The sequence below is a fragment of the Helianthus annuus genome, chromosome 16 (genome assembly GCF_002127325.2).
Source record: "Helianthus annuus cultivar XRQ/B chromosome 16, HanXRQr2.0-SUNRISE, whole genome shotgun sequence".
NCBI lineage: Eukaryota > Viridiplantae > Streptophyta > Magnoliopsida > Asterales > Asteraceae > Helianthus > Helianthus annuus.
The window spans coordinates 121,968,769-122,040,857 of record NC_035448.2 but is presented as its reverse complement, the minus strand read 5'-3'; the positions used below and the strand labels follow the sequence as shown (position 1 = coordinate 122,040,857).

The following is a 72,089-nucleotide window of genomic DNA, read 5'->3' as shown; positions in this document are numbered from 1 at the left end:
GCCTTCCGACTCGAAACCGCACCGTTGCGACTCGCAACCAAAGCATGACAAGTCGAAACCACGTGATTGCGACTCGAGACTACGTCGGTTGCGACTCGCAACCACAGCATGATGACTCGAGACCACGGTTACGACTCGCAACCACAGCGTGGCAGGCCGAAACCACCTGGTTGCGACTCGAGACCAGCTGGTTGCGAGTGGGCTGTCCATTTTGGTTATTGGGCCATTCTGTGTTAACTTGGGCTATCTGTTAAGTGAACTAAGTGTTGCTGTGTTGCTGTTGACTGTTTAATGGTTTAGGCCGGCCCAATAACCCAATGACTGTTTACCTGTATGTATGTTACGTGCCTTGTATGTGTTTTTCGTAAATGCTTGTACACCGAACCTGACCTATACCGGTAACCATGTTAGGACGTGGTGACCAACGTGATTGACAAGTAACCTAAACCTACCGAGCAACCCAAGGTGAGTTCACAACTTAAAAGCATGCGTCCCGGTGGTTTGGGACACGAGACTAACAACCCTATCCCCTGGTAAAAGGGGATACCATTTACATACCTTCCCTAGTTATTGGGAACAAAACTTACTTTTCCTTCCCGGGTATTGGGAAACCTTTTGGTTAATTACTGTTTATACGGATTGCAACTAACGGCACTAAACGAAACTCTATCACTCAAGTCCCTACTACAAATACCGATTAGTCGTCGGGTTAGGCGAACGGGTTATTAGTTGATAGCGCTATTTAGGTGTTTACCAGCCTCACACCGTGCCCTGGTTTGGGACGGGCGTGAACTAATGTACTCAGAAATTCGTCAATGATGATAGAACATTGACATCGGGGCATCCTGCGGATACGCAACGGTTACCTAGTGTTCGGTATTGGAAAATCAGTTTAGTCGCTAACTTTTGGGGTAGCTCCCCAGGGCATGTATAAACGGATAAATTAACCGGTGAAACAATGTTTTTGGTAATTAAAACTGGACAACTAGTGGACTCACTCAGCATTATTGTTGACCCCTTACTGCATGCTTTGCAGGTAACCCGTGACGATGGAGCTTGCTGCTTGGGAACGTGTAGTGTTTGTTCACCCTTGTGTTGGGTGTTACCTTAATTTGAAATATGAACTTTGTTTTACTTATGCTTCCGCTACTTATTAACTGTTTGAACTTAAAACCTTAAACTCTGAACTTGATATTTGCTATGCTTATGAATAGTAAGTATTACTTTTAATATCAACTCAAGTATTCGGTATAATTGGTGGCTGGATCCTGGTCGGTCACGCCCTCGAAGCGGGTGCTATCCGCAGGTGGATTTTGGGGGTGTGACAACGGCGCGACTGTGTGGCGTGCTCGTATAGCCTCACAGGTGACGTGGCGCACGCGCGCGCATGGAATTGAGCAAGTGTTGCACACGCGCACATGGAAGTGAGCCAAAATGGCGCACGCGCGCAAGGGCGCGCGCGCACCAGTGTGTCTTGCGCGCGCGCAGAAGCTTTCACCAGTTAATGCCAGTGCAGTTACACTTCAACATTTTAAACTGACGAGTCAATGGTTTTGATTGAGAATTAAATGACGAATTAAAGTGCATTGAAGATGTTTAATGCAGTTTAATTCTCCCATTTAATTCGTTTTTCAGTTTCGACTTCAGATCTGCAGTATAAATAGGTGGACATCCATGTAGCAAAAACACACCGAAAACTACAGCAGATACAATCTTCTCCCTCTGAATCTTCTTCTTCTTTAAGCAGCAAGGTACACCTTCGGATTGGAGTCAAGACCGGCAGTGCAACTGCTTTAGGCTGTTGTATCCTGGAAACAAACGAGTTCTCCTAAGAGACTCAAAATTTGTTTTAAAGGACCCATGTTTAACACGATCCTCAGCCAAGAACCTTTTTAATTTCTATAATTCTGTTCTTGTTTTTCTTTTGATTTCAGTTGTAACTGTATTGCATTTCTGCTTTCCTTTTTCAGTTGTAATTCAAGTTAATATTAAAAGTTTTATTTATTTTTGCACGAATGGATTTCTACACAACTACTGTTGCCCTACAATCACCAAAGTTCATATTGTTTTTGTTTGGTCTTTGAAATCACGGAATCAGAAATGTATTTTACTAGTGCTTCAGTGCCCGTATATTTATTAATTAGATAACGAGTAACGGACATTATAGAGGTGTGAAGTGGTTTGATAATGCCCCTAACACCTCTCTTGTGGGCATTATAGAGGCATTAAGAAATAGGAACATTTCTAATAAAATGTCAAATGAGTAGAAAAAAATTTGAAAGTAATAATTGAATGGGCGCTAACCGTGTAAAACGCCTAATTAGGAGAAAAAAATTGGAAAGTAATCATTGAATGAACGTTAACCGTTACACATTTTTTGTAGGGTGTTATGATACTGATGTGACAGAAAATGCCCTTAAGAGACATTAACCATTACAGATGGCCTTAGACATTAAAAATTTGGGTTATTTGGATTTTATCACCCCTAACTATTGGCTATTGGCCGCTGTCACCTCCAACTATCACTTTGACGCCTGTCACTCCCAACTTAACACTTAGTGTGTTATGTCACCAAGTCGTTAAGTGATCACTAACTTTTGATCATGTTACTATACTTTTGGGGTGTCCTAAGATCCCTAAAACCTTCCTATGATCCCTATGACACCCCCATAAGTATAGTAACATGATCAAAAGCTAGTGATCAGTTAACGACTTGGTGACAGAACACACTAAATGTTAAGTTAAGGATGACGGGCGTCAAAGTGATATTTGAGGGTGCAGCGGCCAATAACCAATAGTTGAAATAATAAAATCTAATAACCTAAAATTTTTGGGTTCAGCCGAGGCAAATAATAAAATACATGGTCATTAAATACTTAGCAAGTAAAAAATCCTATTACACCCAATACAAAAGATTGCAAATTTTCAAAATTTAATGGAAATCCTTCAAAATGCTAATTTGGATGGTGATAGGTAAAAAAAAAGGAAGGTAATCCCTAAAAAAAAGGTTTGAAATCCGGCAAGAAAGAAAAAAAGGCAAAAACTAGGTCTGGGAAGGAGAAAAAGAGAAAAAAAATACGATTAACAATGTTTAAAATCTGGTTAGTTGATTCAAAACATATAAAGCTAACCACTATAACCATCTATAATCGTTTAATATAATCACACTCAACTTTACAACAGTCTTTGTTTAATTGTTTAATAATCCTTACATTAATTATAAAACGGTATGAGTTATATATAAAATAAAAAATCTACAGAGTTACTCGACCCAATTCTTAAAGGTAGATCCGTCCACGTTTGGAATATAAAATGTTTAAAGGCAAGAATGTACTTATTTTGACAAATTATGCATTATACCACAATCTAAAACAAATTGCCAGCCGTTAAATGAAGAAAAAAAATATTTGCCAGCGGTTAAATAAAAAAAATCAATTTGCCAGGTTTTTGTCATAATACAATCTATAATATATATAGCTCGTTTTACTAATTTATGCATGGGAAATGATAATTAATCCCTTTACATAAAAGTACAAAGATTTAAGTTATATTTTTTTATAACGGGTTATAAATTAAAAGCACATGGTAAGATAGTCTAAAGTCGTTCCAATTTATATAACAAATTAAATCAATAACTTTTAAAAAAATTAGTTAAAATATATATTATCTCACTAATCCGATTACTATCCTCTATATAAATGGTGTGTTCCAACACACCATTTCTACAACAATTACATTCTAACTCTCAAAATGTCTTCCACAACCCTCATTGCCTTTTCCCTTATTGTCACACTAGTTTTCTCTAACAACCTCCAAACCATCGCGGCACGTCGCCTCTCGTCGATCCCTGGAGTCCCTGGTCTCCCCTCGTCGATCCCTGGAGTCCCTGGTCTCCCCTCGTCGTTCCCTGGAGTCCCTGGTCTCCCCTCATTGCCACCGTTTCCCGGTTTGCCTCCCTTCACCCCATCCAATGGCCTCCCTACATTGCCAACGCCTCCCTTCACCCCACCCACTGGCCTCCCTACACTACCATTGCCTCCGTTTAACCCGTCGCTTCCCAACTTCCCGTTCCCTATCGGTACACCCTCTATTGTTCCGCCGGTTGCAGGGATATTCACTCCTCCAGTAGCTGGAACCGTTAATCCATGAAGTTTTACGTAGGCTACATGGATATGTTATTATTTTCCATAATATGGTGTTATTATTATATATGTAATGTTTGATGTTTGATGGTTATAATTCAAGATTATGACTGTGGAGATTATGTATGTTGGATTCCTAGAGCTTTAAAGATTGTTTAATCGTTTAAAATGTGTTGGGTTTTGGTTTTGATGTTTTAACATTTCTTTAACAATATGTTCATTTCAAAATTTGGATTGACTTGTTAGAATCGCCCTTCTACTTCATAATAACACTCAAAGTTACATGGTTCAACATTGTGTAAAAAAGCTAAACGTTATCAAAACATTTAGGCTAAATATTTAAACACGTTATGAGAAAATTCAAAAGATTAATTTGAAAATTGATAGGACTTTCATGGTTAAACATTAGACTAGTGGGTATGGTTCGGCTCATCCCCACGGGGATGAGCCTCCACGTAGGCGCCACGTAGACGGCCCGTGGAGGATGAGCCAAATGAGGGATGGAGGGGGATGGAGGATGGGGCCCCACCTCATTATTTTATAATTTTCTATTGTTTAATTTAATTACCAAGATAATAAAAACTTTATAAAATTTAAAAAACACCACATCAAACAACATAAATAATTTCATTCCATAAAAAAAAAATTACATTCCCTAAAAAAAAAAAAGAAACCGAAAATAAAAAAAAATTACATTTCCTAAAAAATAAAAAGAAACCGAAAATAAAAAATAAAAAAAATTACGTTTCCTAAAACCTACGACGTCCATTTTTTTTTCACCTCTTCCTTCATCCTCCGATAAACCTCACGTTCATCCTCCGGAACCGATTCGAGACGGATTCGACATCACGAGCCTCCCCATGCTCCATAATCGCGTTAAACCTATCCGTTGCCTTCTTCCAAAAACTACTACCCGTTTGGTTGTTTCCTAAAATTTTAAAAATAGTGCATTAGTAAAAAAAATTAAATTTTATAAAAAAAATAGAAACCGAAAATTAAAAAAAAAAATTATACCGACTATCGGGCAATTAGAGGCCTTAGTATACGCCATAGCTAGCGCCTCCTCTTCTACTTTCGTCCATTGCCTCCCCTTTGCTCTCGGTTTTTGCGCGGTTTCGGGTTCAACCATCTTTCCCTTCCCTTTCTTTTTTTTGCGCGTGAGCTCTTGCGGTGGTGATTCGGGGACGACTTCTTCATCATCATCTTCAAGTTGAACCGGGGGTTGCGATTGGGATTGTAGTTGTTCAAACGTGTTGCGTTGCATGATTTGTTGGAGCGCTTGATATTGTTGAACTTGTTGTAGTTGAGACATTTGTGAGAAGGCGTTGGGTGTTTGTTGGAAACCCGAAAACGGAAATTGCGAAGCCCCCCACGAAGGATCCATAGTCGGAGTGTAAGCGGGACTAGAAAAAAAATTAGGTTGGTTCGGATTGGGATTATTCGGGTTGGGGTTGTTCGGGTTGGGGTTGTTTGGGTTGAATGGATTCATGTTTGGGAGAGAATGGTATAAAAAATATAGAGTTTTTTTATAAAAAAGGATGAGAAATGGAGAAGAATGGGAGTAGAATGAGAGAAATTGGTTTAAAAAAGGATTGGGATTGTGGTATTTATTTAAAAGGAAATTGAATTTTTTTTTTTTAATAAACTAGCCGTTTTTTAACGGTCGGATTTTTGAATGAGGCTCGGCCCACCCGGCTGTGGGTGGCCGATGTTGATGGAAGCCGGGCCAGGGGGGCGGTGTGGGGGTCCGGCGCCGGGCCAAGCCGGGCCAAGCCGGCCCCCATACCCACTAGTCTTAGTAACCCTAAGGTTATGTGTTACGTTTTCAACTATTTTCAAGCCCCCCTCTCATGGAAATTTTTATTGGCTATGACATGAGGTACACCCGGCTAACACCTCCAGGCTGCTAAACCTGGAGTGTTAAGAGTATAAAAGCGTTCACATCCCATTCTTTATCCTTGTCCATATAACTTAACTAGATATCACTATTCCATATAGGGATTTATCTCTTATATTTTTAAAATCTCTAGGTCTCATTTCTTATCCATAAAAGTATAAGGATTTACTTTAGCTTTCCATAAATATAAAAACTTACTTTAGTTTTTCTTGAAAATATATCGACAAGGGATATTGAAAGGAATTGGATGAAGTGATGTTATTTTTCTAGTTTCTTAAATATAATGGATGAAATCAATATAAGGTATGGGATGTGAATGCTGTCGATAGTTCAAATAGTTATATATTATTGTATATAATATTGTTCCAAGAAATTATTGTATACTTTAAAGCTCATAAAAAATTATAAATATATTTGATTATATATTATTAATCAAAGCTAAAGATGTTGGTAATTTTGGGTTATCGACATAATTTTAGTGGTATTGGTTAACTTGTCGATTAAGTTAGTATTATAGTAAAGTACAGTTTCAGTCCCTAAGTTTTACACCCAATTGCAGGTTCAACCCTCATTTAAAAAAAAATCAACAGTCCAGTCCCTGTGGTTGCCAATTGCTCATAATCAGGACCTTGGGCCAAACTGACCGTTTGTATTTCTATGAAAAGACTAAAATATCCCCAAACTTTACTTACAGTTTTAGTCCCTAAATGTTCTTCTACATAAATTCCCCCCATATTTAAAACAATTCCTAATCTAGGAACTAAACACTAATTAACCTTACTTAACATGCAATATGAACCTAATAACAACAACAACAATAGCCCGTAATAACAAATTAAACTAGATTTGAAACATACTTAAGTTGGTTTTGACCTCTATGTTAGTCAAGCATATTTGGTCCTCATTTGACCTCTGTTTTGTTGCCTAATGTCTGAACATCAAAACACCTCACCTTAGCCAAACATGTTTCAACATCCAAACTCAATTATAGTTAAATGCACTTGTTCGATCAAATATCTCACTCGAATAAAAGCTTATCTAGTGTCATATACTTGTTCATTATCTACTGTGATATACTTGTTCATTCAAATACAGATACTCAGTTAAATTGTACAGTGAAAATGGACATTCAATACTAGTTCATTCAAATGACTAAAGACAACAGGTCAACCCGAAACAATTATAGTTCATTCAAGAACATGTTCATCTAGCCACATCACAAACAAATTTCCAAATGCTAGACAAAAGCTTTTCAAAACTTAATAAACACTAATAAGTAGACTTAAATAAGCTTTCCAGATACTAGCATACCGTCTAAGCATTCAATGGTCCGACTATATACCCTTCAAGTAGCATCATTCGTATAGAAACAACAGTAAGCAGACTTAAATAAAATCCATCATCAATGATAAAATGTCATAAATAAGTCATAGAACATAGAGGAATATCCAAAACAAGGGTTACTGATGATCACAAATCTCACATACCAAAAACTGGACCAACCTAAGTAACTCAAATAACCTGTTGTAAGAAACACTGATCATCAACTACTACAACCCAAAAATGACCAGACCAAACTAATCAATGACAAGAGTTATAGTTACGATCTTAGATATGCATCATATAAGTACAGCAGAAACAAAGTTCTGCCCGAAACCCCCTACTGGTCCTCATTAGGACCCGGTATTAGATTCTTACGTACTCTTTAGTGACCTGCATCATATAAAACCTACTTTGGAGGCTCATGAAGAGTGACATGGTTTCCTAGGGATGATCAATAGTTTAGGTTGTATGAAATGGGAGTGGGAAAATTGTCCAACATCGTGGGACAGGTAACACAGTAGCGGATTTCATAAAAAAGGGGTATGATGCTTGAAGCTGTTGCATCTCAAGATCTTTGGATTTGGCATGCATTCTTTGGTGTGCCTGTCGGAAATAACAATTTAAATATTCTTAATTAATCATCCATTTTCAACGACCATATGAACGGTGTTGGGCCGAATGGATCTTTTTTTGTTAACAATGCGGAGTATAAACATGGTTATCATCTGACGGATGGTATATATCCAGATTGGGTTGTGTTCATAAAATCATTTACCCAGGGAACGATGTTAAACGAAAAGAGACGTAAGTTTAATGGGGCTCAAATGGCGGCACGAAAGGACATCGAACGAGCGTTTGGTGTTTTGTAATCAAGATGCCACATTTTGAAAGTGCCGTGTAGATGGGAAAACCTAGTATTCGAAATGTGATGTACGCGTGCATTATTTTGCATAACATGATTTAGGAGGATTATGGACGTGCAATTTGCGTGTATTACGAGGAGACAAATCAACCAAGCACCGTAGAATTAGGTGATGAAGAAAAAGAAACGAAGTTGAATGAAATTAAACATAATACAACACATCACAACCTTCGAGCGGATTTGATTGAACACATTTAGAGCATTTCACGAGACGACCCAAAGGAAGACGAAGACGAGAATTAAAGTTTATGTAGTTTTTTAAATTAATGTTTTTATTCAATTAATATTAGTGTTCTTAAATTAATTTTAATTGATTATATATAATTTTTAGAGTGAATTGCAAGGATTGTCCTTTATCTTTATAACCATTTGCAGGCATTGTCCTTTATGTTTAAAATTGACGAGTTTTGTACTTTATGTTTTCAAATCATACACGTTTTGTCCTTTAGCCCTAACCCAGTTAGATTTTTCTGTCAAATCTGGTCATGTGCAATGCACATGAGGGTAAAATTGTCTTTTCACCCTATTCTTTAAAAATACATATAAAAAAAATATATTATATATAATAACACAACCCTCATCCCACCACCACTCATCCCTTTACCACCACCAACAAGTCAGCAACCACCATCCTCTATCCGACTGTCCCCACCTGCCAAACCACCACCACCCACTATCAGCACAACATTAGTCTATTTTATCTTGTTTTTAAATTATTTTAGGATATTGTAAAAACTCGATGATGCCACTGACAACTATTAAGCCATTAATATGTTGACTCGATGATGCCATTGACCATTTTTGAAACAAGAGTAAAGGTGGTCGAAGGTGAGCTCCATCAATGTTTTCAATTTCTGAGCTACTACATTTCCCCAAAAAACTTTGTTCAGAGTCTGATTTTGATTCCGATTCAGATTCAGATGACAATTGAGGTGGGTTTGAATTAGGATTTTGAAATTGGGGGTTTTTTATTTGTAGGGTTTGAAATTGGGGAGAGGGCGTGGGCTGTGTTGTGCTGGTCGGCTGGTGGAGGTGAACCAGTGGTGGCGGTGGTCGGGTGGTGGTGGCTGGTTGTAAGGGGTTGGAAGTTTGGGGGGTTGAATACATGGTGGCTGGTTGTAAGGGGTTTGAAGTCTGAAGTTTGGCTGGTGGAGGTGAACCAATTCGGTGGGGGTTTGACGTTTGGGGGTTGAATACATGGTGAGTCTTTCATACTTTTGATTAAATACTTGTATATGATTTAAATTTATTGTTTTATGGTTCTTTGTGAACGGAACAATTGGGAGCTTGAAGTTTAATTATGGAGAATGAGTAGTCTGCAGGTAGGGGAGGTTGGTGGTGGTGAGGGGTGGGAGTGGGTGGTGGCAGATGGTGGTGCTGGTGGCAGGAGGTGGTGGTGAGGCTGCTTTAATTAATATTTTTTTCTTTTTTTTATGTATTTTTAAAGAATAGGGTGAAAAGACAAATTTACCCTCATGTGCATTGCACATGACCAGATTTGACAGAAAAATCTAACTGAGTTAGGACTAAAGGACAAAACGTGTAAAATTTGAAAACATAAAGTACAAAACTCGTCAATTTTAAACATAAAGGACAGCGCCTGCAAATGAGTATAAAGATAAAGGACAATCCTTGCAATTCACTCTAATTTTTAAATAGAAAATAATAATATTAAATAGATGACATGTGTCGAATAATGCCCATCTTCCATGTCCCTTCCCACACCCTCTTTTTTTCCACCACATCACTATTCTGACGCGTGCTTATGTAGCGTTTATATGTCGCATAACGTCTCATCTTCAAGCCCATCCACACAGTGTGGTCTAAGGGAAACGGAAACAAATATACGAAAAGATTTTGAAATCCTATCAACTGACTCAAAATGTGGTTAACCACTCTAACTATCTATCATTGTTTAATAAAATCACACGTAATCATTATAACGACCGTCGTTTAGAAGTCGTAGAGCAGTCTATAAAACGTTAGTATATGTTACATGTAAAACAGAAAAATAAAAATAAACCAGGAGATTATTTGAACCCATCATATAAGTATAAGGAGGACCACACATGATTGGAATATAAAATGTATATAAAGGCAACAAGAATGTACCTATTTTGACAAATCATACATTATATCACAATCTAGATCAATTTGCCAGCCGTTAAATATAAAAAGAAATCGATTTGCTATATTTTGTCATATACAAATCAATAATAGATAGCTCGTTTTACTAATATATGCATGAAATATATAACTCGTTTTTGTCGTCTACAAATTAATAATATATAGTGTGAAATTCTTTAAATAAATAGATAATATCTTCAAAAACTATTTAAATGAATGCAAGTTAAAAAGGTAATCCTAAAGAACACCGATTCTAATTCATGGGGGTTAGAACCAAAATGTAGTCTCGAAAAGGGGGTCAATTCTTAATCTATCCTAATCAATGACTGGTGATGCCTTGAGAGTAAGGGGCTGTTTGGTAGCCTCTGAATGGTCATTAAGAGGCTACCTCTTAATGGAACCATTAAGAATTTTACCAATTAGAAGGTAGAAGAATGTGACATGTGATGATTTACCATTTAGATGTTACCTCTTAACCATTCAGACTTGAGGTTACCTCTTATTCATTCAGAGGTTTTAAACTATTAAGAGGTAGCATCTGAATGGTCATTAAGAGGCTACCAAACAACCCCTAATCTGAAAAACAGGAAACACAGTAAGTTCATCTCAAGGAGGAGAAGATGGGGTTCTCCTCGTAACCATCTCCGGCGTGAGAATAAGTATCGCTTTAGGAATTAAACGAGTGTGTGTTGATAGTGAGAGTGAGAGAGGACCGATCCTTAAACCTGTGGTTGAAGTTTGTTATCTATAGCCGAAGAATGTGGAGGAGATGGGCTGATGGGTCTTAGGCCGGACGTCGCCAGCAAGGATTATCCGGTTTGTCCCCTCTAACACAACAAATAGTGTTTGCAGAGGTAGAGGGACATTGGCGCACGGTGGTTGGTGTCACGTGGCTTGCCGAGTGTACTTGTTGTCGAGTCTGTCATCAGCTGCGAGTGAAGATCGCGAAGCAATGAATAGCACACGTTGATTGGCTACACATCACGGTCCTTTTGTACTTCTTGTCTCCTCCACAATTAATCATCGTGAGAATTGTATGGGCAGAGCCTAGGGCAAGTTAATTGACTGCAGGCTCGTGCCACTTATACTAGTTGTACTTGCACTAATTGTCTTTGATGTGTGTGCGCAAATGGGGTCCACACGTAAGCTTTGAAAGTTGTTGAGTTTTGTATTGATTAAGATTGGGTATGGTCTTCTGCACGCATGACTTGTAAACCTTTGCGCGAATTTAAGAGTGGCGGATCTAGAAAACCTTCATAGGGGTAACGTCTTAAAAGAAAGGGGTAACGAAATCGAAAAAACGTTAAAAAATTGTCAAATTTTTTCAAAATTTACACTACCGCCGGAGCGCCAAGGGGTAGCCTCCGCTACCCCTTCTCATATGGTACATCCGCCCCTGTTTAAGACCATACCTCTCGAAATCTCGAAAAAACAGTTTGAAATCGGGCAAGGAAGAAAATAGCAAATACAAGCTCCAGAGGGAAAAGAAAAGAAGAAGAAAATTACACAAATCCGGTCAACTTATTCAAGAGTTATTAGATTAGCTACTCTAATAATCTATTATCGTTTATATAATCACACATCAATTTTACATAGGTCGTCATTTAAAAATCGTAAGGTCAATCGAAGAATGATAGCTAGTATATGTTACATATAACATAGAAAACAAAAACTACAAGGCAATTGATTCGATCCTATAAGGTATTGTGCCCATGCTTGCCATATACAAAAGGTATAAAATAATGTACGTATTTTGAAAAGTCAAGCATTATATCACAAGAGTAGGATCAAATACAAACTATATTTTGCATACAAACCGTAAGAATCATTTAAAAAATGCCATATGGCATCCAACCCATTATAGAGAAATGATTAAATAATATCCTAAATAATATCAATTATATTGAACTCCCTATAAATATGCTAACACGCAATTAATTCTTTATTTGGATCTTCTTTTTGTTTTCAATGTGCTGATTAAGAAAAGTGTTGATATCATTCAAATGTGTGCTAAAATCAGTTATCTTGATTAATTTTTATGTGCTAATATAATTCAAAAGTGCTACTTTTATGTATGTATTCTTCTGGTATGTTGCTAAGTTAACTTTTTTTTAAGTGCTAGAATCTGTTCTTACGGTTTGTAGGATAAATATGGTTTGTACCGGAACTATATCACAATCTAGTTCAACTTCCAGCCGTTAAAAAAATCAATTTGCTAAGTTAATTTTTGTCTTATACAAATTGATAATCTATAGCTCGTTTTACTAATTTATGCATGCGAAATATATTTAGTCTATAGTTTTCAATAACGGGTTAAAAAATTAAAAGCACATGGTAAGATAGTAAAAATTCGTCTAAAATGTATTCTATTTTTTTATATATTCTATTCTTAAAGGCATAAATCGATTAATTGCCGTTTAAGAGAACCTTCTCAATAAAAGATTAGAAAAATAATTAAATTATCACTAATATGAATACCATCCTTTATATATAATCGATTCCTAGAAACATCATTTCAACATTTTCATACCAATTCCAAATTCCAAACAGTCTTCCAAAATGGCTTCGACAACCCACATTGTCTTTTCCCTTTTTGTCACACTAGTTTTCTCTAGCAACCTCCAAACCACCGCGGCACGCCGCCTCTCGTCGGTCCCTGGTCCTCCCTCATTGCCACCGTTTCCTGGTACCGGTAACGGCCTCCCTACATTACCATTGCCTCCCTTTACCCCATCCAACGGCCTCCCTACATTACCATTGTCTCCCTTTACCCCATCCAACGGCCTCCCTACATTACCATTGCCTCCCTTTACCCCATCCAACGGCCTCCCTACACTACCATTGCCCCCGTTTAACCCGTCACTTCCCAACTTCCCGTTCCCTATCGGTACGCCCTCTATTGTTCCGCCATTGGCCGGGATATTCACTCCTCCAGTAGCTGGAACCGTTCATCCTTGATGCTACCTAGGCTACATGAATATGTTATCCCTTTGCTATAATATGTAATGTTTGATGGTTATAATTCAATATTATGTCTATGGAGATGTATGTTGGATTTTTTTATAAGAGCATTGAAGATTGTTTAATCCTTTTAAATGTGCGTATTTTTCGTTTTGATATTTTATATATTTCTTTAACGATTTGTGCATCTCAAACTTTGGATTGACTTGTTAGAAATTAGAATAGCCCTTCTACCTAATAATATAATAAGTTAACAATGATTTACTCTTAGACTGTTATGTTATTATCTTACATTTAAAGTGATACGGATTCGTAATAGTGGAGGCTAGAAAACCCTAGCCTAATAAACCTTCAACGCACGAACACGCGATGAAGAAGATAACCTCGATTAGAAAACCCTAATCGAAAAAATTGGAGAACAAGCCGTTCAACCAGAAGTTCAATATGATAAAAATTGAAAATAATCAAAACTAATGTTTCCACCGTTCAAAACCAAACATATAAACAATCCAAACAATTAAAGATAAAATAAAGATTTAAAATTTGAAAAACAATAAAAAAGATAAACATCCAGTGGGCCGGCCGAATTCCTCATCCACTCGCATCTGGGCCAGCAACACAAGCAACATCATCTTGGGCTTCATCAGTTCTGGGCTTGTTGGTGAGCGGATCCGTATCATCCTCCCCCTCTAAAAAACGACTCGTCCCCGAGTCCATATCAGTTAAGTCGTCACCGACATACGGAGTTAGATCAGCAACGTTGAAGGTTGCGGAAACCTTATAGTGCCCGGGGAGATCAATTTTGTAAGCGTTGTCGTTAATACGTTTGAGAACACGAAAAGGTCCATCCGCTCGCGGCTTTAGTTTACCCGATCTACCGTGTGGAAAGCGCTCTTTACGCAAATATACCCAAACCAAATCACCTTCCTCAAAAACGACCTTTTTTCGATGTTGATTGACACGTGACTGGTAACGTAAATTATGTTTAACAATCTGGTCGCGTACCTGTTCGTGTAATTCTTTAATCTGTTTTGCACGTTGCTCGCCATCCGCACTGTAGGATTCCGCGGCTGGAAAAGGAGCTAAATCGAGTGGCGTAAAAGGGTTACGTCCGTAAACAACCAAAAATGGGCTCCGGCCTGTAGAACTGTGGTTTGACCGATTGTATGCAAACTCCGCTTGCGAAAGAACTAGATCCCACTTTTTCGGATTACTACCAACAAGTGTGCGTAATAAATTCCCTAAACTTCTGTTGGTGACTTCGGTTTGGCCATCTGTTTGGGGGTGATGCGAACTGCTAAATTGTAACTTAGCCCCCAAGGTTTTCCACAACGTCCTCCAAAAATGACTAACGAACTTTACGTCCCGGTCTGATGTGATAGTTTTTGGTACGCCATGTAGTCGAACGATTTCATCAAAGTACAAACGGGCTATTTGGGAAGCGTCATATGATTTCGAACACGGAATAAAATGTGCCATTTTGGAGAAACGGTCGACCACTACCATAATAGAATCTTTTTTTCGCTGCGTTAACGGGAGTCCCAACACAAAGTCCAAACTGATGTCTTCCCACAGTTGGGTAGGAACTGGTAGCGGCGTATACAACCCTTGGTTAGTATGCTTTGTTTTGGCCAAATGACAAATTCGGCAACGTTCGAGTACCTTGGTAACGGTCTTTGCAATACTAGGCCAAAAAAAACGGTCGTTAACAAGTGCTATTGTTTTGTCGCGGCCGAAGTGTCCCGCTAAAGAACCTTGGTGGCACTCAAGAACCACCGCTTCCCGAAATGACGAGTACGGGACACAAAGGCGTCGGCCTTTAAAAAGCAATCCATGAAGCCGAACAAAAGACAGATATGGGCCGGATGCTGTTTGGGCCCAAACTCTATGAAAATCAGGATCTTGCGGGTAGAGGTCTGTGAACGAGGAGAAGCCCGAAACCGTAAAAACCGAGGTGGCTGCCAAACAATGTCGACGGCTTAATGCATCAGCCACCGAGTTAGATGAACCCGCTTTATGTCGAATAACAAAATTAAAGTCTTGCAACGTTTCTACCCACTTTGCGTGTCTCGGGTTGAGCTTGGCTTGACCTTGAATAAATTTAAGAGCTTGATGATCGGAATACAAAATAAACTCAGCCGGTAACAAATAGTGCCTCCAATATTCCAAGCTCCGCACAATGGCATAAAATTCTTTGTCGTATGTGCTATAACGGCGGCGGGTGTCAGACAATTTTTCACTAAAAAAGGCAATCGGTTTACCTTGTTGGCTCAAAACTCCGCCAATCCCAACCCCAGATGCATCACACTCCACTTGAAAAACCAACTTAAAATCTGGTAGGACTAAAACCAGGGCCGTGGAGACCGCCACCTTGAGCTCGTTAAAAGCCTTTTGAGCCGAAGAAGTCCATTCAAACTTTAAGCTCTTTAAACATTCTGTTATCGGACCCACAATGGTGCTAAAATTCTTGATGAAACGCCGATAAAACGAGGCCAAACCATGAAAACTTCTAACGTCGTGCAAAGATTTTGGTGTTGGCCACATGTTAATAGCCGCCACTTTATTTTCATCCATGCGAATGCCTGTACCTGAAACTAAGTAGCCCAAAAAAACAACTTCATCGGTTAAAAAATGACATTTTTTTCCGTTAGCATAAAGTTTTTGGTCACGTAAAACCAAAAAAATGTCACGCAAATGGGATAAGTGTGCGGCGACGTCGGGGCTATATACCAATATATCGTCGAAATAAACGACGACACATTTGCCGATGAAAGGTTTGAAAATATGGTTCATGAGCCGCATGAAAGTGCTAGGGGCATTCGAAAGGCCAAAGGGCATAACCATCCACTCGTAGAGGCCGTCTCGGGTTTTGAAAGCCGTCTTCCATTCGTCGCCCGGACGCATGCGAATCTGATGATAACCACTTCGCAAGTCTATTTTGGAGAAAACCGTAGACCCATGTAAGTGGTCAAGGAGATCGTCGAATCGTGGGATGGGAAACCGGTACTTGATTGTGATTTTATTAACGGCCCGACTGTCGACACACATACGGAAAGTACCATCCGGTTTCGGTACCAAAAGAGCGGGAACAGCACACGGGCTCATGCTTTCTCGGATTAAACCTTTGTCTAGTAGTTCCGTGACCTGTTTATGTAGTTCCTCAAACTCCCTCGGGTTCATTCGATAGGCCGGTTTATTCGGTATACTCGCGCCCGGAATAAAATCGATACAATGTTGAATCGCTCGTTCCATCGGTAACCCGTGAGGAATATCCTCGGGAAAAACATCACGAAACTCATCAAGAAGGGGCCGAACGGGTGCAGGTATGTGTTGCACGGTATCGTTCGTCTCGGAAATGACCAACCCGAAAATAACCGTAGGCTCATTGGACTTGTGTAGAGCCGTGAATACTGATTTCGGGACAAGTATCGATGAAGCGTCGGCTTGCCTCGGGTCTTCCGGTGCTAAGGTGATTAAAACCCCGTCTTTTTTGAATGTGTACGTATTTTTAAAACCGTCATGTTTAGCTCGTCGGTTATACTGCCAAGGGCGTCCCAAAAGAATGTGACAAGCATCCATTGGTAACACCTCCCACCACACCTCATCCGTATATCTGTTCCCTATCGAAAACTGCACCAAACAACGATGAGAAACTTTTAAAAGATTACCTTTTTTCAGCCAAGTGAGTTGATATGGTGACGGGTGGTCATGTAACTTCAAGTTCAATTTTTCAACCATGGTAGAAGAAACAATGTTTTCACAACTACCACCATCCACAATAACGTTGCAAACCTTCCCTTTTGTCGTGCACTTAGTCCTGAAAATCGTGTTTCTCAACCAAGCCGTATCGTCGGACGACGTGTCGATGTCGACGTGTAACAGTCGTTGGATGATAAGTGCTTCGCCCCTGTCTGGTAAAAGAACGGCCGATGGGGTGTCGCCAGTTTGCTCGTCATCGGTGTCATATGTGGGTTGAGTGTCGTCGACCAAGGTAACCAACTGCTTGTTCGGACATTCTCGTTTCAAGTGACCGATGTCGTTGCATTTGTAACAACGCTGAGTGGAAGATCTGGTAGCGGTTGGAACGATAACTGGCCCGTAGGTGTAGGTTTCGGCTGTTGGGCTGGTTGCTGGGGATCCGGCTTTTGCTGCTGGGCCGAAACCTGGTTGGGCCGAAAAATGGAGGGTCTTGTAGGCTGTTTTTGGCGAAGTGTGAGCTGTGTTTCAACACGTTTTGCAAGGGTGCAAACATCTCCAAAATTCCAATATTGTTGTAAAGAAACAATGTCTGCAATGTCAGTACGTAGACCTCCCAAAAAACGTGCAATCAATTGCTCCTCATCTTTAACAATACCACACCGTAACCTGAGTCGTTCGAACAGCATCACAAAGGCTTCCACGGAAAGGGTTCCCTGTTTGCAATTGTGATATTCCAAGAAGGCGTCTTGTTTGTGGTTAAGAGGCAAAAACTTCGAGGTTAACAACCGTTTCATTTTTTCCCATGTTGCAACTTTCGCTTTACCCTCCCGGTAACGGTTTTTTTGTACGTGTTCCCACCACAAAGAGGCATATTTACGTAAACGTATAGCAACAAGTTGTACTTTTAACGTATCCGGTACCTGACGGAGATCGAAGATGCGTTCCACGGTCGCGAGCCAGTCGATAAAATCGTCAGGTTGCATGGTTCCCTCAAACTCGGGGATTTCGGTTCGTAAACCGAGAGCCCGAATGTGATCCCCGGCTGGAGCAGGTGGTGGACGGTGTCGGGGTTGTCTGTTGGCGAAGACGTTATGAAAATCCTCATCGTCATGGAACAGATTATAACGATCCCACACAACCGAATCGGTTTCGGTCTGTTCTTCCTCTTCGTAATCATGATGATACAAATCATCGGGCTGTTGTTGGCGTAACTCCAATTCCCGAATCCGCTGATTGAGTCGTTCAATTTCGATGTCGCGTGGATCACGTCGATCAAAGTCGTTGCCTCCGGCGGCGAATCTACGGTTCTGCCCACGATCTCTCCAAGCCCCTGACATCTCGGTAACCTGAAACTGCTGATACCACTTGATACGGATTCGTAACAGTGGAGGCTAGAAAACCCTAGCCTAATAAACCTTCAACGCACGAACACGCGATGAAGAAGATAACCTCGATTAGAAAACCCTAATCGAAAAAATTGGAGAACAAGCCGTTCAACCAGAAGTTCAATATGATAAAAATTGAAAATAATCAAAACTAATGTTTCCACCGTTCAAAACCAAACATATAAACAATCCAAACAATTAAAGATAAAATAAAGATTTAAAATTTGAAAAACAATAAAAAAGATAAACATCCAGTGGGCTGGCCGAATTCCTCATCCACTCGCATCTGGGCCAGCAACACAAGCAACATCATCTTGGGCTTCATCAGTTCTGGGCTTGTTGGTGAGCGGAGCCGTATCATAAAGTTTTAACTTTTAATATTATGCTAAAGTTTGATTTGCAATGATGTTAATATATTTGATACTAGGTTACAGCTCGCGTGTACACGCGGTTTAACAAAAGAAAATAGTTTGGATTTGTTGGGATTTAATAAAACAGAATGAAATATGATTCAATACCATGGAACATAGTATGAAGTAGAGGTGTTCAGTTCATGGTTACCTTTAACGGTCAGTTTAAAAATTAAAAAAAAAAAAACAGCCAAAAGGCAATAATAAATAAAGTAAACTGAATTCTTACTTCCATCAATTACACAAAGAAGTCAATAAGCTTATGCTTCTACATCTCTTCGGTAGCAAAAGCATTGCATACATGATGGTAAATATCAAACACTCCTTAATTCAAAAAAGATCCACACAGAACTGATCCAAGGCACTTTTACCTACAAAATTCCCAATTATTGTGTATTGACGTAACATAATAATAACATAAATAAGATTGTTAAGAGACCGAAAAGCGATTTATTGAATATCGAACAATATTAGTTTAAAAGGGTGGTTCGGTTGATCTTGAGGGGTGGCTGGAGGAGATCTCTTATAGTTTAAGGGTCAAGTAGTAATTAGTTTATTTTAATTATCAGTTAATTGAAATAGTATTTGGTTATACGTAGGAGTCCTAGTATCAAGGAAACTTGGCAGTCAAGTTAGTAGTAGTATATATAGGGTCGAGAGTCTTGTTACTTTATATTGTATTTAACCTTTCAGTATTAATAAAAAGAGTCGCTAAAAGTGTTTAGCAAGTTCTGAGTTAACTGGGTTAATTTACGGGTTGGGGTTCAAGGCCACGAGTCAAGAAGTGGTATCAGAGCCTTACGAAGAAGAAACCAATCAGCAGCAATAGAATCCGATCAGAGGCAGTAAACAGAAGCCCTGATCGCAGGAGGAACCTGATTGAAGTCCGGTCGATTACATCGGAACTAGAAGGGAATATTCTGGTCAAAACAAGACCTGTTTCTGAACGCAGGAATCAAGAAAAAAAGAGTAGCAGCGATAATAATGGCGGAACTTTAGGTGGTCGGCGGAATCAAGAAATTGAACCAAACGAATTATAAAACCTGGATGACCTGCATAAAATCTTACCTGCAAGGGCAAGATTTGTGGCAGGTTACGAACGGCACCGATGTCCGGCAAACCACTAACGACATAAACGGAGCAGTCGGTAAGTGGCAGATCAAAGCGGGTCGCGCTATGTTTATTATCAAGACGACGGTTGAAGAAGATATTCTTGATCACATCCAAGATATCGAGTACCCGAAGGCGGCATGGGACACACTCGAATCACTTTTTTCGAAAAAGAATGACGCTCGTCTTCAGATGCTTGAAGGAGAACTATTAACCGCCTCGCAAGGAGATCTATCTGTGTCTCAATACTTCAGAAAAATAAAGAATCTGTGTCGAGAAATAGGCGATCTCGATGTACAATCCAAAATAAGCGAGGCCCGTATGAAACGTATTATTATACACGGGTTGAAACCTGAATACAGGAGCTTCATTGCAGCCATCCAAGGTTGGGCAAATCAGCCAAATCTCATTGAATTCGAGAATCTGTTAGCAGGCCAAGAGGCCTTAGCAAAACAGTTTGCGGGTGTTCAGGTTAAGACGGAAGAAGAGAAGGCTCTTTATGCGGAAAAAGGAAAGAGTCGAAATAATAAACCATGGAATAAGTCTAAGACAAACGAGAAGACGAGGAAAACCGACTGGAACAAAAAGGGTCGCGAAAATCGTGGTGACAGCTGGGGTGAGCGCAAAGGTAAATCAAAAGATAATCGGAGGTTTCCATATGAGTGTTTCAACTGTGGGAAACGAGGGCACATGGCGAAAGACTGTAGGAAGCCAAAAGTAGAAGGGAATGTAGCCACGGTTACCGAGGAAGAGGAAACATGGGACGCCGAATACCGATCGGCGGCTATGGTGGCTCAAGAGATAACTTGGTTGCGTGTATTACTAAAAGATTTAAAACAAAACTGCAAGGAGAAAGTGGTAGTATTCTGTGACAACCTTTCATCAATTTACTTAGCCGAGAATCCGATGTTCCATGCTCGTACGAAGCACATCGAAGTACATTACCATTTCATAAGGGAAAAGGTCTTAGAGGGAGAAATTGATTTAAAGTATATTGACACAGATGAACAAGTTGCTGATGCATTCACCAAAGGGTTGTCAAGTGTGAAGTTGTTAAAGTTTTGCAAGATGATGAATATGAAGATAACTAATATTGAGAGGGAGTATTGAATATCGAACAATATTAGTTTAAAAGGGTGGTTCGGTTGATCTCGAGGGGTGGCTGGAGGAGATCTCTTATAGTTTAAGGGTCAAGTAGTAATTAGTTTATTTTAATTATCAGTTAATTGAATTAGTATTTGGTTATATGTAGGAGTCCTAGTATCAAGGAAACTTGGCAGTCAAGTTAATAGTAGTATATATAGGGTCGAGAGTCTTGTTACTTTATATTGTATTCAACCTTTCAGTATTAATAAAAAGAGTCGCTAAAAGTGTTTAGCAAGTTCTGAGTTTACTGGGTTAATTTACGGGTTGGGGTTCAAGGCCACGAGTCAAGACGATTACCTTTTGCGTTTTCTTGGCCGGATGTTTTACCAAAAGACGATTTCTTCAATGTTTGTCTAGATGCAGGAGACTCTCTTCCATCTTTAGCAAGCTCTCCTTGTAATCTAGACACTGCCACATCAGCTAACTCGTTCAAATTTGCTCCTAACCTGCGAAAACCGAATTCGAACTATATTATCAAATATTTCAAATAAAACTCTAATGCATCTTATTCTCTATAATCTAAACATGATTAACTCACTTTTGAAGAACACGGCCAGCACTACCATCATCAACAGTCAACAAACCAATAGCAATATGTTCAGGAGCAATAAACTTATACCCCATAGTTCTCGAAAAGTCTTATACTTGCTACTGCAGTGATGCTCGATCTCTTTCCGGAGCTGATTAACATGTAAAGATTAACCGTGGGTACATCAATCTCATCATACATCTTCACCACTTCTTCATCACGACCAAGACTATGAAGCAGTATGTTATGGTTTCGTAACTCTTTCACATCATCGCGGTGGATAACCAAAGATTTCATTACTCGAATGTAAGTTGAGACTCTAAAGTCATTGGGGTTATGCGCGCACATCTCATAGGCGATCATGTTTAAGTAGATAGCTTTTGTATTCGAGGACACTGCTCTACGTACAAGCTCTAGCTCGCCGTAGCAAAAATGTGACAGAAACTTAATGTCTTCCGAAGACTCGTTGCAAATACGTTTTAAGAAAATCCCTTTCGCTTTGAGTTCCGTTACTGACGCAAACGAACGATTGCGTTTTACGTAGTTATAGTCTTCACTTGATTCGGTCACTTTTTCCCCCTTTCGCGACCACTTGCTAGAATGAGTGGAACCGAGACCAAGAGAAACTTTAAGCGAGATGAAATAAGACCTGCATGAAATGAAACGGAAAACAAAATGATATTAATCAATAATATATCATATTTGCTATATTTGTTGTCCCTGTAAGTGTCGTCCCTATAGGGTGTTAATGAAAAATGACATAACATCAATAACAATAATACATCAACTGTAAAGCTCGAGAAGATGTAGTGGTTGCTTGTGTTCACGAACCTTTTCGCCCCCGGGGATCACCTCACCATAGTTCAAGTAGTTAAAGAACCTATTTAGAATATCTTCGCCGCCTTTACTATCGGCGGGGAATCTCAACTCTAACAAAACTTTGAGTACCACAAACGGGATCTGGTTCTCTAGCAAGAAGATGTCGCGAACTACATTTGCGAACCCTAACACCCCTAAATGCTCGTTATTTAGCAACACCTTATTCTTTGCACATGATATGCACTCTATGAAGAATAAAACAAAGCAAGCGTCACGTAACATCATTCGAGCAAACTCCTCATCGATGGAACCATCGATATAGCAGTTTCTAGCCTCTTCAACCACTTCAAACACCTTGTTGTATGTGGGTTCTGGGTAGATAAAAGGGGAATACATAAAATGAGATACTGATGTCTGTAGAATTTCCTCTAAAGATACTTGTATCTTTCAAGAAGATGAAAAGTAGTCAGGTAGATATTGTTTGATACTGGGGTGTTTACGGCTTGGTTGGCTTTGATAAAAAAAAGTTTTATAATAGTTTCAGACAATGAGAAACAAACTGTCTGGTGGGTTTTGTTTTACTCGTTAGCCGAACCCGAACTATCAACAACAGCATCACCCCCTTCTTATCACCCTCCTCATCATCCCAAAAACTACGAACCGCTTCACGGGCTACCTCGATACCAATCCCACTCTCAAGAAACCCATTAGGAGACCGATCTTCAGTGATCAAACCCAGCAACAGATGCTGCGCAAACACCATATCTTTCCCCAAAGCCTTAGCTTCTCTCTAATTACTTTGATATCTAACTGAAAACCATCTCCAAGCATCTGAAGCAAAAACACCTCGATATCACTGTTCATAGTTTCAGTCGGTGCATTATTTACGGACATATCACTTGCTTTATTTAGATCGTATCCCGCTTGGCAGTACGTGGACGCCATGTCATCGGGAGATATCATTGAACCGAAAGCTTCTATAAAAAACTCCAAGTTCTTATCGTCAGCTTCGGAAAGATTTAGGTTGGAAGCAGGTCCTTTCACTATCGTCCTTCGAGACACAAACAATGAATAAAGTATTAACAACATCATTAAACAAAAACTTCAAAAATTACGACTTAGAATATAATAAAATCAAGAGTGAAAGCTTATATTATACTTTTTATTTTAAATAAATGGGGGGGGGGGATATTCCACGGTCCTCCCAACCGCCGAGGTGATCCCACATCGCAGACCGCCACCCAGCAAGCCTGAGTCTGGAGGTAAATCCGCTACCGTAGGGGCATTGGGAACGAGCAAGACTCGAACCGCCACCTCCGGGTTAGAATGCGGGCTGGTGGCTATTGGGCTGACACCCAATGGTTTATTTTAAATAAATAAACATGTACATAGATATAATATCTCAAGCTAAATATGTAAGATGTGACAAACAATTATCAAATTCACGGGAAAAAAATAGGCGTCATTTGTATCTCAACTAATGTACACACACAACTAATAAAAACTACGATTTAAGGGTTACCAGAGCTAGTCACAAAAGGCACCAACCTTTTATAATCCCTTCTTCTTCCAAGGGCACAATTATCAAGCACCCGACCGAGGATCAATCGCGTGTTTTGCAAAGCCAACTCTCTGGGCGAAACACCCGTCTCCGATGGGGTAGGTTGTGCAGTCAGCATAGACCCTGGCCCGAACCCCAACCCCATGGCCTATTGTAGCGGTCCACTGCGAGCCTTGAAAGATGATTGAGGAAACAGCACCTTATCTTCTGTCCCACTGAGACCGTAATCGGAACTAATAGTTTGACTGTATAAGATGAAAAGGGATGATACGATTGAGGATTTTGAAATCAGGGTTTCTACATAGAAGATAAGAAGGGAAAGAAGATATGATGGAAAAAAGGGCGTGGGTACGGGTTATAAGAGATTATATAGGATCCAGAAGTTTGCTCATGGGTCAGGAGTTATACCCGCATCCACTACCCATTTAATTAAAGGAGGCCTCTTTGAATGACATGTGTCCTAAACTTGGTTTCTTTTATTATAGTAGATAGATTAAACTAAATAATATTTAGTAGGAGGGTTATCTATAATTAAAGAAAATCGATTAAACTAAAATAATAATTATCTATAAAAGATGGTCTAATATGATGACAAGTGTCCTAAAGTGGTTTAGTAAAGATTTTACATGATAATTTGTTTGATGGGTTTTTTTTTTAATCTTTTGTCTTTGTGATCACGTGATTATTAATAGTATTTTTGTATTTCATTCTTTGATTTTAATCTACTTATACTAAACCCTTGTGTATCAAGGTGAATTAAAAAATGTCAATCCTAAACAAACGTGGAATATTTGTATGATACTATATTAAAGCCATGTGTTCGTGTAGTAAACTATATTTATATACAAATAATACAATACAAGGTTAAAATTCGATGTATAATATAGGTTAAATATGTAAAACTTGGTTTTATTTTTTAGAGTAAACTGTTAAATTGGTCTCTGAGGTTTGGTCACTTTAGTTCAAAACTCAAACTTTTTGAATCTGGGTTCTTATGGTTTCAATTTTGTATCATTTTCATCTAAAAGCAAAATCTGGTCAGATTTTCCAGTTAATATCCAGCTTTTTGTCTTTTTCGTCCCTTTTAATCAAGGGCAAAATGGTCAAATTTTTTTATTTTCTGATAATAAAATGCTAAAAGACCATTTTGCCCTTCATTAAAAGGGAGGAAAACGAGAAAAAAAGTTGGATGATAACTGAAAAATCTGATCAGATTATGATTTTTGATGAAAATGACAACAAAATTGAAACCGTAGGGACCCAGATTCAAAAGGTTTGAGTTTTGAACTAAAGTGGCAAAAGTGACCAAAGCTCAGGGACCATTTTGGTAGTTTACTCTATTTTTTATAATTTTGAATGTGTGGAATCAAATAATAATAGTAAATAGGGTGACGTTCTTGTAAAATGGATCTTTTTCGTAAAAAGTGTGAAAAGGTATAGGAATTGACATGTACGCATCATGTTTTGGACTAAGGCATGATGTTTTGGGTTGTTTTAGCAAGAAAAACACCAAAATAACAATTTAAAACAAAATGCAATGTATTATATGCATGAAAATTAAAACACAACTAAAACACACTGCTTAACATTTAAAACACACTACTTAACGTTCTTGGCATGATGTTTTAAGTTTTAAGTCTATAATTCATTGCCAGTGGCGGGCCCAGGAATTTTTCCATGAGGGTGCGAAATATTTTTAAAAATTTTAGGCCCCTAGGTATATAAGTAAAATAATCGGTTCGTATCGGGTCGGTTCGGGTCGGGTCATGAAAACAAAAGAAATTGCGTCATAACGTCCCTACTCATGATTCCTATCACAAACAAATTGATGCATAAGTTCATCGCTCCATAACATAATGTTTCAATTTTAATTTCAACCCTAGAAATCGTGTGTAATCACCCTAAAAATCATCTAAACAACATAATCACCCTAAAAATCATCTAAACAACCATAAACAACGTCAAAACACATGAAATTTCAAACCTATTGCGCTATTGGGCTAATTTTAATTATTATAGTTTGAACTTAGGTTGAGTTTGGTTAATGGGCTAGTAATTAGTGTGCTAATTATGTTTAATGAAATAGTGGGTTAAGGTATTGGGTATTTGGGTTAAGTTGGGTAGTATAAGTTTATATAATTTAGTTAGTTTTTTTTAATTAGAGTTTACTAAAAAAAATTTAAAATATAAATTCCAAGGGGTGTGGATGAAAAAATCCAAGGGGTGCGGACGAAAAAACCCAAGGGGTGCAGACGGGATTTTCAACGGAAAATAGCACTAAATTTTTTTTTCCCGGGGGTGCGCCCGCCCACCTTAGGCTATATGTAAGTCCGCCCCTGTTCATTGCATTGTGTCTTAAATTGTTATGTTTGGTGTTTTTCTTGCTAAAACAACCAAAACATCATGCCTAAGTGCAAAACATGATGCATAAATGTCAATTACTATGTCTTCTCACATTTCTCACGAAAAATATCATTTTTACAGGAACCTAATATATAGTAAATATATTAATAATAAAATAATATATCACACCGGAACTAATGTGTTTTTCCAGACACATAGATACACAAAATAAAATAGATACGTCGTTATGTAATAGAAAATTCGATCAGAAAGATAGAACTTATTATTTTACATACTTCATTTTTTAGTTAAGGCTAGACCTGACAAACGGGTTGGGTCGGGTCGAGTCGGGTCATGGGTCAAAACGGGTTCGGGTCAATTATAAAAAAAGTTGTTTTGGTTTGGGTCGAAACGGGTCCGGGTCAGAACGGGTTCGGGTCAAAACAGGTTTCGGGTCGGGTCGGGTTAGGTTTTTTTTTTTTTTTTTTTTTTTTTTTTTTTTTTTTTTTTACAATATAACCGAGAACCCATTATAACACTACCCGATATACTACCCTAAATATATACTTGGTTCCGGTTCTTTTGTTATTCGAATATATCGGTCCACGGGTACAAGACCGACCCGGATCTTCAGTTCCATTTATTTGTTTTAGTTTCGCTGTTGTACCAAATTAGAGTCTAGCTCAGCATTGTCATCTTCAAATTATAGTTCCATGTACAAATTACACTTGTTCCATATATTTATATAACTTATGTATACCAAATTATAAGCAATTGTTTGTGCTCACATAGGGCCAAAAATACAAGACTTCATCAGATGAATCGAAAGAAAGAGTGAGGAATATTATTCCCAACGAAACTTCAATGGATAATCTATTGAGTACACTCAAATTAGTTGACGATTTTCAGAGGCTTGGAATATCTTATCATGGATGAAATTAGCATTGTGCAGTTGTTATATATACACTTTAGAATCTGAATTTTATTAATGGAATAAAACCTTGGATGATATGAATTTGATGTTGCCATCATTTTAATAACCTACGAGTAAAATGTTTCGAAACGGTATAGGTCGAAACGGTTCGCGTCGAAACGGTACTGGTCGAAACGGTTCGAGTCGAAACGGTACTTGTCGAAACGGTACGGGTCGAAACGGTTCACGTCGAAACGGTTCGCGTCGAAACCGTACGCTTCGAAACGGTTCGCGTCGAAACGATTCGATTCGAAACGGTACGGGTCAAAACGGTACGGGTCGAAACGGTTTGCGTCGAAACAGTACACGTCGAAACGGTTCGCGTCGAAACGGTACGAAACTCGTCCCGACCCAAAACTCGTCTCGTGCGGAAACTCGTGTCGGCCCAAAACCTGTTGCGATGTGAAACCCGTCCTGTGCAAAAACCCGTGTCGACCCGAAACCTGACCCAAACCGACCCCGTTCCGATCCAAAACCCGCATCGTGCCGAAACCCGTCTCAGCCCGAAACTCAATTTGAACTGAACCCGTTCCGATTCAAAACCCGTTTCGTGCCATAACCCGTCTCGTGCGGATACTTGTGCCGGCTCGAAACCCATTCCGATTCGAAACCTGCCACGTTTCTTTAAGACACTATCCCACATCGACCCATTTCTTTAATGTTGTCGACTCGCTTTGACCCGAAAATAACAAGATGGAATTTCAAGTGACCCATTGTGACCCATTTAGTTAAAATATCTTACCCAAACCAACCCATATAATTTTAAAAGCAACCCAAACCGACCCACTTGGAAGGCTTTGGGTCAAGATTGCCCCCTCTAGTTAAGGCAATACATCATAATATATTTGTACATGTTTTGTTAGGGAAAATTACATATATCCTCCTATTTTCAACCCTAATTACATATATACCCAGCTTAAAAATTAAATTACATATATCTCCATCTTTATTTAAAATGACAGAACTACCCTTTTTAACATAAAAAAAACCCATGACTCTTATTTCTGAGAATCAATTACCTTTTGGTTTTCCTCCATCACTAACAACGATCGTTTATGATTTCCCTCCTCCCTCGTGACGATCGTTCAGAACTATCCGATGAGTACATGTGCGTTCGTTAGATTTTGTTTCTTATCGGATATCGGAGCCAAAGTGTACTCGTTGCCGGTCTATGTGCGGACGTTGAAACGATTCATACGAGTTTGACGATGGCATTGGTCACCAGATTCCGCCACACGAGTTTCTCGCGAGACATAGTGCGAGAACGAGAATCGCATTTGTCTATTCATGAAGAAATTGTGTGGACTTTGAAAGGATGAGTTTCAGCGAAAACTCGTCTTCAGGATTAATAATTTAATTGATTTTCAACATCAAAATTACTAATTAAATTGGTTATGTGATTTTGATCTTTTTTAGTGATTTTGATGGATTTTGAGACGGAATGAGGAGGATTGCATTTTCCTGACATTAATTTGATAAAGGAATGTTGGGTCTGGTTTTTAAATATTTTGCAGAGGTCAACAATGGTGGATGAACGAATAAAAGTGAAAAAAAGTTGCAAAAGAGGCTAAAAGAAAAAAGTTAATAGTTAAAAATTAGTAAATTATTCTATATATACATTTTGCATAGCATCTTATGAACAGTGCCCCACACGTGTCATCTACCTCTCAAACGTCATCCACATTTAGGGCATCCACCACAGCACCTGATACATCCATCGCAGATCGTTCATGTTCTTCACTCCTATCGCAATTTGTCTGAGATTACAGCTAGGCTTCAACAATTAGGATCCAATCAATGTTCTTCACCCGTATCGCAGGTATGTTTGGCGCTTTTCTTCTCGGATTAGGGCTCCAACAGGTACACTTCAACAAATTAGGGCTCCAACGGGTACACTTCAACAAATTAGGGCTTCAGTTTCTGTGTTCTTCACCTTTACGTTTGATGATTTTCGCCTGAGATTAGGGCCCCAGCATGTACGCTTTAGCAATTAGGGCTTCAATTTCAGTGTTCTCCACTCCGAAGGCAAGTACGCTTGATGTTTTGCTTTCAGTTGACAATTTAGAGTAGATGATATGCATTCTGTTTTTTTTTTTTTTTGTCAAAAGGTTCTCATGTCGATAACCTGAAGTCTTCTACAGTAAACTTTGAAATGCTTTTGAATTATCCATAATAGGTTAAATGTACATTGTATATATAATTTGTGGAATTTGAATATACTGCTAGGCTTTTATAATTTCAATAGTTGTACTAATCACATAGATTTAAGTACTAAGACATGAATTTCTAATTTACAAAAAAAATAATAATAATAATAAAATATAAAAAAAATAAAAATTTACTATTTACACTGCAGATTGTGATTCAATTATGATAGCTAATAAAAGTGAACACCTTAGTTAGCTTACTAGGGGAAAGATTTTTTTTTTAACAAAACTGTTATGTACTCTTGTAAGAGTGTTGATGATTTTCGTTTTAACTTACTCTTTTCAACTTTGAGTGTGAATTAGGAAGAATCCTTAGAATTTTTTTAACAAATTAAGTACCTTTTTGGATTTGTAGTTTCATAGGGTATTGTAATGTTGAAGAAGAAGTAAAAAGTTTGGAATGAATTGAGTAATTTTTAGGATTTATATTTTCAGAAGGTAATATAATGTTGAAGAAGAAGCTGACGTTGACTCATTTGCTTCGTGTCACTACCATTGTTGTTGATTTTCTAGCCCAAATTGCTGCGCAAGTACTGTGTGTTTTTTTTTAAATTCTAAAGTATACGACATTTTTTTTAGATCTCATAAAATTTACTTAACTGGTCGACTAATTTCAGTGATCCAATTGTAATTTAAAACCATAGCTGGTGGTTTTTAGTTACTCTCCATTTTAAGACGCCTAAGACAACTCTTGGTGCGTAGGGTACAAGTGCCACGGTTTCAATTAGTTGGAAAAAAGGCTTTACTCGAATCAACAAATGTAAGCAAAGAAACTTGAATTGGGGTCGAACTGGCGTTGGGTGTCCATTGTCCAAGTGGGAAGCTGAACTTTTAATATATAATGGTAATTTTTTCTTTAAATCAACTCTCAAAATTGTTAACTGTTGTAAATAGCATTCCATGATATATTAAAATGATAAGACCTGATGACTATTGCATTTGCTGCAGGGACAACAGACTGAAATTTTGGAATGTTTCTTTACAGCACTAAAGCTAAAGATACAGAGTTTGATTATTTGTGTAGGAATATAGGTTTTAAATCTCTGCTCAATCTTATAGGTTTATTTTCCTCGCAATGATCTAGGATTCTTATACTCTTTAAAATCACTGATTTCGGGTTTTTTTCTTTCTAATTTATGATTTAGTAATTATGATATTACCTTTTAATCTTTCATTGATTGGAGTGATGATCATGCAGGATTGGATCTGGTGGAATATTGAAATACGATATGATGTTGAAATGTAAGGTATACTAATCTAATGTCCTTAGAGCAAATCTGTTTTTATTTACCAAGTTAGTTTTTTTTGTTTTAGTTTTTCAATGCTGACAAATTATCAAAAACACTTATATTTTATAAACATGATGTATAAAAAGGTTATCTTTATGTAATCTGTATGTAGGTGCTCAAAAGAATATTGTGAATTTTGTTTTCAAACTACTATAGTATTGATTTTGTATCATCATATTATGTTTTTTTTTTTTTGAAAAAAAAAACCCTTACCTTTGCTTCTTTGAACAGTTTGCGTCAAAGTTTTGAACTCTTTTGGGGAGCACTATAGCCATATAAAAGCCTAAAGAAACCCAAAAACCAAACAAATTCGTCCTTTTTGGAATGTCTCTCAGAACACTAAAGGGTCAAGCTACCAAAACATAACCCGATCTATTTGCTCAACTGAACCGTTGATTCATAGTTTCTACACAAAACAGTTGCGGACATAGTTTTTGTAGGAGCCGTTCGCGTAATTTAAATAAAATAAACAAATTTTATTGCTGATTACAATACAAAGAAAGCAGAAAATAAACAATACTATTACAACTGAAAAAGCAAATACAAGAAATGGAGTAGAAGCAGAGTGGCTGAGGCACGTGATCACACGCTTCCCTTAAAACAAATTCCGAGTCTCCCAAGAGTACTCGTTTTGTTTCCCAGGGTACAACAGCCGGAGCAGCGTACTGCCGGAGAAAGCCTACAACCCGAAGGCTACCTTGAAGAATGCTAGAGAAGATCTGAACTCTGTAGAGAGAAAGTTGAATTTTTGATGTTGTGTTACTGGTGTTTTTCGTAGTGTACTCTACAGCAAGGTATGGAGCTGTATTTATACAGCTCACGGCTTGAAACAGCCAAAAACGGATTAAATGAGAGGTTTAAATTGCATTAAACGTCTTCAATGCAATTTAATACGTCATTTAATTCTCAGTCAAAGCTTATTAACTCGTCAGTTACGAAGCTGGACTGAAAATGCACTGGCATTCAATGCTGGAAGCTTCTGCGCGCGCGTGCGCGCGCACGTCACCCTGGTGAGCGCGCGCCCAGGTCTGCATGCCCATGCGCGGTGCGTCCTCTTGGCTCACTGCCATGCGCGCATGCGCCACGTCACCATGCGCGGTGCGTCCTCTTGGCTCAAGTCCATGCGCGCAACCGCGCGCCTCCGTGCCATGTATACTCGCGCGCGCATGCGCATGACTGCCACGTCATGCGCCGCATTACCTACCACTTGGTCCTTGCAACCCTTGTGCTCCACCACGCGTACGCGTCAAAAATACAAAGGCGGCTCTCAAGCGGCTCGCGGCGATGCGAGCGTGTGAAGTGCGCCATCAAAGCGCCACATTGCGCCTCATCGCCACGCGCGCGCGCGCGAGCGCTTGCGAGTGCGAGTGCGAGTTAGGGTGCTCCGCACCCTTCGCGAGGACACTAGTGTGTGCTTCCATGAAACAATAAGGATGGAGAGTTCCACCTTAAATACCCATTTAAGTTCCATCTCTCCTCCTATGTAGGACAAGGTGCTACTTTCCCTTTAGTTTCAGCATTGAATGTTTCAAACACCCAACTTTGAGCATCGATATCTCATTCATCTTAGCTCGGTTTTGGACGTGGTTTAGTTCGTTGCGAAGCTCTTCCAATATAGAACACAAACCCACAAATAAATATATAAAACCCGCTCATTTTATTATATTTATTTCTAGTCCAAAATAGGAAAAAAATCATTTTCCTATATTTGTGAAAAATGCTATTTTCACCTATTTTTCCAACAATCCCCCACATGAAAAATGTTATTTTCATCAAATTTCCAACAATCCCCCACATGTATGGAAATGGATCTTTCCTTTACACTTTTCAATGATAAACTTCGACAGTTGAGTATTGCAAGATAGGTAGGTTGAAGCCTTTGAACCTTCTTTTGTGAAGCGCACTTAGCTTACTAGCGGTGTGTAGACGCGATGTCCTTGAACATACCCCCATTTGTGTAAACGACAATACACTTCACACAATACTCTCCCTGGTTTGGCCAACTCCTCATTGTCGTGTCCTATTATGGTCCTGGAACACTAGCCTGGTTCTGCGGGAGCTCTAGGATTTGCGCACCCGACAAATCCATTTGAAGCGACCCGACTTCTCTCTAACATAGGTGATTCCCATGAATCATTAAAAGCATCATGGTTATTTGATTTCCCGAAATCGTTAACCTTAATATACTTAGCCTCACTTTAATGTCACTGATTGGAATGGACTAGGAAGTAAATATAACTCCCTTTTATTTAGTTTGGGATACTCCCCCACATTGACTCCGTTTTGGTAATATGATTAAGTTGTCTTATTGAACTTAGATCTTGGGATCTCCAGTCAACTAAGTTAGGTTTCCCTCATATTCCCATTTACCACGGGCTTTAGTCCCATTCCTCTTGACGACGTTTCTACTAACTCTCTGCTTAAGCCTTTTGTAAACGGGTCCGCAATGTTATCCGCTGATCTCACATAATCAATTGTGATAACACCCGTTGAGAGTAGTTGTCGTATCGTGTTATGTCTACGTCGCATATGCCTTGATCTGCCATTGTACATCAAGCTTTGAGCTCTACCAATCGCTGATTGGCTATCACAATGTACACATATGGTTGGCAAAGGCTTTGGCCATCTTGGAATATCTTCCACGAATTGACGTAGCCATTCCGCCTCCTCGCCTGACTTATCCAAGGCGATAAATTCAGATTCCATTGTGGATCTCGCTATGACCGTTTGCTTAGAAGACTTCCAAGCAATAGCAGCTCCTCCAAGTGTAAACACGTAACCACTTGATGATTTGGAATCTTTATTATCCGATATCCAGTTTGCATCAGTGTATCCTTCGATCACTGTTGGTTGTCGGGTATAATGCAGTCCATAGTCTCTTGTGTATCTTATGTATCTAAGCACCCTCGTGATAGCCTTCCAATGATCCACGCACGGATTGCTGGTGTATCTATTTAGCCTACTCACCGCGTAAGCTAAGTCGGGTCTAGTACATGTCATTAGATACATTAGACTGCCAATAATTCTTGAATACTCTAACTGAGCAACTCCATCTCCTTTATTCTTCTTGAGATGTTGGGAGGTATCAACTGGAGTTCGAGCTACACTCGTATCTCCCGAGTTGAATTTTTCAAGAATTTTATCCACATAGTGAGATTGACTTAACACAAGACCATCTTGGGTTCTTATGATCTTTACTCCAAGAATCACATCCGCTAAACGCATGTCTTTCATGTCAAATCTTGCTTTCAACATGCTTTTAGTAGCTTTGATAGTTTTATCATTACTCCCAATGATAAGCATATCGTCTACATAAAGGCATAAGATCACATAACCTTCATTTGTGTCTTTGAAATAAACACATTTGTCGCACTCATTTATTTTGAATCCATTGTCAATCATGACATGATCAAACTTTTGGTGCCATTGTTTTGGTGCTTGCTTCAAGCCATACAAAGACTTGACGAGTTTACATACTTTACCCTCTTGACCTGGGGCAGAGAAACCTTCAGATTGCTCCATGTAAATCTCTTCTTCAAAATCGCCATTTAGAAATGCGGTTTTAACGTCCATTTGGTGAACTTCCAAATTTCTTAAAGCCGCTATAGCAAGAACCAATCTAATCGAGGTTATACGCGTCACAGGCGAGTAAGTATCAAAGTAATCTAGACCTTCCTTTTGTCTAAATCCTTTAATCACCAACCTAGCCTTGTACTTATCAATACTTCCATCAGTTTTCATCTTCCTTTTGAATATCCAACGATATCCAAGTGGTTTGCAACCAGGTGGAAGATCTACTAACTCCCAACTATGATTTTGCAATATAGAATCTATTTCATTCCTTATTGCTTCTTTCCATTGAGGTCCTTCTGAAGAGGAAACCGCTTCGCGATATGTATTGGGCTCGCCCTCAACCATATAGCTAACGAAGTCTGGACCGAAGGATTTTTCAACCCTTGGCCTTTTACTTCGCCTACGATCACTTTCGTCAACCTCAGGTCGTTCATGTGTCTTATCATGAACTACCTCATCAACTGGTGTAGATGAACTTTCACCTATTTCAAAATTAGGTGTTGATGACGTTGCATGTGTTTGTCTTCTCAAAGGAAACACATTTTCAAAGTAACACACAACGTTAGGATTCACCTCCATGATAGTGTTTACGTGTACATCAGGATTCTTGGACTCATGTACAAGAAAGCGATGTGCACTACTTTGATGTGCATACCCAATGAATATGCAATCAACAGTTTTGGGTCCTATCCTAAGAGCCTTAGGAGGTGGTACAATCACCTTTGCTAGGCACCCCCACACTTTCAAGTATTTGTATGAAGTCTTCTTCCTTTTCCATAACTCATATGGAGTTTCGTCTCTCTTTTTGAGTGGTATCTTGTTCAAAAGATAATTAGCCGAGAGAATGGCTTCCCCCCACATTTCCTGGCTCACCCCAGAACTTATCAACATGGCGTTCATCATTTCTTTCAATGTGCGGTTCTTTCGTTCCGCCACGCCATTTGATTGTGGAGAATAAGGAGGTGTACACTCATGTATAATGCCAGTTTTTGCGCATAAATCGGCAAAAGGTGCAACATATTCGCCTCCTCGATCGCTTCGTAAAGCTTTTATCTTCTTTTGAAGTTGATTCTCAAATTCATTTTTATACAAAATAAATTTACTTATTGCTTCATCTTTACTTTTTAGTAAATATACGTAGTAATATTTAGTACTATCGTCAATAAACGTGATGAAGTACTTATTTCCACCTCTTGTGGGTACCGCTTTTAAATCACAAATATCAGTGTGAATTAAATCAAGGGGTTCGGTTATTCGTTCAACCGATTTCGATGATGTTCTTGTAAGTTTGGATTCAACGCATGTTTCACATTTATAGTGTGAATCAATATGGAATGTTGGTATACAATTTAAATTGATTAAACGGCGTATTGAATTAAAATTTACGTGACCTAATCTACCATGCCATTTATTCGATTCAGAAAACTCAAGCATATAAGTAGAAGTAGTAGCAATTTTATTCATGTTCTTTTTGACAGCCATTACATTCAATTTGAACATACCATTTTGGGCATAGCCCTTGCCTACATACATTCCTCGTTTAGTAAGTACAAATTGATCGCTCTCAAAAACTAAACGAAATCCAAACTTATTAAGCAACCATCCCGAGACTAGGCTCTTGCGCAAGTCTGGGACGTATAACACGTTGCTTAGAGTGAGCTCCTTCCCTGAAGTCCACTTCAAAATCACCGTTCCTTCACCCTTGATGTCCGCGGTGGCTGCATTTCCCATGTACAGCTTCTCATCTCCCGCAAGCTCCTTGAAGGTGGTAAACATGCTCCTGTCTGGGCATACATGACGGGTCGCTCCCGTATCAACCCACCATCCTTTTGGAGTGTTGGTCACAGCATTGACCTCATCCAACATTGCGGTTTTGTCGGAAATCATTGCCACCAAAGGCATTCCGTCTTCATCCACCATGTGCGCACGCTCACGCTTTGGTTTCTTGCATTGGTTAGCCCGATGCCCCGGCTCATCACAGTTGTAACAAGTCCCTTGGAACGTCTGAGGTTTCTTTTTCACAACCCCTTTCTTCGGTCCAAGTTTGCTAGCCTTTGCTTTCCCTTTTTCCTTTTTCCCCTTGCCCTTATTGCCCTTAGAGGATTGCCCATGCTCAACTAGATTTGCGCTAGCACTAGTCTGCGCAATGCTGCCTTTTTGGGCAATTCTATTGTCCTCTTCAATTCGAAGACGAACAATAAGGTCCTCTATAGTCATCTCCTTTCGTTTGTGTTTAAGATAATTCTTAAAATCAACCCAACTAGGAGGTAACTTTTCAATCATCGCTCCCACTTGGAATGTCTCGCTAAGTGTCATTCCTTTCGCAAAGATGTCATGTAGTATAATTTGGAATTCTTGGACTTGATTCATAACTGTTTTTGAATCAATCATTTTGAAATCCAAGAAACGGGCTACCACAAATTTCTTTGTGCCAGCATCCTCTGTTTTGTACTTCTTGTCCAAGGCATCCCAAAGATCTTTGGAAGTCTTGACATTGTAGTACACGTTATACAATGCATCCGAAAGCCCGTTTAACACGTAGCCTCGACAAATGAAATCCGAGTGCTTCCAAGCCTCTACCGCGCTCAGAGCCTGAGCGCTGGTCTCCCCTTCCGCAGGTTGGGGAGCGGATTCAGTTAAGAACCTCGCAAGGTTCATGGTGGTCAGGTAGAAGAACATCTTCTGCTGCCACCGCTTAAAGTGTAGACCCGCAAACTTCTCGGGTCTTTCAGCGTGATTGGCCACTATGGACGCTCCCACAGTGGTGGCATTCAAGGGGGTTCCCGTCACAACATTTGTAGTATTGTTAACGTTGACGTTTTCGTTCGACATGCTGAAAAAATTAAAATTTAAAGTTGTCAAAAATTCTGATTTACGCAAAAACTAGAAGTAAACTAGTAAATTTTAGTTTTACCACAAAATTACTGTTTCAGCTTCTAAGTCCAACTTTGAAGACTAAAACAAAAATTTTATATATTTAGAACTTACTGTTTGGCTTCTAAGTCCAACTTTGAAGACCAAGACAGAAAGTTTTTAGCAATTTATAGGACAAAACTGAATGTAACCACAAAAGTTTTCACCCAAAGTCGCTCCTTTAAAGATGAAAACTAAAAAAATTGTTTTTAAAACACAAACTGAGTGAAAACAAAACTGGTTTGAATCACAAACAGAATGGTTTTGATTACGCGAACGGTTTTAAAAATTTGTTTTAAGATTGTAGGAGCCGTTCGCGTAATTTAAATAAAATAAACAAATTTTATTGCTGATTACAATACAAAGAAAGCAGAAAATAAACAATACTATTACAACTGAAAAAGCAAATACAAGAAATGGAGTAGAAGCAGAGTGGCTGAGGCACGTGATCACACGCTTCACTTAAAACAAATTCCGAGTCTCTCAAGAGTACTCGTTTTGTTTCCCAGGGTACAACAGCCGGAGCATCGTACTGCCGGAGAAAGCCTACAACCCGAAGGCTACCTTGAAGAATGCTAGAGAAGATCTGAACTCTGTAGAGAGAAAGTTGAATTTTTGCTGTTGTGTTACTGGTGTTTTTCATAGTGTACTCTACAGCAAGGTATGGAGCTGTATTTATACAGCTCCCGGTTTGAAACAGCCAAAAACGGATTAAATGAGAGGTTTAAATTGCATTAAACGTCTTCAATGCAATTTAATACGTCATTTAATTCTCAGTCAAAGCTTATTAACTCGTCAGTTACGAAGCTGGACTGAAACTGCACTGGCATTCAATGCTGGAAGCTTGGTGTTCGAATGATGATCTGGTCGAATGAGCATAACCCATCCGAGCGGATGACCATCCTCCGTGCCATGTGTACTCGCGCGCGCATGCGCATGACTGCCAGTCATGCGCCGCATTACCTACCACTTGGTCCTTGCAACCCTTGTGCTCCACCACGTGCACGCCTTGGTCGAGCGTGCGAAGTGCAAAGTGCGCCATCAAAGCGCCACATTGCGCCTCATCGCCCACGCCACGCGCGCGCGAGCGTGTGCGAGTGCGAGTTAGGGTGCTCCGCGAGGACACTAGTATGTGCTTCCATAAAACAATAAGGATGGAGAGTTCCACCTTAAATACCCATTTAAGTTCCATCTCTCCTCCTATGTGGGACAAGGTGCTACTTTCCCTTTAGTTTCAGCATTGAATGTTTCAAACACCCAACTTTGAGCATCGATATCTCATTCATCTTAGCTCGGTTTTGGACGTGGTTTAGTTCGTTGCGAAGCTCTTCCAACATAGAACACAAACCCACAAATAATGTTCGCTGTTTAATTAAGAATAAAAACACTTGAATATCATACCGGATTTTTTACTAAAAAATGAACTCTATTATGCTAAAATTTTTAATATTTAATAACTTTAACATTCCCAATGAAAACTTCGATACTATTTTAAAAGTTCAGTTATATCGTTTGATTTTTTGACATTTAATAATATTATTTCATTTCATCATATAATTGTCAATAATTTATTCAAGATTATATAAATTTATTTGTTTCACCAAACTTCCTATAATTGATCTAAATGATTGCATATGTATTTTTTAAATATTAAAAAATTAAAAATGTTTTTGATTATTTTGATGTATCATTGTTTTTTAGTTACATTCATTTTAAGATTAATCAGATATTTTTTATATTTGTGATATTTTTTACTTTAATTTCGAGATTGTTTTCTTCTTTGTATAAAGTTCTTTGTGTAACTAAATTGTAAATGTAATTCCGTTATAAATATCTTAATTTTTAGTTTCCTTTTTTAAGTCTGCATTCATAAGACACTTAATAAATATAATGACCTTTTAATATATAATATATTATTGTAGCTGATATAAAATTATAACCGACTTCTAAAAATTATAATATATATTTTATGTATTGTTATTATTATTTTTTTAATGAAATCTTGAATGATAATTGATAATCATTTTCATATGTAAAATGTTTGCATAGCTTATAAATAAATAATAATTTGATGTTTAGCAAATGATTATTAATAAAAGTCGAACAAAATCACTATCTAAGGTTGGTTTATAGTTACAAGAATCAGTTTTTGCTCATAGGTAGTTACAAATAAGACAAATAATGTATGTGACACTATCAAGAATAAAAAGAAGTCACAAAGTCAAGTTGCTAATATTAGACAAAGATGAAAATTGTTACAAGTAAGACGAATAATGTGATGTATAAAGCAATATTTAGAGATTTATAGATTGCTTATATGTTTGCTACTTATATATTGTAATTACCAAGGTTGGAGAACTCGCTAGTCGCTAGTCGGCCGTTGAAGTGGGGACTAGCGACTATTCGGGATTACTCGGGATTAATCAGGATTAATCGGATCGGGTTTTTTATATGTAATTTTCAGTTTTATGTATAAATATATACATTTTTATAGGTAAATATTTTAAGTAGCTAGGTTTTAGATCTTACTCAACTCATTTATTTAAGTATACATGATTAATTGTTGGAATTCAAATGATTTGGTTGGAAACTGACCGGAATTTAGAGGTTTTGGCCGGAATATATAGGTTTTTTGCTGGAATCGTCGACTTTTGGCTGGCCTAGTCGGACCTAGTCGTGCCTAGTCGGACCTAGTCGGTTAATGGACCGATTTAAGAAAAATTACTCAGTAACTGGACGACTAGCGATTAATCGCCGACTAATCGTCGCCTAGTCGCGATTTTTACAACACTGGTAATTACCAATGAGGTTGGTGACCTATTGGCAAAGGCAAAAAGTCTTTAGGTACACTTAGATTTGAAAGTCTTATTTTCAAGACTTCAAGTCTAAGTGATTGTGTATTACAATTTAACTTTTTCCATATTTCATGCATCATTTCGTATTATTATTTAATGAATTGTATTATATATTATATATAGTAAAATATATTACATAAAATGACCTGTGATTCTTTTCGTATTTATATGTTAATGAGAAGTTACTTCGTGTTAAAGAGTAGGGGGTGTTAAAATATGTTAATAATTGTAACACGAGAATCAATTGTGATTATAATAGCATCTACATCTATGTGCAGTGGCGAAGCTTGAGATTTCCGACTTGGGTCAAAAACGTATATACCCAAAAATTTCTATGAAACGGGGGGTCGAAAACGTAGATACCCAAAAATTTCTATACGGAAACTACATACTCTCCACTACTAAGCGAAAAGTTCGGGGGGTCGGCCACCCCCTCCCGCCCCCACTATGTTGCGCCAATGTCTATGTGTAATTTATTGAACCAATAGATTTATAAGAAGTAATTTCTTTATACAGCCCGTGTAACACACATGATCTTAAACTACTTCACTATATTTGTGAATGAGATGATATATCATCCAAGGGTATCAGTTTTACATTTTTATTAATTGGCCCGATAAAACGACATTTAAAGATCGATACCAATACTACTTAGACCCGTTAGAAAAATTCACCTTTCCTGTTGAAAATTCGGGGAAAATTCCTGTTATAAAAAAATGAAAGTAAAATTTGATATAAATACTAATAATCATTACAATTTTTTTTCCGCTAGCAAGATACCCGAATTCAAAACAATAATTTTGTATAAGTTATACCTTTCATATAGAAAAAAGTGTACGATTTAGCTACAAGCACACTTGGTAGGAACTATGTTACCCCTCGTGGCTTCTTCAGATTTCCTCATTTTGACCTCGTTAAGAACCCTTGAAGCCCACTCGGCAAAATAAGTTGAATTGTATCCGATTCTACCATTCTTATAGACAGACATACAACGGCGATCATCATCAGGGTAGGGGCAAGGATCACCTTCCGTGTCACGCCATGCACCTTGGTGCTTCATCCCAGACCAACTGGCTATCCAGTGGTAGACAAGCTGGCCGACACCGGCCAACTTGAGCCAACCTTTAGGAAAGAACTCCAACACACTACTATTTCTATCCATTAGAAACATGTTCGTCAATTGTGCACCATGTGGTGAAACCAATATGTCCGTTGAAGCCATCAACTTCACCTGCACTCACAACCAAATATTAGGAGTAAAATTGGAGAATTTTTAATATATAATTGAGTAAATATATATACAAGTCTTCTTTTTCACTTTTAGGCCATCCTCGCTAAAAAGTGTTAAAAGTGGTTGTTGGCATGTTAACGTCACGTGGACAAGAGTGTAACATTCACTAAACTATCATTTTTTTAATAAGATAACGGTGGATTACATAATAAAATTAACTCAACAAATACCCATGTTGTAGCCACACTCACGGAGAGCCCCTCAAGCCCCACTCACGCCTCAAGGGGCATATTTTTTGTAGCTTATCCAGGGCATCTGAATCTTCAGGACCGTCTCCAACGATAACACACATTTAATATGACTAGCGAACATGAATATGACATGTGTAGTTAAGCGTGACATTTACTTAGACGCTAACACAATCATGTTTAATAAGCGCGCTACAAGGTACAACTTAATGTAACCGGTTCAATAACATGAATGACATGACACGACACCACACGACTCGTTTGGCATGGTTAAATATAAATAGTCCAATAAGATGACACCTTTAACATGATTATTGACACGATTCACCAAACATAAACTTTTTTTATTTTTTTTTTGCCACCAATCAATATTTATTTATAACATAATTATTTTATGCTGTTTTGATAAATTATGTGGTGCCAACCTATTAAACTATTGAGCATACTAAGACAAACGTATTTTACGTGTCATAATCAGAATAAATGGATTAAACATGTTCAGACACATTTTTTAATCAGGTCATTAACCTATCGGCCCATTACCCAAGCCCATTTTTAAAATATATCAATAGGAAAGTTTTAAATTAGGTAAAGGGTCCATATAGTGGTGATGCACAAAAAAACCAGACCCGGCTAAAAAACCAGAATCGGTTTTTTTAATACTTGGGTATTTTTTACCCGAAACTGGAACCGACCCTACAGGTAGCGTATAGATAGGATATGCATTTTGATCTCAATATCTGAAATCGGAACCGAAACCGACAATACCCGATTAATACTCGAAACCGGACAAGAATCAGAACTGATTATACCTGGCTATACCCAATACATGATTCTAATATCTTTATTTAAATTTATGTTACTGCATTTATTTTGATTTTCTGACATTATATAATGCATATTTAATAATAATAATAAAAATTAACAAGAAAATAGAGTAATAAAAACACAATAGAGTATTAAAAAAATGCGAAAATATAGAACTAAAAAACTCGGAAATAGAGTATAAAAACCCGAAAATAAGATATTTTAATAACCAGTTTCTTAAGAACCGGAACCGAACCCTACTCGAAACTGAGCACATAGGATATGGTTTTTTAGTCAAATAACTAGAACCGGAACCAAACCGGTTATAGTAATAACCGATTCCAACCCTTAAAAGAAGAAACCAAAATCAGTTCTATAACCAGAACCGGTTATTAAAAATACCTAGTTTGTGCACCTCTAGCATAGGGGTGTTTAAAAAACTCGTGGCTCGTAGCTTGCTCGAAACTCACTCAAAAAAAGCTCGAAGAAAGCTCGGCTCGAAATTGGCTCGGTTGTAAACGAGCCAGCTCGGCTCGGTTTGTAAACGAGTCGAGCTCGAGTTTGGCCCGGCTCGACTCGTGAACTCGTGAGCTGGCTCGATAAGGTTTACATCCTTCATTTTTTTGTCCCACATCGTTTAGAAAACAAAAACTAAGGGAGTATCTCCCTTATAAAAGAAGGTAAAGACAATGTACAAAGTGAATTAACTATTTATTCTTGCATATTTAGCCATACGGTTAAATTAAATGGCAATTATGGCCCTTAGTATATGAAGAAATTCATTTTTAAGTAGTAAATTTAGCAGTTCTTTGTTAGTTCGAGCTAGATCGAGCCGAGCCGAGCTAGCTCGAATTCTAATCGAGTTGAGCTCGAGCCTCAAATCTCAGCTTGATTTGAAATTCGAGCTCGAGCCGAGCCAACTCGAATCGAGTTCGAGCCGAGCTCGAGCTAGGTCTAGCTCGGCTCAACTCGGCTCGTTTACAGCCCTACTCTAGTACCATAGATTCAACAATGTGTAACAAGTAATGTACAAATTAAAATAAAAAAAAAAAGAAAAAGAAAAACACTTTAAAGTAAACAACTAACTAACCTGTTCACAAACGGTAAGATTACTCGAATACGCCACCTTCAAGCGGCAATTCTCGACCTTCATACACTCCCTCTCAAAAATCTCCACCACCGCGGTCTCATTCCGGAACGATCTCGGCCCCGTTCTCATGAAGAGGGTTAACCCGATATCGTTGTCGGTGCGATCCAACTCCACATCACACATCATTCTTGCCTTACATCTAATGAGATCATAAACCTCCATCCTCTTCTCCCTTGACATCCCCCCTTCGTTATGGCGCATCACCACCGCCTCCTCGTAACACATCGGCCACTCGTAGTCGTTACCGTCCTCGTTGAATTTTTCAATGTTTAGTGGCCCGTTGAATGTTGCCTCCATAAGTGTGTTTAACCATGGGCTCATCCCTGTCCGTACCTTTAGAATGTGTTCAAAATATATGAAATATAAATAGGTAAATACATCTATGTAATTTACAAGTATGTAAAAGCAAAGGGTTGGCTAAACATATAAGAGCATTCACATCCTATCCCCTAAATTCTATGAGAAGGGTTTTCATCTTATAAACCATGGTTATAATTGGTTATGAGTTAAGGAAAGAGAAAATGTTACTGTTAATCTGTATATTTGGGGGACATTGTTCACCTGTAAAATTTTTTAATATATTTTGAAAGTGGGTGTGAGTGAAAGAGATAGAAAATGTAATGATAAAAGTATAAAAAAATATATATTTAATTGAAAAAAAGAGAATACAGTTGCTTTTAGTGTAATTACATGGTAGAAGAAAATGATGGATAGAATGTGAATGCTCTAAGATATAGTATACACATGTTGCTTTTTTGTATTGTTAATATAAGATGCAACATAAGAACGTTATACGGCCCGTATAGGTAATCTTTACATTTTTATACAACAATATATTAACTAATTAGACAAGAAGGGGTACATTCAGTAAAAATAATCATACCTCGCCCCAGTGGTACAAAATCCACCGGTCAGGCGCAGCGCATTCGCTCTTCAAATGCCACGCAACGAAGGGTACGAGCGCGGATAACCCATGCCATATGTTACCAAAATCATAATGATTATACGACACAAAAGTCCGTCCTGGCACCAAGGTAGCATTTTTGGGTAAAAATCCAGGGTAAGCAAGACCATAATAATTCCATGATCCATCATGATTATCACGTCCTTTAATGCATAAAATCCGGCCGTTAGATGACTTTGATGGAAATTGTTGGTATTGTACTTCACCTTCTTCGTGTGTGTCATACAAAGAGCTCATGAACCACGTGTGGCCCACAAGGGCCGCATTCGCGAACCGGAGGTCCTTCAAGGGAAGGAACGTGACCGATTCGCGAAGCTTGTCGCCCATTGAGGTTATATCGTGGTTGCATGAAGCGGGTTCATCGTTGTTGATCAGTTTCTCTTGCCAGTTGTGGAGGAAGGAGAGGGAGTTTTGGGTAGATGGTAAAGGAGTTTGGAGGATTTTAATGTGAAAGAGGATGAAGAGGGTGACACATATAGAGCAAAGGTAGACAGAGAGTTTTGGGGAGAAGAACGAGAAGGGTGTCCGCGTGGCGGTGGTGGCGGTGACGGTGGACCGTGGTGAGTGTTTTTGGTAGTGTGGCATCTCCGGTTTGGTGGTTGTGGTGGTGAGGTTGGGGTTGTGAGAGGGGAGGATGGTCATGCTAGATTGAGTTAAGAGGGGTATAAAATTAGAATTTTAAAGAATGAAAAATAATTAATAAAATAAATAGAATTTTGTTGGATCCCAAAAAGGATGCGTTAAGGGCACTCATGTAACATGAAATGGGATGGATACTTATATACATTTTTTATTTAATAAAAAAGAAAAGTTGTTACTAATAAATAAATAAATAAATAAAATAACAATTATATTAGTTGTATTTGATAAAACATGTAAGAAATGCTTACATTTTTATTAAAGTTTGACCTGACCTACTTGTATTATTTCTTTTCAGGCATAAAAGCACTACATTAGAAAGTAATATAAAATGTATAATTAAAACAAGAAAATTAAATTTTCATACCTAGAAAATTTCCAGGTTATAACCTTATTTTTTTCTATAACAGTAAAAGGGATTTATAGCAAATCAAGTGTTGGAGGGTAGCCAACCAGTTGATATCTCTAAGAACCCGTTTAAGTTGTTCTTACACTTAAGTAAGAATCTATTTTTTTTCAAATTAATTTCATGTATGTAAAACAGTAATTAACTCTTTTGAGTTAATTACTGTTTTCGTCCTGTGGTTTGTTAAAAATCACTATTTCAGTACATTAGTTTAAAAATTGCGATTTCTGTCCGTGTGGTTTCACTTTCATGACCATTTCAGTCCCTGTGGTTTCACTTTCATAACCATTTCAATCCATTTATTCTGTAAGTACAGGGACTGAAATGGTTACGAGGTGGACTGAAATGGTTACGAAAGTGAAACCACAAGGACATAAATCGCAATTTTTAAACTAATGGACTGAAATAGTGATTTTTGACAAACTACAGGGACGAAAACAGTAATTAACTCTTTTTAATAATCTAGCAATAGAGATTTAAATTCTAAGTCGTCCTGATTGGAATTGATAATGTTAGAGGATGAATGCGATAGTGGAGTTAAAGAAGACATCATGAAAACATCATGAAGGTTTAGTTGACAAAAACTTAATTTGTAACGAACATTATGTAGATGTACTATTGGGACGTGCTCAACTGTCTCAAAATATTAGGCTTAACAAATCACACTTTAACGCTTCTACGTTTAAATTATTTTATGTGTTTAGTTGGTGTTTAGCCACCCGCGAAGCTCGCGGGGTCTTAGGCTAGTGTATAATTAAAACAAGAAAATTGGGGGAAATTCCATTACGGCATTACCCTTTTAAGTCACCGTCATAATTTGTACACCTTTACGTATATTATTTGTTTTTATGATTAATTTCATGTTATTGGGATGCACTTTTGACCAAAAACACTAGTTGATGAACAAATTATCATCCAATGCTAAAATGATTTTGATTATTAGTTAGTTTTTGTTTGTTTTTTTTTTTTTTTAACTTTGATGGAAAACTCTAATTAGAAAGTTTCATTTACAGTCAATCTAATGAATTAAAGGCGATTTTAGAAGGGGTGATTTTTGAGGAATGAGATTGAGATCTTGAAAAAAAGATTTTGGTTAATAGTGTTGGGAAATATGTCGACCATAAAATTTTACCGCATGAGAAGCATCCTATACGGTGGAACAATTTTATTTCATGAAAAGTTAGCATTCATGTTTGGAGGATGCTTCTGGATCGGCTTCATACTAGATTAAATCTTCGCAAAAGAGGCCTTAGCATTCCTTAGATTGTTGCCCGGTTTATTTTGGTTCAGTGGAGTCGGTGAATCATGTTTATGGATACTATAGTCTTGCGTCTAGATTATGGAAGGACATTTGTAAGTGGCTTGATATTTCGTTATAGTAACTGGTAGATCTTGTTCGCATTTTGGATTCCCTCGCGTCTATGGTGTTATCGAGGGATGAGAATTATTTGATTGAGCTTATTGTTTTCACGACCTGGTAGATTATTTGGTGATCAAGGAATGACAACCTTTTTAGAAATAAATCTCAATCGCTACATTCTTTGCTTTGATTTAGTTGTTTCGTTTTCATTTTTGTGGTTTTCTAGTTGTAATCCTAAGTGCAAAATCGGTTGGACTTGGACCGAGTGGGTAAAAAAGCCCCTACTTTAAGTTAGTTGTTCGCTAACTGGATGGGTTTTTAATTTTTATATTATGTTTGCCTTTCAATAAAAAAAATAAACCGATTCTAGAACGTTGTTGTAGACACATAGATACTTTTTTATATTTTCATTTGCATATGTATTTGCAACATTGACTCGTAATGAACTATTTTTTTAATCATCCACCAATGTATTCAATTTATAAATATTCATTTGTTGCACAGATATACGTACAAAGTGAAGTTTCATATCCATATTTAAAAACAAAAAATTAAACGATAGTTTAGTGTGTGTAAATTAAGTGCAGGGTTGGCGTAACGTATGCAATAATGTCGGGGATTCTTTTTCAAGTTGAAGTAAAGTAGTAAATTTCTATCAAATGAGTATATTTTATATTTTTATATTCATGAGGTTGTTACTTGTTCCTTCAATTATATATATATTTTTAAAAGGATTATTTGACTAGTATAGCAAAAACTCTTCTTTTGTTAGTTTTGTACACACTAAAAAGATAGTATATGGGGAAATTGTTGGCTGGGAAATGCAAAAACACCTTTCAACATACAATCAATCTCATTCATTAATAAAAAAAATATATATAACAAAAAATTAAAATTTCATCTTAGGTATAACATATGTGTTCCAAATAAGTGATGACTTAGTAACTTCTAAACAACTTATAAAAGGAGACTAAATCAATCACATAAATCTGACACAAGATGAGTCATGTAACGAGTTTGGGCTGAGACTTTCGGTGAGTCAATAGATCAAAGTGTAATGTGTGACCATATAGTCACCGCATATTATGTTTGGACCACCGAACCTTTGAGACTGATAACATGCTTGTTTTACAAGCATGACCTTTATTTAGGTTAGAACTTAGAAGTGACAACAAAATAGATGCGTAATGTCCTTCACATATATTAGTAATGAACACGATACAAAAATAATAAGGTTTTGGTTTGACAAATTACATAACCCGTTTTATTAAACCGATCACCCCGCACATCACCCGTCTAATTAATGAGTTAACATGTTTAAGTGTTTTTTTTTTTTTTTAAATATTCCTATTTAAAGTGAGTTACTTCAAAAGTGTTAAAATTTTAATTTTAACATTTTAATTTATAATTTTCTCAATCTAACTATTAAAAATCACTTTTGAATTCTATATCACCTCTTAATTTTCAACCACTTTAGTCATTAGCTATACCTACACATTTTATTCTTTCGCTTCCCAAAATCTCAACCTAAACATATAAATCCAAGTTAGTTAGATGAAAATGATAGATAAGGAAACAAAAATAATTATGAAAAATGACATCATTACAGTAAAGTTTTGTTTGATCTGAAAAGTTGATTGTTTAAGTTGTTATTGAGCTAATAGGTATTAGTCATGTTTGTAAATGAACTTAAAACGCATTGACCCAAAGCACTATCTGAACACGACAAGATTATAAGTGGGTACGACACAACACAACACAACAAGTATAAATATATAGATCGTGTCCGGTTCGTACATTTTTAACCCGTCAACCCGATATGATTAGCACCCAGACTGAACGCATACATCCCCTAGTTTATAAAGGAGATAAATACAATGTCGAATGATTTGACTAAAAAAATGTCACTCAAAAGAGAGATGAAAGAAACAACTGTATTTTATTTGGTAGTAATTTCTTATTCCTTAGAAGTTATAAATAAATAAAATAGTCACTTACCATGTTCCAAACTTTTGGAATTTAAATTTAAAATATAAATTACCTATAAAAAATTAATAAATAATTGTTAAAAGTTTGAATTCAATTCAAAGGTTCTGAAAGTTGGGCATTTTACATTTGCTTAACCCACTACCAAATTGGACCCCTGACCCCAGTTTCCCAACCCACTTACACTGGGTTCATTTGTTGACTTTTGTAGTGGAAAAATCGTGGACTTTGATCAAAAAGTCAACAAACAATTAAAATTGAAAAATATGTCAGAAGTGGGATTTGAACCCACGCCCTCTCTCGAAGACCAGAACTTGAGTCTGGCGCCTTAGACCACTCGGCCATCCTGACTTTTGTTTAATAATTTAAGCATTAAACTATATCATAGCTAGAACAACGTACCACGGGTTGAAAGATTGATACTCGCATTGACCCATTTTCCGTTGTGCTTGATTTAAAGTCCATCTAAACCTTGCTGGTTTAGAGTCTGGGAAGGCCGTCATGAATGTGGCCGCATTTGTGTTACAAGCTCTAGTTGTGGGATAAGGGGTTAAAAACGACCACTCACATTTGCTAGAGAGTTAATATATAGAGAGGAAAAAGAACATAATACAGTTTGTTACATAATTACTAGAGAACATGACTTTACTAATAGAAATGTCCATCGCTATTTTTTGATGGATTCCACTTCAGTTAGCGGCAAATAGTTTCATAAATGATGCGTCACTAAAATATGTTAGAAATTGGTGGCGGCAATGAAGTTTGGAGCTAGGCCTCTCCGGAGGTCGCAGTTCGAAACCGAGTCGAACCGGGTTTTACCACAGCTCAGCCCGGGTATGCATCCAACTCTGACCGTTATGGAGGATGGGATGCATTTGCTCGATTAAGGGCATCCCAGAATGCTTATCTGGTGATTTAGTTGGCCGTTCAAAAAAAAAATGTTGAAATTCTTAAAAGACGATAAAGACCGTGCCTTGGTGGTTAATTTATGAGATGATATCTATGAAGTAAGAACATACAAGTTAGTGACCAGGGTCGTGCCAATGATCTCTAGATTAAGTGGTGGAGGGTTTGCATTTCTCTTGAGAGATGCAGGTTCGACTCCCACTTGATGTAGAGTGAGGCACTGGTGGGCAATGATAGGAGACCCAGGGAAACCTGGGTTGGATCCTTGAGCCAAACGGGTTTTACCGGTAATTTCACTGTCGTGCCTACGGGCGGGTGGGTTACCGGGTTTTCCCCGGAATTGGTGGTGGACTCGGGTTACTCTCGGAGTACTCCGTTTGTCCAGTGGGTGCCCCGAGAGTGCTCGGGATTGAGTTTGTTGGCCGTTCAAAAAAAAAGTGACCAGGGCCGTCCCTGAGAATGATATAAAACTACTGGGCCTCGTGTGAGACAAAAAAAATTGGGCCCTTTCCCTATAATATAAACTCATGAATCATATATCAAAAAACCACAATACGACACTAAATGTGATAAAATAAACAAAACAAAAAAAGTGTAGCAAAATGATCAAACTTACTTGCTTAAACAAATCGTAAGACACTCCTAGCGTTTTTGGAAGTAAAGCTCTCGATCAAGTATTTATAATCCATACCGATTCTTCTTTATATTTCAATGTACCACAATTATCCATATTCATAAAGTAAAGTGAATGCACAACTCAAATTAGTATTGATTAAAAACAAGAAATCCTAGTTTTATCTTACAAATAGATTGATACACTTAACATTAGTTTCAACACGCTCTGGACAAGCGAAAATAACTAACACTTGAATCTTCTTTAGCAAAAAAAATTGTAATATATGTGTAAACATATCCAAATTAGTTTGGCAACACGAACCTTGTCATACAAATAAAATAAATAGAACTAGATACTAAGTTCTTCTAAGTTTATATTGTAAATGGTTAAATGAGAAACGAGAAATAAAAAAAACCTACAAATTTAAACAAGTAAACATGTAAAGTTTGTTTTATAAATTGTTAAATAGAAGAAAATAATCAAACTTACAAATTTATGAAGCTCTAAATTTAAAAGTGAAAAATCAAAACTAAAACTAAAAAGTAAGAGTTTCTACCAGTTAATAAAAGAAAGCCTAGAAAACAAAAAAAAAAAAAAAAATGGAAAAATTAGAACACTTTCATGGTGGGACTCTTTATCACATAATTCCGTTATCCATTAAGCCAAAGGAAGAAATTGTGTGTAGCTTACCTACATCAAATATATATATTAAAAACATATATATTTTTTAAATAATTTTGGGCCCCTAGATGCTTTGGGCCATGTGCGGTGGCACCTCCCGCACAGGCCCAAAGCCGGCCCTGTTAGTGACTCATTATCAATAGATGTCGAATGGTCATCATGATAATTGTGTAGCTAAACCGTCATAAAAAAATATTACGATTCTTTTAAAAGAGATGGGACCATGCTTTATCAGGTAATGAATAAGATACGATAAACTACCAGTGATTATGTTATAACATTAGATGTTTTTTTTGGACGGCCAATCGAATATCATACAAGCATGATCACCTGAGTAAACCCATTGGTGAAAGGTCACCCACGCCCTGTGAACACAGACAACGCTAATGATTCGACCCACCCACCATTTGAGGGGAAATCCATTGCCCTAAGGCTCACTGTCGTAAAAATCATGATCCACCTGAAACAAATTGCACCAAATGGGATTCGAACCCATGACCTCCACATTCAAATGTCATAAGGTGCCTCCTCCAAACCAGTTTGATTTGGGAGTCATCGGCTACATTAGATGTTTTTTTTATATAATTTTACCATCTGCATCTAATATTTGTAACTTGACTATAGTCCTACTCTTGACTCTTGATAATGCCCCATACAACTGATTGTGAGTGAAAACCGATTATTTTTAAAACAAACCAACTCTTAATGATGTAATATATTTAAAAATATATAAAATTTTACTGATTAAGAATGTAATATGTTTCGTACCATTTGAAATGTCAGATAATATACTTCTTGGGACATTACTTACAAAAATAGTTAAGAAGTTAGTATTTATATAAAAAAAAATAATTCTATATTTAATTAAGATATAATCCAAATTAAAAGTAAGATAATAAAGAATGAAAATCTTACAATTTGACTAATCATTGGTGTTAGCAACTTTTGATGAAGATGAAGATTGATCTTTTCCTCTTTAAAACATATCCTTTAACATTGAGAGTGTTTAGAAAGTATTACAAAATCATAATGATGACAAAATAAAATATAAACATAGTATTACAAACTCAAGCAACACTCAAGACTTGCTAGATTTGATCCTTCAACTTTCATAATCAACATCTTTAAACCATGCACTTTGTTAATAAGATTAGACTACCCTTTTTAGATCCAACAATATCTCTCTTATACTAATGTTATTAACATCTTGAATCATCTTCATAACCGCCGCTTTAGGTACACCGTGATCTTCAGTTTGTCAAGCTTGAATCTCAATTTCAAGACCCAATAGTCTCTCCCTAAAGCGATGCTTTTCAATTTCTTTGTTGAAGATCTTATCTATAATTTTTTTGGTTTTTTAGTACTTTTCTGACAACCTCTCTCTTTTTGCATAAATCACCTTTGACAAGTGTTTCTATCTCTATTTTTCTTGAGTAAATCAAAAGACGTAGGAGGAGGATTCTTAGCTCGGTATTCAGCATACTTGAGGAAACATGTTCTTTGGTCTTGTATCTTTCTCAATTGATAGATAACTATCATTGCAGTAAATAGTCGAAGTAACCTGTTCACAATCACAAACACAACTCCGAATTCTCTATAGACGTATTCAAAGTTCAAACGAAATCATATTCATCTATAGTGTGCAATAAAATAAATATCTCAAACATTTCGAGACACAATCAATATAATATAAAAGACTTAAAAAACAAATGTACACAAATAAAATTTTTTTTTTCAATTTTAACTTAATTTTTTCAACAAATTTTAACCTTTATATATAGAAAGGACTTATTACAAGATTACACTAACTTGAAAGCTTAGGCACACTTCAACTTTCTAAAGGATAGTCACATCCAAAAAAAACGAATGTTGGTATCATGTTGTGTATGCTTTTAAGAAGAAACCAGTGGACCCCACACTTGTTCGGTAAAACCAATCCATCTTTATGGTATTTTGAGATCAGGTGATGTTCAGATATATGACACCGCTTAAGTTGATCACCTGTTTATCCTAAAAGTTTAGCTAGATCAGGTGATGAGTGCTTCAGGTCTGTGCCACCGTACAATAAAGAAGTTGATCACTAGATTAATAAGAGCTTAACTAATAAAATATTTTCTTATATATATATATATATATATATATATATATATATATATATATATATATATAGGGTAGGGTTCATGCGAGAATCACATTTATTGCGAGAACCAATGTGAACACAACAAAATAAACCTACTACACCACCCAAAACCTAAAAAACCTAACCGAGCCCACCCCACCTGTCACGGCCCTTACCCCGGTTTGACCCGGTCAAGATCCGCGGGACGGGAACCCCGTGGTATTTAATTTAGGTGACAGCGGAAGACTTTAAACAAGATCTTTTAAAACATAAAATGCCCGATTATTTTATTTCATAATTCGGGATAAACCCCGTAATTTACAATAAAGTGATTTCACTGGGAAATCTTTATTTTACAAAACATATTTCTTTATTTATTTATATTGAGCCACTTCCTTAAGCTTGTAGTGCTTCACGACACTTTTCCTGGATCATATCAGATCACCTGAAACATGTTTGAAAAAGGTTTTCTCAGCGGGGAAATACTGAGTGAATCATTCTTTTTGTTTAAAACGGCATATCGTTATAATTTACAATATTAAGAGTGATTACAATGTTTTTGTTTATCAACCATATACCCACAGTATTTGTCACTCGAACATCCATTGGTAACCTCAGAGTCCAATGGTGTTTGTGACTATGGTCATATCACCCCTTGGCTAACTCGTTGTCCAATGGTGACGGTTATCAAGTAATGTATACAAAACCCCATATACCGGCTGTATTTGAAGACTACAAAGACTTAATCCCTGTAATTATAACTTTGAAAACAAACATGATTTTGAAAGCAAGTTTGGTAAAAAGAGAATGACTCACATTGCAGATTTATGCGGGCGGAATTTAATCTACTGATTAGCCTTTTTAACCTAATTTAAATAACAATGCACACGAACTGGGTTAGTAACTAATACAGCATTTACGACAATTCACGAGATTAAACCCTCACAACAAATGACAAAGTGCGATACTTAAACATCCATCGAATTAACAACGAATGACAAAGTAGAAACTCAATTTGAGCGGCACTTAAACATTCGTTGGATAGTTTCAATCGATCGGACGTTGAATCGTAATAGCGATCGAGTTATTACCCTATTTATTGCGGCAGCGTTTAGTGATTCGTGTGTGTTTTGAAGTAAACAGTCGATAATTCAGTGCACGAATTCAATTTCGATGTCGTTCCAACGCCAAAATGCAAGTCCCAAAGCCTTCTATTTATACTGAAAATTTGACCCCCTCGCGTGACGCGAGTGGTCTACGTGGGGGCGTCGCGTGACGCGAGGGGTCACCCTACACCATAGGGTAGCCACGTCCTTAACTAGCTTAGCTGAGTTGATGAAAATGATAAATTCGATTTCTACAGCAAATTATGTGGATAATCGTAAGCTAGGGTTTACCCCCCTTGAGTTTTAGGGGCCCTGATCCTGATTCTGATTGTTCTGAAAATTTTAGGGGTTATGCAGGATTACTTGGGTTTCTTGTTGGACCCAGTTTGGCCTTAACAACTTCTTTTTACGTAATATGGCAAGTGATTTCAGTATAAGTGAAAAAGATGTGCGGAAATGGAAATCAGACTTTCAAGAAACAAGACCTACAGAATTATCAAGTTTATATCACTTTGAAACAAATTAGTTTAACAAGGTGATTGTAAGATTATTATCTAATACAAATGAATCTTGATTTCTGTGGGTGAGAAGAGCAGTTGGAGTTTGAGTGTATGTATGTGAATGCTAAGCTTCAAACTCAAGTATCTTCTGCCTCTCGAGCCTTCTATTTATAGACGGCTGTGGGCATGAATAAACAATTGTTTATTCATGCAATAAGTCCTGCATAAAGTAGCAATTTGACATATTCATTGAATCCATCGTTCAAGTTGCATTTGTAATCATGAAAACCAATAATGTCGGTCATGGGTGGCAGGATAGAGTTGTGATTTTAGACAAGTGGGTCTGTCATCAGAATTTCTGATAAGCCACTTCATCAGAAATTCTGGTGAACAAATCATCAGAAAGTTCGATGATCAGAATTTGTCAGAAACTGATGATATTTCACCAGAAATATCATCAGATCCATCAGAAACGACCTTCTCTGATAATCCAAATCAACTCTTTATCAACTTGAGATTCTTTGTAGTAGATACTTTGCTTTCCAGTTGTCCCAACTGTTTTTCTTCATCTTGCTGTGTTCTTCAGGACTGTTATCTTCTTCAGAGATCCAGTTGATTGGGATTTTCTTCAATACTTACAAATAAAGTTTCCTAATAGTTTCCCCCTAAGTATTGTAAGAGAATGAACTATCTCTATGTCAAGATGTAAACAACTTTTAACTAATTTTTTGAAGAAGAAAGATTAAGTGACTATGTCCCACAAACATAAAGCATAAAACATAAAAATTAAAGCATAGACCATCCAACCATTGTAAAAGAAATAGAAAAAAAACTTCTAAATATTATTCAAAAGAAATTTCTATCTCATCAATTCATTCAATTGATCTTCACTCCACTTTTGTGCTTGTCTCCTGGTTTCAGCTTCTTCTTGTGATCAATTATCTTTTGAGTTGCCTTGTACATTGATTTATACCATTCTCTTGCTTCCGTCCAATCTTCAATGCAATCTTCTATTTTCTTTCTCAGCTCCTCATTGCTCTTTCATTTCATCTTGAGTTGCTCTTGTTTCTCATTTATGCAGTTTCGTATATACTTTAAAGTTTGGTTTGAATACCTGCAGATTTCATCGATTCTGAACAGAGCCTTCTCATTATGAGCATCTTTGAAGACTGCACAGATTTCTGGTGTGTCAAAGATTGCACCAGTTCTTGCCAATTTAGAAGGGATTTCAGCTAGAATAGTTGTGTTGGGTGGAGGTATTAATACCTTAGTGCTATACTCGAAATTTATACATAGATCAAAATCTGCTAATGCTGCTCTTTTGTATAACTTCGCTCCTGCATTTTTAACACTGTCAAGGGCTCTTCTGATCACTACTGAACCACCTTTCCATTCATCAATGATGTTTTTCATCTTGACTATGTCCATTGGATGAACTTTATCAGCCAAGTCTGCATCAGTAACTTTTTGAACATCTTTGTCTTTTCTGACTAGGGTGTATTTGTTTTAACTTTCAATCCCTAGTAAGCCACCTCCAGTAGTCAAAGTATCAACTCTTTCAATTGATACTATTGGATTGGTCAATTCGTTGTGCAATATCACCTTGCTTCCATTCTTTCTTTCTTTATAAATACGTTCACTCATTGGTGAGAGTGGCCTTGTTGGGTTATCTTCTGGACCTTTCCAATAGTAGTGCTTTCAGATGTTCTTCTGGATACATGATTGTGTGTAGGTCACCTTCCAGCACTTCTGATTCTTTGATTTTGCCTTCTGAGTCTTCTCTCATTATTTTTCTTGGCCTTTTTGAAGAGGTCACCTCATGTTCCATTCTCCGCTTCTCTTTTGTGTCCATCCTTATACTAAATTCTGTTTCTCCAGTGATGGTTGTAGTTGATGGATGAGCTGAAGTGTATTCTTTATGTTGGAAACTTGAAGTGTCTGGCTTTGATATGCTTGGTGGAGGACCCATGGGTAACTTTTGTTTATCTGGTGGTGGACCCATGGTCTGTTTTTCTTTTTGAACTGTTACAGCTTCTGTTTGCTTTATTTGTTCTTGTTGGATGGTTTCTGGTTGATGTTGGGGACTTTCTGACTCTTTTGCTTGGCTTTCTTGTGGAATTGGAGTCTTTAGTTTATGAAGATCAACTTTTGCCAGTGTGGCAACATTGTATTGCAATCTTTTTACTAGCAAATGAATGTTAGTAAGAGATTGCCTGTTTGTTTCTTCTTGTTCCTTTATCTTCATAAACTTCTGATTTTCTTTACTTCATTGTTCACTTAGTTCTAGTACCAACTTTTCAAAAGCCTCAGTTAGACTGCTGCTATTTGCTCTGAGCAGTTGTATTTCTTCAAGAAGCCTTCCTGAACTTGAACTTTCTCCAGCAGTTGCAATTTCTGTCATCTTTTTCTTGATATCACGTAGTTCATTAAGAGCTTTTTCCATTTCTGAAGAAGTTCCTTTGTTTTCTGATGACTTTTGTATTTCTTTGAGGGCTGCACTATTTTCTTCAGTTTGTTTCTGCACAGCTTTGACAGTCTCTGATAGAGCTTCGACTTCTGATTTTTTATTTCTGATTTCTTCCAGTATCAGATCAAGTTTTTCGTTCATGACTGTTTTCTCAGCAGCTGCTTCATCTTCAAGTTCTTTATGGAGTTGTTTTGGAGACATAGATGGTTGTTCTTGGGAAATAGGAGAAACAACAGATGTTTCCCTTCTAACACCACAAGAAAACAAATTTTCTGATGTTCTGAGGTTAAGAGGATTGGAAGTATCCAAATTCTCTGTTTCCTCACCAGATATTTGAAACAAATTCAAGTCCTGGTTTTCCTCATATCCTTGAACCTTTTCAGATTCTCCATGAGTTGTTGAGAAACTTTTATTTTTCTCATCCAGGTTTCCTTGATCAGTGAACTGATCTCCACCTGTTGTTGCCACATTTTCCTCCTCAGTGTCTGACTCAGAAAATGGACCTTTTGATTCACTCACATTTTGTTTTGTAAAAACAGTGTTTCTTTGCAATATTTCATATCTTGGTTGAATTGATTCATCAGAATCACTTTCAGAAGTATAAAATATATTGAGTTTAGATTTTGTAGCACCTGTTTTTCCAATATGTGAGCCTTCAACATGATGTTCTTCTGTTGCAGAAGTCATATGCACATCTTCATCAGCAAGATGTGGATCAGATTCATCCTGCTGCTCTATTCTTTGTGCACTTGATTCTTCTGCATCATGCTCCATGGGTGACACCTTTTCAAATCCTTCTTTTGTTTCTGCTTGCCTGCTTAACATTCTCAGGTATTCTGCTCTGTATGATGAATTTTCTAGTACAAGATCCATCATGTTTTCTGGTAGAACAGGTACATCAAAGTCTGACTTCCATGACCCTGCAGCACTCCAGGGTCTCATAATTTCTGATCTCCACATATATTTTGATTTTGGAGTTTGCAGATTTCTTTCAGAAAAAGCATCAGAAATTATGATTGATAAAAATATGGGAAATGGTAGATGTGAATCTATCTTTCCAGTTTTGGTCAGAATTGATCTTTTGATCAGATTAAATATTTCTGTTCCAAAATCAATATTCAACCCAGTTATAAGGCTGAACATGATTGTTAGAATATTCATATTTATCTGATCCGTACCTCCGATCTTGGATGATAAGCATTTATTCAATATTTCCATCAATACTTGCCAGAAGGCAGGTAGCTTGTTCCTCTTGAATTCATTGATTTTTGAAATCTTCGCCTTGCATCCCATTACAGCATCAAGTTGTTCAAATATGTCTTCTTTTGGTGGTGCATCTTCATATTCTTGATTTAAGGGTAGTTCCAAACATTCCCTTATCTTTTCTGGTGTGATTTTGATGAAGATATCTTCCCATACATGTGCTGTGAGCTCCATATCTGTTCTATGAGCTTCGAGAGTGTGTACAACCTGTTGTATCAATCTTTCTGGTACCTCTCTGGTCTTTGTAAGAGCATGAGCTATTGGGCTTCTGATCAGAAATTCAATGAGAATTTGACCCTTCGCATCATACTGTTCGATATTGGTGTTCATTGCTTCATTGTTGTTCTTCAAAGGAAGATATTCAACTTTAGTGATTAGGGGAACAGAGTGTTCAGCTGGAGGTGGACTGTTGTTTGAGGCAGCCATTGAGGATTTGGGTTTTTGCTTTTGAAAAGGGTTTTTAGGGTTTTGAGAATTGAGGTTGAAGATGGACGTCTCTGTTGTTGGAGGGGGTATTTATAGTGAGCTGAGACAGAGATTTTTGAGTGTTTTTCGTGGGTTGTTTGTATTCAAGGTGTTTTATGACACCTTAATGATGTTTTAATCTTTTTAAAGACGCAACCGTTTTTGAAAAACCCTTGGATTATCTCTAATTTAATGTATATCTTATTTAAAACAATTAGAGATTCCAATGATTTTTAAAAGATAAACACTAGTATCCAACTTGCACCTTTTTATGTGGGACCCCTTTTTGATTTCAGAATGGGTCCAATAAAAAGCGTTTTCTTCAATTTAGTGCTTTCCCATGTTGTTCTTTTAATGATATATATTGAAATATTTTTCAAAAGATTTGAATTTTTTTTTTCATATATATCATCAGAAGATGTATGATTCAATTTATAGGAATTTGAATCAAATTTTTATTTTTATTTTTTTTAAGATGAGAGGGAATGAGTGGAGTTTGATAAAATTTCTTACCTTGATCTTGTGAACTCCGTATTTTTGTTCTGATGTTATCAGGAAGTCTCTTTCATATGGCTTGTTCCAGTCCTCAGAGAAAAAAAAAATTGAAAGATACAAATCTAAAGATAGTTCAGTTTTTTTTTTCGCATCAGATTTCTGATGTTTTAATGAAATTTCTGATAAATTTTATCAGATTCTGATGATTTATCATTTCCTATCAGATTTCATTTGATTCTTACCAGATTTTCCTTGTTATCATCAGATAAGATTTCTTAGTTCCCCCTGGACTTGTTGACATATTTAACTAATCATTTAATTAAGAAAACCTGAATATATTACTGAACAGAAGTGGGTTAGAACAAAACAAAGAAACTTTAACAAGCTAAAACAAACACAGATAGACCTAACTACTCATCATCTTCATCCAACACGTTATACATGCACTTCACGTATAACCAGAGACTGGTTATTCTCCCTGTATGAAAGGTTGATGGAACCAGGGAAGCAACTCTTAAGTTTTCTTGAAGTGCCAGTTCAGCTCTTGTATAACAACTTCTCACACCACCAAAGTCAAGTTGACTTGTGATTACTTTGGTTACGAAACGAGGATAGATCAGAAAAGGATTACGGTCATGGACGTTTCCTTCTAAGTCTCTCATGAGAAACTTAGCATAATTGTAAGGTTTTTCCTGTATAATAGCATGCGCCACTTCCATCATCCTGTAAGACAGCTCATTAAAGTGTCCTGTCTTTTTCGAAAAGCAGACACTTAGCTGTGTTACCAAATATTGAAAAGGTGGTATGAACCCAGATTTGCAAATTTTCCTTGACACATTGCTTGAATTGTAGCCCATTTCAGTCAAGGTCCTTTGCACTTCTGCTTTTTCCAATATAGTGATCCTTCGACAGTCACCCAATTTGAGGACATCTCTGAGTGTTTCCTCTTTTAGGGTGATCTCTACCCCCATAACCTCACTTCTTATCCACATAGAAGTGCCACTCATAACAACTTGAGCATTCCACCAGAACTCCTGAAGAAGTTCTGGATATATGGTGACATGTGTAGACATGGCAAAGCCTAAGGGACTTCTCATTATCATATTGTACACAAACCTGCAGTCCTCCCATGCAGGTCCTTCTAAGTTGGATCTTAGTCTGAGATTATGATGTTCGTGAAGTATGAGAGGAAATTGTTTGGATTCCATTGATCTTGGGTGGTTCATTTTGAAAATAAGAAGTTTTTCTGATGGTAGGCTTTTGAAGAGAAGATTTTGTTGTGAAGAATGTCTTTTATAGATTGTTAATATTTATAGGTGAAAGTGATAGTTTCATATTAACAAAAAAAAAATCTTCTCTTCATTTAAGACGATATCTATTGCAGTGAATATGACAGTCTACTAAGCCTTTTGTGTGAGTACGCATTCAAATAGGTGGGCGGCTACTTTCATAGCTCCTAATGATATTGGTGCTTACGTGTTTCTGTTAAACTCCTTATAACCGAATGACGTTGCATGTTAAAAAAAATCCTTTTTCCTTTTTTTTAAATTTGTGACGATTGAATTCTTTGGATTTAATTTTATCTTTATGCATGTCATGTTTGCCTTTCCCCCCCTCTTTTTTTAAACGACAAACAAAAACAAAAAAAAAATAAAAAGAAATTTATACAAATGGAATATGTATGAAGATATGAACTTTTGATGATTACTGATTATTATGCACAATTAAACAACAATTCCTGATGTAAATCAGAACTTCTGGTAAATCATCACATTTTATTGATGATTTATTAAATTTTCTGATTTTTCATCAGATAGATGAATTTCTGCATCAGAAGTTTGTTTAATCGTCCTTTCATTCTCAGTAACTTGAAGATTATCAACTTGGTTTTCATTTTGTTTTGCTTTTATTTCTGAAACATTTTCATCTCTTATGTTGACCATGCCAAGTTTGCTGATTAAAAAATTATGTCTCTTTTCATCAAGAGGTTTTGTGAATATATCAGCAATTTGGTTTTCAGTTGGAACAAAATACATTTCATGTTACCTTTCTCCACATGATCTTTTATGAAGTGATATCTGACATCTATGTGTTTGGTTCTTGAGTGATGAACTGGATTTTCTGTTATTGCAATTGCACTCTTTGAATCACACAAAATTGGTATTCTTGTCAGATTTACTCCATAGTCCTTCAGTTGAGTTTGCATCCACAGCACTTGTGAACAACAGCTTGCTGCTGCTACATATTCTGATTCTGCTGTTGATGTGGCAACACAGTTTTGCTTCTTGCTTGCCCAACATACCAATTTTTCCCCCAAGATTTGACAAGCACCAGATGTGCTTTTTCTGTCAATCTTACACCCTGCATAATCTGCATCTGTGTATGCAATTAATTCAAGGCTTGTATCCTTAGGATACCAGAGACCAAGTTCTGATGTGCCTTTTAGGTATTTGAAAACCCTTTTTACAGCCTTTAAATGAGATTCCTTAGGATCACATTGATATCTGGCCAGAAAACATGTAGCAAACATGATGTCTGGTCTACTTGCAGTTAAGTATAACAATGACCCTATCATCCCTCTATAGGTTTTAATATCTACACTTATTCCATCTTTATCAGAATCTAATTTGTTCCCTGTTGCCATGGGAGTTTTTGAAACTGAGCAGTTTTCAAGTGAATATTTTTGTAGAATTGTTCTGACATATTTTGATTGACTCAAAAATATTCCATCAATTCTTTGTTTGACTTGTAACCCTAAGAAAAAGGTTAATTCACCCATCATGCTCATTTCAAAATGGCTGGTCATTAACTTTTGAAACTTTTTGCAAAATTTTTCATTTGTTGATCCAAATATAATGTCATCAACATATATCTGAACAAACAAGGTATGGTTTTTGTGTGTTTTGAGAAACCGTGTGGTGTTAATAGTGTCTTTTGTAAATCCAGAATTGAGTAAGAAGTTTGATAATGTTTCATACCAGGCTCTTGGAGCTTGCTTCAATCCATACAAGGCTTTGTTTAATCTATAAACATGATTTTGAAATTTTGGATCAACAAAGCCTTCAGGTTGTTGCACATAAACTTCTTCTTCAATTTTACCATTTAGGAAAGCTAATTTTACATCCATTTGATAAACTTTGAAATCCTTGGATGTAGCATAAGCAAGAAAAATTCTTACGCTTCTAATCTAGCTACAGGTGCAAAGGTTTCATCATAATCAATACCTTCTTGTTGACACTAACCTTGCTTTGTTCCTTGTGATTATGCCATTTTCATCAGATTTATTCCTGTATACCCATTTTGAGCCTATGACAGATTTGTCTTTGGGCTTGGGTACCAGATCCCACACCTTGCTCTTTTCGAATTGATCCAGTTCTTCTTGCATAGCTTGTATCCAATTTGGATCATTCAGAGCTTCTTTGGCAGATTTGGGTTCTATTGTGCTTAAGAACCCTGCATATGCACATTCATGTGCAGTTGCAGATCTTGTTCTCACACCATCAGCTGGATTGCCAATGATATCAGAATGAACATGCCCTTTGATCCATTTTAACCTATTTTGAACACCTGTTGGTTCTGATGGATTTGAAGTTTCCCCCTGTTCAGTTACCTTTGTTTCATGTAAAGCACCAGAATTTTGATTTTCTGTTGTGCTATTTACTTGTTCTTCAGGGTTAGTACATGATATATCTGATGATTTAAATGTATAAGCTTTATCATGTTCTAAAAGATCTTCTGATATTGTTTCAAAGAGATGCTAATAATTTTCTTATTTGTCAGAAAAGTTTATTTCTTTCATGTATTCTCAGAAACTTCAGTCTCTGATGAATCATCAAATGAGACATATAAACTTTCTCTGATTGTCCTTGTATTAAGAATGAAAATTCTATAAGCTTTAGAGGACAATGAATATCCAAGAAAAATACCTTTTTCTGCTTTTCTATCAAATTTTTCAAGGCTTTCAAAATCATTGAAAACAAAACATCTACAACCAAATGTGTGTAAAAATTTTACACTTGGAATTCTATTATTTATTATGTTGTAGGGTGTTTTGTTTAGCCTTTTGTTGATGAGAGTTCTGTTTTGTGTAAAACATGCATTTGCAATTGCTTCTGCCCAAAAGTGAGAGGGCATTTTGGCATATGCAAGCATTGTTCTGGCAGCTTCTACTAAGGTTCTATTTTTTTCTTTCAACAACCCCATTTTGTTGAGGGGTTCTGGGAGCAGAAAAGTCATGAGTGATTCCTTTGTTTATAAGAAAGCTTTCAATTTTAGAATTTTTGAATTCTGTCCCATTGTCTGATCTGATCCTTCTTACTGTTAGTTTTAATAGATTTTCAATTTTCTTTATAAAATTAATGATCAGATCAGGTGTTTCACTTTTCTTTCTCAAAAATTCAACCATGTATATCTGGTAAAATCATCAACTATTACTAGTATATATTTCTTTCCAGAAAAACTTTCTGTTCCTATGGGTCCACACAAATCCATGTGTAAAAGTTCCAAATTTTGTGTAATGGAAGATTCAGAAATTGACTTGTGAGAGCTTCTTTTTGACTTTCCCATCTCACAAGCATCACAAATTTTATCCTTTTTAGAGGATATGAAAGGTAATCCTTTTACCAGGCCTTTACTTGCTAATTTGTTTAGGTTTTTGAAATTTAAGTGAGCCAATCTTTTATGCCACAACCAACTACTTCCTTTGATAATCTTTGAAAATAAACATAGTTTAGGATGTTCATTTTCTTCTTTGAAGTCAAAGTAATAAATTGATTGTCTTATCCTTTTCCCACTTAAATATACTTTATTATCATCCATCCCTATTAGCAAGCATTTTTCTGGTAAAAAGGTTACCTGAAAACCTTTGTCACAGAATTGACCACAGCTCAGCAAATTATATTTTAAGCCTTCAACATAAGCTACTCTTTCAATGGTCAAACATCCATACCTGATACATCCGTATCCCATTATCCTTCCTTTCACTCCGTTTCCAAAGTTCACCATTTTACCCAGCTTTGAGACAAAGTTGCTGAGTAAGCTCCTATCTCCAGTCATGTGCTTGGAGCTTCCTGAGTCGCAGTACCAGATCTGCTGCACATGATGGTCTTGAAATGAAATGATTAGAGGGTTTTAGGTACCCAGGCTTGCTTGGGTACACTTTCTGATGATATTCTAGTTCTATTAATTCTTCTAGATGACCTTTCATCAGAATTTCTGTTGGATGCTGAGCCATTAACAGAATTTTTGTTTTTCTTTTGGAGATGGTGTTGAACTAGCTTCAGTATTTCAACACACAAACAGGAATCATTAGAAATTTCTGATTTTCCTTCTTGTGATGGTATGTAGGGATAGTTTTGAAAAGATGAGTGATCTACTTCTGGAGTTTTTACAAACTCTTGACTGTATTCACTTCTTTTTGGTTCAAAATTTGGCTTGTCAAAGGAGTATTCAGAACATGTTGATTTGCAAGTTTCAGAATCAGATTCTGATAAATTTTTATCAGAATTCTGTTGAGTGGCTTTTACAAAGACAGTAGGTTTGTTATAGTTTATTTTTACATAACCCAACCCTTCTCCTTTGTTCTTTGGAGTGGACTCTATAAAACTTATGAATTCTTTTGCTTCTTGAAAACCTCTTACATTAATTTCTTTATCATTGATTTTTTTTTTTGTAAAGATCTCTTCTTTCATTTTCATAGAACTCAATTTTAGCTCTTTGATCTAAACTTTGTTCTATCAGTAATTGGTTTTCAAGAATGATTTTATTCAAAGTCCTCTGCAACTCATCAGATTTTTTACCATCTGATTGATGTTTAACTTGCAAGTTTAAAAAATCTGACATGAGCTCATTTAGCTTGTGTTCAAGATCAAGATTGTCTAAACTTACCTGTTGTCCTGAAGTCTCTGGTATGTCATCAGAAAGTGCCATGAGACAGAAGTTGGCCATCTCTTCTTCTTCTTTATCAGAAGAGTCATCAGATAGCCATGTATCTGTTCCAGCAATTAAGCTGACTTGCTGTTGTTGCTTTTTAGCTTCCTCAAGCTTCTTTTCATAGTAAGCAACATCTTTTAGCTTCTTGGTCTTACACTCAGATGCATAATGACCTTTTTGCTTGCACTTGTAACACACCACCTCAGCCATTCCCTTATCATTAGATCTAACATCTTCTTTAGATCTATCATCCATCCTCCTTCTATCACTCCTCTGGTACCTCTGGCTTCCTCCCCTCAACCTCTGCTCAAATGTTTTGGTGAGCAGTGCTATTGCATCAGCAAAGGCTAAAAAATCTGATGATGAATCAGAAGTTTCAATGGCCTGGCTGTTTGATGGTTGTGGATCATTGGAAGTTGTTTGTCTTTGTGAGTTAGAGATAAGAGCTAAAGATCCCCCTCTTTGAATGGTTTCTTCAAATATTTCTTCCTCTCTGGGGATCAAGATGCTATATAAGTCATGAAGACTCATGTTTCCTAGTTCTAAGGTTGAGGACAAAGCCATTGTGAGACTTCTCCATTCTCTAGGCAAAGCATCAAGAAATTTAATGTTTCTTTCATCATTTGATTTAGTTATTCCAGATTTCTTTAGCTCGTTTAAAAGTTTTGTGAACCTTTGATATGTATCATTTAACTTTTCATTTGGTAAACTTTCTAACCTTTCATAGGATGAGACGTTGTTTGTTCTCTTGTTTCTCTTCATCCTTTCTCCTCCTTCACAAAGATTTTCCAACTGATCCCATATTTCCTTGGCTGATGCACAAGCATCAACTTGTGAAAATATGTCATTGGGGATGGCCATTATTAAGAGTGATTTTGCTCTTTCATCCCCTGCTACTAGTTCCTTGTCTTACTCACTCCAAAGTATTTCACTTTTGGGAGCTCGGGAGGCAGGGATAGAAGGTAGTTGGTCAGTTGCTGGAATTGCTGGTATTTCAGTCATTGGTGTATGTGGACCCCTTTCAATGGATCGAAACAGAGCTCGGTCATGACCATTAAGGAAATTAACCATCCTGATTTTCCATTGGGGGTATTCCTCTCTGACCAGAGTCGGAGGTTTGGACATAGAACCAATGTTAAAAGCATTATTCCAGGTTTGAAAGCTGGCCATATTTAGAAAAAAGAAGAGCGATTGATCGTTTGAAAATAATTTATTCAATCAGCTCTGATACCAATTGTTGGACCCAGTTTGGCCTTAACAACTTCTTTTTACGTAATATGGCAAGTGATTTCAGTATAAGTGAAAAAGATGTGCGGAAATGGAAATCAGACTTTCAAGAAACAAGACCTACAAAATTATCAAGTTTATATCACTTTGAAACAAATTAGTTTAACAAGGTGATTGTAAGATTATTATCTAATACAAATGAATCTTGATTTCTGTGGGTGAGAAGAGCAGTTGGAGTTTGAGTGTATGTATGTGAATGCTAAGCTTCAAACTCAAGTATTTTCTGCCTCTCGAGCCTTCTATTTATAGACGGCTGTGGGCATGAATAAACAATTGTTTATTCATGCAATAAGTCCTGCATAAAGTAGCAATTTGACATATTCATTGAATCCATCGTTCAAGTTGCATTTTTAATCATGAAAACCAATAATGTCATGCTTCGGTCATGGGTGGCAGGATAGAGTTGTGATTTTAGACAAGTGGGTCTGTTATCAGAATTTCTGATAAGCCACTTCATCAGAAATTCTGGTGAACAAATCATCAGAAAGTTCGATGATCAGAATTTGTCAGAAACTGATGATATTTCACCAGAAATATCATCAGATCCATCAGAAACGACCTTCTCTGATAATCCAAATCAACTCTTTATCAACTTGAGATTATTTGTAGTAGATACTTTGCTTTCCAGTTGTCCCAACTGTTTTTCTTCATCTTGCTGTGTTCTTCAGGACTGTTATCTTCTTCAGAGATCCAGTTGATTGAGATTTTCTTCAATACTTACAAATAAAGTTTCCTAACATTTCTCAATTAGGGTTTCCTTATTGGATAATTAAGATACTAAGTAATAATAATAATAATAATAATTTTAGTGAGAGTTGTTACATTCTCCCCACCTTAATAAAAATCTCGTCCTCGAGATTTACTGGAATAGATGAGGATATTTTCGTTTCATTTCTGATTCTAACTCCCAAGTGTATTTTGGTCCTCTCTTTGAATCCCACTTGACTTTGACTAGCACTAGTCGTTTGTGCTTGAGAAACTTGATCTTTCTGTCTTCTATCTTCTATCTGTAGTGGTTTCTCTACAAATTTCAACTTTCCATTTACCTCTATATCTTGAAGAGGTACTACCAGGGATTCGTCAGATAGACATTTCTTGAGGTTGGATACATGAAACACATCATGTACTCCAGCTAATTCTTCTGGTAGTTGCAAACGATAGGCAACTGGTCCTATCCGTTGAATTACGGGAAATGGTCCTACGTACCTTGGACTTAGCTTTCCTTTCTTACCGAATCGTACTACTTCTTTCCAAGGAGAAACTTTCAAGAGTACCTTATCTCCAACGTGGAACTCTAGTGCTTTGCGTCGATTGTCGGCATAGCTCTTTTGGCGATCTCGAGCAGTCTTCAATCTTTCTTTGATCTGAGTGATCTTGTCAGTGGTTTCTTGCACAATCTCAGGACCTGATAATTGATTTTCTCCTATTTCTGCCCAGCATACTGGAGTTCTGCACTTTCGTCCGTACAGTGCTTCGAATGGGACAGCTTTGATACTTGCATGATAACTATTGTTATAGGAGAATTCGATCAAAGGCAAATGATCGTCCCATTTTCCATCAAAATCTATTACACATGCTCGGAGCATGTCTTCCAGAGTTTGTATCGTCCTCTCACTTTGTCCGTCGGTTTGAGGATGATATGCAGTACTTAAATTTAGTCGTGTTCCCATTGCTTTCTGGAAACTTGTCCAGAAGTGGGAAGTGAAACGGCTATCTCTATCCGATACAATGGAGAGTGGAACTCCATGTAAGGATACTACTTCTTCTACATACAACTTGGCTAATTTCTCCATGCTAAAGGTTTCCTTCATGGGTAGAAAATGAGCTGATTTGGTTAATCGATCTACAATTACCCAAATCGCATCATTACCATTTCTGGTTTTGGGTAACTTAGTAACAAAGTCCATTGTTATGAGTTCCCATTTCCATACAGGCATTTCTAACGGTTTTAGTAGTCCCGAAGGTTTCTGATGTTCTGCCTTTACTTGCGAACAAGTAAGACACTTAGATACATATTTAGCTATGTCCTTTTTCATTCCTATCCACCAGAAATTATTTCTTAAATCTTGATACATCTTATTGTTTCTTGGATGCATGGTATACCTGGATTTATGAGCTTCTTCTAAAATCTTATCCCTTAATTCTCCTTGCTTAGGTACCCAAATTCTTTTCTTGTGGAATCTCCAAATTCCATCATTTCCTTGCTCTAACTCTTTTATTCGTCCTTTCATTCCTTCAGCATCGTCTTCGATTGCTGTTTCTTGAATTTTCTTTAGTTGTTCCTGTAACAACCCTCATTAAAAATTACTATTTTTTATAATTTATTATCCAAAATGCAACCCAAATTAAGACCCCCAAGTGATTCTGCACAAACCCTAAAATTTTCAGAACAATCAGAATTAGGATCAGGGCCCCTAAAACTCAGGGGGGATATTCCCTACTTGACAATTATCTTCATATCTCGCTGTAAAATTCGAATTTCGTAAAACCGTCGACTCACCAAGGCTAGTTGGACACGTGGCTACTCTATGGTAGAGTGTTGCCCTTCGCGTCATGCGACGCCCCAGTGTGACCCCTCGCGTCACGCGAGTAGGTCAAATTTTCAGTATAAATAGAGGGCATTGGCACTTAGATTTCTGCGTTGGAACGACGTTAAAATTCAATTCATATACTGAGATATCGACTGTTTACTCCAAAAACACACACTAGTACGAAACGCTGCCCAAAACAGGGTAATAACTCGATCGCTATTACGATTCAATGTCCGGTCGATTGAAACTATCCGATGAATGTTTAAGTGCTGCTCAAATTAGGGTTATACTTTGTCATTCGTCGTGATTCCGACGGGATGTTTGAGTGTTGTCCGAACTCGGGCTATACTCTATCATTCATTGCGAATCCGCTGGATGTTTAAGTATCGCACTTTGTCATTCGTTGTGAGGGTTTGATCTCGTGAGTTATCGTAAATGTGGTATTAAGTTACTTACCTAGTTTCGTGTGCATCATTGTTTAAATTAGGTTATTAGGCTTATCAGTAAGCTAAACTCTACCCCATACACTTACAAATCAAAGTAGATAGCTCAAGTGACCATTTGGTTTATCTACCGAGCAAAGCAAAGGTGAGTTCACACTTTCTACAAGGCACGGCCATCCTCCGTGGGTAGGATGCCAACAGTATTAATTCCTGCATATTCTCCTTAGGTAGGATATGTACCGCCATCCTCCATAGGTAGGATGCCACTATAAATCCTGCGTATTCTCCTTGGGTAGATTACGTATGTTCGTTCTCCTTGGGTAGAACAACTACAACGGTAACCCCCACGGCTAGTAAGCCAGCGACCCAACCGTGAATTCACTTAAATTTGTTGTTGACTCGTTGTTACATGCCTTGCAGGTCGTTAGGTCCCTAGCTTAAGGAGCTTGCACGAGGAGGCGTGGTCGTTGTGGGAAAACATTTCAACTTATATTAGACTTATGTTTTGGTTTTATGCTTCCATTGTAAACTTAAACTATGTTTTGACACCAATTGTATTGTGTTGGATTTTATAAATTACTTACATGCTTGTTCAATATGATTGGTGGCTATGATCCTGGACATGTCACGCCTCCAAGGCGGGGTGGGGTTTTTGGGGGTGTGACAGATTGGTATCAGAGCCATTGGTTATAGTGAACTTAGTTTAAAAAGGGAAAAGCTTTTAGATAAAACCAGACTATAACCTGTACAGTGCTCAATGATCAGCAACGACGCTTTGCTCCAAGTGCAAGACTCAATACTTTACTGTGTTCTATAATATTCATTTTAAGTGTTACGGCTAAGGTTAAGTTCTCCCTAAGTATTTCATGTATCCAACTTTAAGAAATATCTATCTGACGAATCGCTGGTAGTACCTCTTCAAGACATATAAGTGAATGAAAAATTTAAAGATTAGTTGAGAAACCACTTTAGATAGAAGACAGAAAGGTTAAGTTTCTCGAGCATAAAAGATTAGTACTGGTCAAAGTCAAATAGGTTTCGAAGAAAGGACCGGAATATACTTAGGAACTCGAATCGGAAATAAAGCGAAAGTATCCTAACTTATTCCAATAAATCTCGAGGACGAGATTTAAATAAGGTGGGGAGAATGTAACATCCCTCATTAAAAATTACTATTTCTTATAATTTATTATCCAAAATGAAACCCAAATTAAGACCCCCAAGTGATTCTGCACAAACCCTAAAATTTTCAGAACAATCAGAATTAGGATCAGGGCCCCTAAAACTCAGGGGGGGATATTCCCTACTTGACGATTATCTTCATATCTCGCTGTAAAATTCGAATTTCGCAAAACCGTCGACTCTCCAAGGCTAGTTGGACACGTGGCTACTCTATGGTAGAGTGTTGCCCTTCGCGTCACGCGACGCCCCAGTGTGACCCCTCGCGTCACACGAGTAGGTCAAATTTTCAGTATAAATAGAGGGCATTGGCACTTAGATTTCTGCGTTGGAACGACGTTAAATATCAATTCGTACGCTGAGATATCGACTGTTTACTCCAAAAACACACACTAGTACGATTCAATGTCCGATCGATTGAAACTATCCGATGAATGTTTAAGTGCTGCTCAAATTAGGGTTATACTTTGTCATTCGTCGTGATTCTGACAGGATGTTTGAGTATTGTCCGAACTCGGGCTATACTCTATCATTCATTGCGAATCCGCTGGATGTTTAAGTATCGCACTTTGTCATTCGTTGTGAGGGTTTGATCTCGTGAGTTATCGTAAATGTGGTATTAAGTTACTTACCTAGTTTCGTGTGCATCATTGTTTAAATTAGGTTATTAGGCTTATCAGTAAGCTAAACTCTACCCCATACACTTACAAATCAAAGTAGATAGCTCAAGTGACCATTTTGTTTATCTACCGAGCAAAGCAAAGGCGAGTTCACACTTTCTACAAGGCACGACCATCCTCCGTAGGTAGGATGCCAACAGTATTAATTCCTACATATTCTCCTTGGGTATGATATGTACGGCCATCCTCCATAGGTAGGATGCCACTATAAATCCTGCGTATTCTCCTTGGGTAGATTACGTATGTTCGTTCTCCTTGGGTAGAACAACTACAACTATGGGGTAACCCCCACGGCTAGTAAGCCAGCGAACCAACCGTGAATTCACTCAACTTTGTTGTTGACTCGTTGTTACATGCCTTGCAGGTCGTTAGGTCCCTAGCTTAAGGAGCTTGCACGAGGAGGCGTGGTCGTTGTGGGAAAACATTTCAACTTATATTAAACTTA

General features: G+C 37.3%; 4 protein-coding genes, 1 long non-coding RNA gene and 1 other non-coding gene across 7 annotated transcripts; 2 read left to right on the top strand and 4 right to left on the bottom strand.

Annotated features, from left to right (window-relative positions):
* Positions 1-3,715: 3,715 nt before the first annotated feature.
* On the top strand, positions 3,716-4,340 carry LOC110916053 (protein diaphanous homolog 1-like). The gene has a single exon (XM_022160797.2). It carries the CDS (start codon positions 3,751-3,753, stop codon positions 4,147-4,149), a length of 399 nt encoding a protein of 132 aa, XP_022016489.1. The 5' UTR covers positions 3,716-3,750; the 3' UTR covers positions 4,150-4,340.
* Positions 4,341-4,830: 490 nt separating this feature from the next.
* On the bottom strand, positions 4,831-5,917 carry LOC110917057. The gene is made up of 2 exons (XM_022161677.2): positions 5,157-5,917; positions 4,831-5,070 (listed from the first exon to the last, which is right to left on the bottom strand). The coding sequence occupies exons 1-2, from the start codon at positions 5,629-5,631 to the stop codon at positions 4,931-4,933; spliced, it is 615 nt and encodes a 204-aa protein (XP_022017369.1). The 5' UTR covers positions 5,632-5,917; the 3' UTR covers positions 4,831-4,930.
* A 15,476-nt stretch (positions 5,918-21,393) lies between these two features.
* On the bottom strand, positions 21,394-21,753 carry LOC110916616 (chaperone protein ClpD, chloroplastic-like). Its single transcript, XM_022161321.2, has 2 exons — positions 21,661-21,753; positions 21,394-21,568 (listed from the first exon to the last, which is right to left on the bottom strand). Exons 1-2 carry the CDS (start codon positions 21,744-21,746, stop codon positions 21,394-21,396), a joined length of 261 nt encoding a protein of 86 aa, XP_022017013.2. The 5' UTR covers positions 21,747-21,753.
* Positions 21,754-29,817: 8,064 nt separating this feature from the next.
* Positions 29,818-30,922, top strand: LOC110918148. Its single transcript, XR_002581099.2, has 3 exons — positions 29,818-30,398; positions 30,503-30,586; positions 30,753-30,922. It is a non-coding gene; the product is annotated as an uncharacterized LOC110918148 (long non-coding RNA).
* A 9,760-nt stretch (positions 30,923-40,682) lies between these two features.
* On the bottom strand, positions 40,683-45,324 carry LOC110916736. Of its 2 annotated transcripts, XM_035985231.1 has the most exons (4): positions 44,504-45,324; positions 43,561-43,953; positions 41,000-41,415; positions 40,683-40,887 (listed from the first exon to the last, which is right to left on the bottom strand). In XM_035985231.1, exons 1-3 carry the CDS (start codon positions 45,224-45,226, stop codon positions 41,026-41,028), a joined length of 1,506 nt encoding a protein of 501 aa, XP_035841124.1. In that variant the 5' UTR covers positions 45,227-45,324; the 3' UTR covers positions 40,683-40,887; positions 41,000-41,025. The 2 variants fall into 2 exon arrangements, with proteins under 2 accessions (XP_035841124.1, XP_022017110.1); XM_022161418.2 differs by lacking the exon at positions 40,683-40,887 and having other exon boundaries at positions 40,891-41,415.
* Positions 45,325-49,242: 3,918 nt separating this feature from the next.
* On the bottom strand, positions 49,243-49,326 carry TRNAL-CAA. Its single transcript has one exon. It is a non-coding gene; the product is annotated as a tRNA-Leu (tRNA).
* Positions 49,327-72,089: the final 22,763 nt, after the last annotated feature.

Excerpts from the sequence above, each read along its gene's own strand:
- LOC110916736 (XM_035985231.1), bottom strand. The coding sequence starts at position 45,226 with ATGACCATCCTCCCCTCTCACAACCCCAACCTCACCACCACAACCACC. Across the intron at positions 43,954-44,503 it reads TTTTGTACCACTGGGGCGAG|GTACGGACAGGGATGAGCCC; the intron begins GTATGATTATTT and ends CACATTCTAAAG. Across the intron at positions 41,416-43,560 it reads ATCTTACCGTTTGTGAACAG|GTGAAGTTGATGGCTTCAAC; the intron begins GTTAGTTAGTTG and ends TTGTGAGTGCAG.
- LOC110916053 (XM_022160797.2), top strand. The coding sequence starts at position 3,751 with ATGTCTTCCACAACCCTCATTGCCTTTTCCCTTATTGTCACACTAGTT.
- LOC110916616 (XM_022161321.2), bottom strand. The coding sequence starts at position 21,746 with ATGGGGTATAAGTTTATTGCTCCTGAACATATTGCTATTGGTTTGTTG. Across the intron at positions 21,569-21,660 it reads GCTGGCCGTGTTCTTCAAAA|GTTAGGAGCAAATTTGAACG; the intron begins GTGAGTTAATCA and ends CGGTTTTCGCAG.
- LOC110917057 (XM_022161677.2), bottom strand. The coding sequence starts at position 5,631 with ATGAATCCATTCAACCCAAACAACCCCAACCCGAACAACCCCAACCCG. Across the intron at positions 5,071-5,156 it reads CTCTAATTGCCCGATAGTCG|GAAACAACCAAACGGGTAGT; the intron begins GTATAATTTTTT and ends TTAAAATTTTAG.